General features: G+C 36.1%; 3 protein-coding genes across 6 annotated transcripts in view; 2 read left to right on the top strand and 1 right to left on the bottom strand.

Moving 5' to 3' along the window:
- The first annotated feature begins 15727 nt into the window (after positions 1-15727).
- LOC143922652 (uncharacterized) lies at positions 15728-18449 on the top strand. Its single transcript, XM_077445987.1, has 3 exons — positions 15728-15914; positions 15988-16170; positions 17363-18449. The coding sequence occupies exons 1-3, from the start codon at positions 15807-15809 to the stop codon at positions 17756-17758; spliced, it is 687 nt and encodes a 228-aa protein (XP_077302113.1). The 5' UTR covers positions 15728-15806; the 3' UTR covers positions 17759-18449.
- Positions 18450-23121: 4672 nt separating this feature from the next.
- On the top strand, positions 23122-24785 carry LOC143922758 (uncharacterized). Its single transcript, XM_077446098.1, has 3 exons — positions 23122-23297; positions 23371-23619; positions 23731-24785. Exons 1-3 carry the CDS (start codon positions 23190-23192, stop codon positions 24646-24648), a joined length of 1275 nt encoding a protein of 424 aa, XP_077302224.1. The 5' UTR covers positions 23122-23189; the 3' UTR covers positions 24649-24785.
- Positions 24786-67962: 43177 nt separating this feature from the next.
- Positions 67963-70420, bottom strand: part of LOC143922238 (uncharacterized) — a 4703-nt gene continuing 2245 nt past the window's right edge. For 2 of the 4 annotated variants that reach the window (XM_077445461.1, XM_077445459.1), the window contains 3 exons: positions 70353-70420; positions 69626-69856; positions 67963-68632 (listed from right to left, as the gene is read on the bottom strand). The exon at positions 70353-70420 is cut by the window's right edge and continues 162 nt beyond it. In XM_077445461.1, the coding sequence (XP_077301587.1) occupies positions 68562-68632; positions 69626-69851 (297 nt within the window). In that variant the 5' untranslated portion in view covers positions 69852-69856; positions 70353-70420 and the 3' untranslated portion in view covers positions 67963-68561. Of the gene's footprint in view, positions 68633-69625; positions 69857-69923; positions 70059-70140 lie in introns of all 4 variants that reach the window. The other 2 variants (XM_077445457.1, XM_077445458.1) reach the window with 2 other exon arrangements.

Raw genomic sequence — 70420 nt, 5'->3', positions numbered from 1 at the left:
ACACCCAATCACACATCTAGGACATTGTTCCTTCGATGACAAACCAATACTCAACATCCTAGAAGAAATACATACATCTGGTAGTTGCAAAGACAATAGAACATAAAATACCTAGCTCTATGCGGACTGAAGCTATACCTGCTATCCCGTTATTTCCCGGAATTATAGTTCGGGTGTGTTACAAGCTGTACATAACTTTCAACAGTAATCCACAAGTATACAATAAGACAACCTAAATTCATTTAAAAAAGTACGATGTATGTTGTACACAATTGATCGCGAAGAAAGAATCTATGGTGTTTGATCTATTGTTTAATGATATTAATCCCAGTTCCAGAAAAATATTCCAGCCACTACTACATAATTAGTTTATCGTTTAGATTCTTCACGAAAGATTTTTGATGCAACAAATCGCTGAACTGATTATTCGACAGATATGTAGCTGCGTTCAAGAGCCGTTAACACGGAACCAAATTTTTAAAGTTATTTAAAAAATAAAATAGACAAATTAATGTACATATTGTTTATAGTACTATTTTACAATATACTAAAAATGATCTAAATTTATACAAAAGGAATACCCAAACAAAGTTGGCCGATTTGGAGAAGAAAAATTGCTAGCTACGATACAAAAACGCTTTCAACGCGTTTCAACGCTTCTGATCGAATATAATCATTTTTTAATACTCCTTTTTTGGAATCGAGTCAGAGAGGTTGAGTTTTTAGCAGTGATGAATTGTAAGAACGCCACAGGCAAGAGGATATGAAGTTGAATCGGTATACATATGTATGTACATGCATAGCACTGTAGTCTGTTTAAAGTTAATATTATAATACTTGTGGGTGGGTGTGTACCGAAAACGCTGAAGACATCATCACGCCAGTTTGTCGTACTTGGCCAAGTTGTGGTTCGGATGATCAATTTATAAACCTCTTTGGCCCCCGAGGCATAACGTTTTGGACCTGCGCCTTGGAACACAAATATTTCTGTTCTCATCGTCCAAAAAGAGACAGACTCTCCTGCCCGGGGCGATTTCAAACAAAAAATAAATCTTTCGTCGTGATCTTGTCCTTCAACCAATGATAAAACACACCATACGTTATGAAATCTAATTCAAGAATAAACATCGCAAGTGTAGGCATACCCGTACTTCTATAACAGTATACAGTAAACCATCGGCGAATGTGCAAATTTTCTAGCCGATATGGGGTGAACAACCCTGCCCATGAATGACCGAATTAAGTATGTACATACATTCATAGCATGTCTCTTTCTTCCGATTTAATTGATTTAATATGACGCCTTTTATTTGATTTAAATTTTTAAAAGCCTGTTGTTTTGATTTATTTTGTATTCAACCCTTTGAATGCTATATAAGGAAATATTGTTTTGTATGAAAACGGCGAGAATTGCTAACAACGATCGTGTTGAAGTCGTAATGGTCGTATTTGGATACTTACTTGTGAGCCAGTGCATCATTTATATGAAACATTTTACGCAAACTTATTCTTTACGCACGGATAGTTTTCTAATTCCAATATTTTGTATTTATTTATTTTTTACATATATACCAGGAAGGCCTTACAGGTAAACCCCAATGCGCCTTCCTGGCCAATTACAAAATTACAATTACAATGCAGCGTTTTTATATAAATCACTGAATTACGAGACACTGAAAAATTCGCAAATCAATGAGACATCTATCAATTTGTACACAAACTTATTTATTGCACATTAATTAATAATAAATTATAGGTGACATATCGTATAGGAGGGATTTTTAGCCAATTTTTTCCGGGAACCGTTTCAACAATGAAATCAGAGAAAATTGGCAAACTCTGATAGGAAACGATCAACCTGAAGTCACAAATCCAGGTCTAACCAACATCATACTCTGAAAAATTTATTTTCATTCGAGGCCCGGCCCTGGGATCGAACCCGGCGCCTTCTCGGCGCTAAGCAGAAGCTTAACGACCGAGCTATGCTGCTGGCATCTATAATAATAAAGAATATAGGATAATTACAAAAACAATAGAAAACCGTTTTCTTTTATAGAGGTCACGAGCCATCGTGCAATCAAATGCACACCAAATGCTTACGATATCAAAATCATAAACTGTCACTTCCTAGTGCATCTCACACTAGTCTTAAAATACAACAACGACGCAACTAGGATCACCGGGCTGGTTGCATTGTATTGTGAACAAAAGGCTTATCTGTTAATCCTTTGAATGCTGATCAACGGCAATCAGCGTTTTGCCATCCATGGGCCTGAAAAACGTCGATAGGCGTTGTATTTTGAGCATGTACGAAGTACACAAGAATACTAGCCGCTAAGTCTTTCCAGATAGCACTGAAAAAAATGCATTAAACATGGGTCGTGTAATCCGTATCATTCATTTGCCAACATTTATAAAGAGTGGTTTTCACTGGAATTTCAGAATTTATAACCATAGCAGAATTTACCGATGGAAATCCCTAACTGCCGAGTATTTTAGATTGTGTCATGGCATTTAGATTGTGAGCATTACATTTTAACAACAATGAAGAAGATGGAACTAGTTTTGGAAAAATGCATTCTATATTAATACTTCTTTTGTTTATTTTATATTATTGCAAGATATATTAGAGAGTCTAAACACACCTTTACAAAACTCGAAATCCTCGGCGGTAATTATCTAGGGTAGTGATCTAGGGTTTGTTTGGATTAGCTTCAATTTTTATATCTGCTTTCTATTGGATTTCTAAATAATTCTAGCTGGAAATGTTGGCGAAATTTTCAGCGTGGCGGGCTTTCAACAGAAAAGACGTCAAAGGGTTAGCCGGTAAATGAAATTTGCCGGTAAATTGCAATCTCTAAATGCGAGTAAATTGCAATCTATAAGTGCGAGTTTGTCTTGTTGACTTGCCAGTGGCGTAGCTACCACACCCACAGACCCCACAATGCGGGGGGGCGCCGAGACTTCGGGGGCGCCGCTAAGCGGCGGATCTTTTTCACTGATTTTTTTTAACTTTTTCTGTTAATTTTTTTGTAACAATTTTTTAAACACTACTTTATTTTTCAACCTATTCGCATCTCGTTTTATGTTATGTACATATATCTGAGAATTCTCTCCTACCCTTGTACATATATGTATGTCAATTTTACAACTTAACTTTCAAAAAAAAATTCAATTCACGCAAAATCTGAGGTACACACTAAACCCTGTTTTACGTACGATTTGTGGAAAAATTCTGAGACAATTGATGAATATGTATATGTATCTCGTCAGAATTGAAAAGTCGTGTAAACTACTGGCGTCAAGTCATTCATCGTATTATTAATGTAATATTAACATTGGCTAAATGTAATTTGGAATTTCGATGCCATCAAGAAAATTTCGTGTCTTCTAAAAATCCTTCAAATTTTCTTTCTTTTATTAAACTTCTGGCAACTTATGATCCACTTTTGGAATCATTGATAGCCAAACATAAAGCAGGTTCTGAGACTTATTTGAGCGCGACAATTCAAAATGAAATCATCCAATTAATTTCGACACGAATAGAAAATTAAATATTTAAAGAGATAAGCACTTCGCCTTTCTATTCAATCATAATTGACGGTACTCGAGATTTGAGTAAAATTGAGCAAGTGAGTGTTGTTTTTCGATACATTGTAGTTCAAAAAGATGAAATTCAACGTCCAATTGATGTTGAAATAAAGGAATCATTCGTGGGGTTCTTTAATGTTAAAAACAGAAGTGCAGAGGGTTTAAAAAATGTTATTTTGGATTTGTTGACAAGTAAAGGACTAGATATTGCGAAATGTAGAGGACAGGGTTACGATGGTGCCAGAGTAATGAGTAGTGCATACAACGGTCCAAAAAAGATGATAACTGAACTCCAACCAAACGCTCATTACATTCACTGGGCAGCTCATAATTTAAATCTCATCATTAAAGATACCGTATATGATGTGCCAAAAGCTTCTTATTTTTTTGATGTGGTTGAACAAATTCATAAATTTTTCGCTGTCAGCATTAACAGGTGGGAAGTTTTTAAGGAAAATTCACCATCAGTTACTTTAAAAAGATTGAACCCTACTCGTTGGTCTTCAAGCCTAGATTCCATCAATGCACTTCGAAATTCATATACAGATGTTTTAAAATGTCTTTCAGAAATAATTTTAAAAAGTAAAAGAAAGGATGAACAATCAGAAGCAAAGGGACTAAAAAAGAAAATGGAAAGTTTCGAATTTATTCTCCTACTCGTGTTTTTTGATAACATTCTTCAGCCTCTCAACTTTTTATCAAAGCTCCTACAATCAAAAAACATCGATGTTAGCAGTGCTCAGTCGATGATCAAAAATGCATACGACAATCTCAATCGTTTTAGGAATAAATTTGAAGGATTTGTAACAATTTCATCAACGATTGCAACAAAATGGGGTTTGGAGTCAAAACTGACATCGAATCGTCAATATTTTGTCAAAAAGCACTTCAATGAACTTAGTAATGATACACGATTCCAAGATTCATTGAAAGAGTTTGAAATAACAATTTTTAATGCGGCACTAGACGTTGCCTTGATGCAATTGAAGGTTCGTTTTACATATTTTAACGATATTATTTCAAAGTTCGCCTTCCTACAAAGTAAAAATCTCATTCAATTATCAGATGACGACTTATATCGTGAAGCCAAATCTTTAGCCGACCAATATGTCAATGACTTTGACAAGTCACTACCTAACCAGGTGCTTGATTTCCGTTCGTGCTTAAGAGAAAAAATATAGAAGATCGACAGTGTTCATAATTTGGCGAAGCTCTTCATTTGTGATTTTTACACTATAAATTCGTCATTTCCTGATATCGCCACCGCAATCATCTTGTTCCTCACAATTCCGGTAACTGTAGCCAGTGGCGGACTGGCCATACAAGCGTACATGCCCGATGGCATGTGGGCCCCACTATCCGTTAGAAAATATGGGCCCTCAGTAAAATTAAATAACTTTTTAACTATTTCACGTGTGTAAAAATTTATAGGATATTGCACTTTGGGACCTAGAGTTTGGGTATTTCAACAAAACAAATTTCTTACGATATACACAAACAACTAATACCTGCTTTAACAGCCCAAGGATCGGTTAACTTTTTTTATTAGGCTCGAAATGTAAGTTTCAACATTTGCGTGGGCCCTTTTACCGGGCCCATTTCCAACCTCAAGGTTATGTAATATTTCCAACCTATGTAACAACTACCTAATGAAATAAAAATGGGAATAAACAAATTTCCGTGAATAATATAAACTGAATTGCTTAAAACAATTTTGATAGGACGATTCATCATCAACCAGCGATTTAAATTTACTTCATACATACTTTCAAAATAATATTTGATTATACTTCGACGATATAGTAAGATTTAAATACACAATTTTAAACAGTTTCCGAATATAAAATCTATTCCTAATCTAGACACATCCATGTATATAGAAACATAGGATAGGGGCCCCTCCCCAAAATCTCGATTTTCGATTAACATTAATTGAAAATATTATGCATTTTTTGTTTTCAGGGACGTAATTTGGGGGGGGCACTCGCCCCCCTAAATTAAGGAATAGGCGAATTTAGAAAATATTATGAATTTAATGATTAATGAGATACTATGGATCTATGAATGCTGCGTTTATTTCTTATATTATGTTACTTTTGTGTAACTAATAAAATAATCGCTGCTATGTGCTTTGAAAAAAAAAAGATTTTATTATTTTGAAGCAAATATATTTTGGTTTTTAAGTGGTATGCCTTGGGTAACATTCTTGGAAATTGTTCGTCCCATTGAGCGAATCGTTAGAAAGTTCGCCTTTACTTTATTTTGTCTCAAAAACAGATGTGTATCGTTTATTTTTCCGAAAGTTTGTAAATTTTTTGATATAGTGATACATTTTGATGGTCGACTTTTGTTAACCATTTTGCGACCATGTGAAAATTTTTGGAAAAAAATTTTCGCCTGCGGCGCTTTTTTGGCTTTTTACATAAGATATTTTTATATATATTTTTTCAAAAATAAGCTTATTTTTTTCATATTGTATATTTTCCATTTTTATTCCGATATAAAAAAGATTTTTTGAAAAAAAATTCAATTTGACCAATCTTTGCCTGCCCCCCCCCCCCCAAGAAAAAGCTGAAATGACGTCCCTGATTGTTTTCTACCGAAAGTAAAAGCCGCTTTTATGCCGCATTCTTTTATGATGCATTCTATTTACCTAGGACAAGGATTAAAACGAAATATACAATGTAATTTATGGATCTATTTTGCTTTTGCCATTTTTCTTGTACCTAAATTTGTTTATTCCCATTTTTGAAAATTTTATTTATTTTTTGCCCTTGATTTTTAGCGTGATGGAAAGAAGAAAATTTTGTTATATGGGGGGGGGACAAATATTTTTAACCCTGGGTGGGGCCCCCTTTGACTCCTGGCATGCACTGATTTCAGTCCCAGTCCGCCACTGACTGTAGCCACTGCTAAGCTCTTGTTCTCTAAGTTGAAACTTATTAAAAATTACATACTGAAGGTCAACTATGACACAATCGACTCAAAGGATTAGCGCTGATTAGTATCGAACATGAGAGAACAAATAAAATTAATTTTAACAAAATAATCGAAGTGTTTGCCAATGCGAAGTCCAGAAGAACAGATTTTTATACGTAAAAAGGTATGTATTTTGAAAAATTATTTTGCTGAAAAGAAAATAATATGTGTATATGGGGAGGGGGGGGGGGGGGGGGGCGCCGCTAAATATTTTGCGGGTGGGCGCCTTTTGCACGCTATATTTGGCAGACAATTAAGTGGTGAACAAAAAAAAAAGAGTCAAATTCACATTAAAATATCATGACAGAAATCGACTTACAACTGAAACCGCCTTACAAAGCGTATTAATTTTTCCACCCCCCCCCCCCCCCCCTCTTTCCACCAACTACCAAATTTCTACAACCCCCATCTTCTCCCACCCACTATCACCCTAAAAACGAAGTTCAACCTGGCAATTATAATCAACTGTGTGTGTAAAATTAAAGTTAAACAATTTGTATCTAATGGAAATTGCATTTTTGACAATGGCAAATTTCTTTTATGACGGTTCAGTCTAATATTCAATGAATAAATCTGTCGTGCAATAGTAATTTTTGCCGGTCGAAATATTTTATGATCGTGCACCGATCCTGTCGTCATGACAACCTACATATTATGTTTATATACATAGGTAAGACATTTCATACCCTTCTTCAAACTCAACGCTTTTCAGTCAAAGTCGTTTAAAAAAATGGAATTGAATCCATGGCCTGAATACGAACGCTTTAACTAATTCCGCTAGCCAATTTGCACCTTAGCTTCAGCACGTGACAAAAGAGAATAAATACACTGAGGTCGAGTGTAAGTTTGAGCGACGCTGGGGCGGCAAACAGCGCCTGGGGCGGTCGCCTCAAAATGGAATGGAAAATAAGACCAGGGGCGTTCAACCGAGAGGCCCCAGGCGATCTGTCAGTAATGACTTTGGTCGCCCAATCCCCCGCGGCTGGAACCACCACATCGCACAATACTCACTATAAGCGTACAATGTCTTCACAATGCAACGCCACGTCGCAATCAAGCCTATTTCTCAATAAAACTCGAATATATTTATTCACCCGACCCTATACAACCTCACACTCCTTGCATAGCAGAGCTGCAACTCATGTTTCATTTCAGTTGCCTTTACACGGTGGTGTCACCCCAATATATTGAATTTTTTTCAATTTATAAATACAGGGTTTTATGAAGCCAAGTGCAAAGCCTTGAAGGGTAGATAGATCATATACCAGAGCCACACATACCTCAGTACAGTCTTTTTTATTTCATTTTTAAAGATTTTAAGTAAAAACACCAAAATCTCACGGTTAAATGAGGTATGTTAGTCAGTTATTATTTTTTTGTTTGTCTAATGTTTATTCAATCAAATAAAAACAAATACAACCGTCTGTGTCAACAGAAAGAAATATTAAAGACACAAAAAATTATAAAAAATTAAAAAGTATTCAAAAAATTGTCAAGTTTCGGTTTCGGAAACCGGAACACTTGTGATTTTACGATTTTTGGGCAATCAATATATTGTCCCTTTAGGTGTGTGGTTTTTAACGATCGGGTCTTTTACATATGATTGTTTTCTACGATTTGAGTTCAGTTTAGTATGAGCTTTCGAGGTTAACGGATCGAAATCGTTGAAAATGCAAAAATACCATGCAAAATACACTCAACTATCATTGGAGGAGAATATAAAAATCGCGGCTTTGGCAGACTATGGACATTCATTGCAATCAATTTCTCAACAAATGGGACGTTCTGAATCTATTTTGTCAAGAATAATGTAAAAGAAAAAGGATTTTGGAACATTTGCTCGTAAGAAGGGGACAGGACCGAAAAGATGCACATCCGAGAGACAAGATCGCCTGATAACTCAATTATCTTTACGGAAACGATTCAAAACTTTTGGTGTCGATGTTTTGAAAAAATATTGTATTACTGTATGTTTCGGTTTCTAATCTAATACTAGTGTTGGACCCGTTGATTTCAACGGGTGGTTTCGAAAAGGAATTGAAACTCGAATAAAAATAAAGTTAAAGATATTGAATCGACTGGTTTCGGAAAGAAATTGATGCACGAATTACGAATGACAAATTAAGAAGTTATTACGAATTACGAATTACGTTTTGTGCATCGCCGACGCCTCCGGCACCCCGGGGCCTTCGCCCCCGGCGCTCCGGGGCCTTCGCCCCCAGCGCCGCCGACGCCTCCGGCGCCCCCAGCGCCCCCAAAGCAACTGATCAATCTGATCATGGGGGCGAAGCCTTAGACGGCATTTAATCATGGGGGCGCGGAGGGGCGAAGCCCTAAAAGGCATTAACTAAGGGGGGCGAAGCCCTAAACGGCAATTAATCTTGGGGGCGCGGAGGGGCGAAGCCCTAAAAGGCATTAACTAAGGGGGGCGAAGCCCTAGACGGCATTTAATCATGGGGGCGTGGAGGGGCGAAGCCCTAAAAGGCAACTGATCATGGGGGCGAAGCCCTTGACGGCATTTAGTCATGGGGGCGCGGAGGGGCGAAGCCCTAAAAGGCATTAACTAAGGGGGGCGAAGCCCTAAACGGCAATTAATCTTGGGGGCGCGGAGGGGCGAAGCCCTAAAAGGCATTAAATAAGGGGGGCGAAGCCCTAGACGGCATTTAATCATGGGGGCGTGGAGGGGCGAAGCCCTAAAAGGCAACTGATCATGGGGGCGAAGCCCTTGACGGCATTTAGTCATGGGGGCGCGGAGGGGCGAAGCCCTAAAAGGCATCAGCTAAGGGGGGCGAAGCCCTAGACGGCATTTAATCATGGAGGCGCGGAGAGGCGAAGCCCTAAAAGGCATTAACTAAGGGGGGTGAAGCCCTAAACGGCAATTAATCATGGGGGCGCGGAGGGGCGAAGCCCTTAAAGGCATAAACTAAGGGGGGCGAAGCCCTAGACGGCAATTGCTCATGGGGGAGCGGAGGGGCGAAGCCCTAGAAGGCAAAGGCGCAGGGGGGCGCAGAGGGCGAAGCCCTAGAAGGCAAAAATTTTTTTTATTTTTTTATTTAATTTAAAAATTTTTTTTAATTTTTTTTTTTTTTTAAATTAAATGTTTACTATTAGATTTGTCATGTTTAAGCGGTTTATATTATAAATACTGAGCGAAGCCGGGTAATACAGCTAGTAAATAAATATGCATGTAGTACATATGTAGTTATAACATAAATATTTTATTTAATTCGATGTCTTAATTTTAAATTATAGTTGATCCACTGTAGGAAGATACAAAACATATGTACATGCTGTTCCTTACACCGCCTCTCGACCAATAGCAATTCGTGCAGACAATAGAACATTGTACGTGCGAAATGATATTGGTCGAGGTGGGATAATATATTGAACATACAACTTTAGGCACATATCTGATTCTTAAGATGCTTATATACCAGGGGTGTCCAAAGCGTCGACAGGGATTGACCCGTCCACCGCATAACCATTCCTAGTCACCCGCCTGTCTGATGCTTCGATACTGCAATTTATTTGTTCGGTTTCATAAGATACAGTACAAAATTATATCCGTTTTGTTTTCCTTTCATATGAATTACCTCATTATAATTTTCCATACAACATAAGAGATTGCTTGAAATACAAACTCGAAAGCACCATCGCACCCATACCTACATATATACCATTGCATTATCCATCAGCAGGTTTTGTGCTCAAAGATATTAAATTCAGACTAGTTAATTCTTTTCGTGGAAGCAGTTTGCAAAGACGAAAATTCAGAGCATTACTAAAATAATGTAAATCTGATCTTGGGGAATTACAATTGCAGACACTGATGAAAAGTGACTGAGCTGTGATTGAGATTGAGAGCCATGAGCTGAGATTCGTGGGTCTTTATCCATAGTTCATATTTACGAACTGTAAAGCTTATATTATAAGCATATTGCCTGCATTAATAAAACTTTACTACTTTTAGTGTTAGTAGACTGCCGTCAATAATTTCATAAACAGATCCGATCGCCCGTAGTGGTTAAAAGATCGGCCACCCATGTTACATACGATGAAAGTAGAGAAGCAGGTTGGTTTTGTGTTGTATTTTATTTTACATATATATACGAGTATATCAGGAAGCCTAACAGGTAGACCCCAATGCACCTTCCTAGACAATTATTTACAAACATTGCAGCATTTTTATAACATAAATCGCTGTATTTCGAGAGGCTGAAAAATTAATTAATCCATAGACATCTATGTATTTAGACTTGTTCATAAATTTTTACATACTGTACATAAATCAAATTCAGATATTTGTGACATAGCGGGTAGAATGATTTTTGCCAATTTGATGGAGGAACCGTTTCAACAATGAATTCAACTAAATTGGCAAACGCTGATAAGAAACGATAGACTTGGAGTCACAAATATCCAAGTCTAACCAGCAGTATTAAAGATTAGCACGGGATTGAACTCGGTAACCTCTCAGTGCCAAACAAAACGCAACCACCGAGCCATAATGCTGGCTGTATGTGCCAAAATGAAAGGCTAAATCAAAACAAGCAGATGACACGCTGTCCCAAAAGCTTGTCCTGCTTCAGTTCGGGAACGCTGATTGATATTTCGCTGCAGAAACGAAATCCGTTGACCTGCGGCAGCAACACACATCTAAGTGCTCCACCGTATTCAATACAGGATAGTATCCCTAAACATGTATGTAAGTATTATGTGATAAGACAAAAGTAACACATCACTAGATCTGGACTGAACAGAGGTTAGATCAATACCTCCCATCAAAGGTCTTGCAAGTGTTCTGCCGACATGGTGAATGAAATACTACTGAAAAATAACATTTGAAGCATTGAGAATTAGTATAAAAACGTTTATTTATTGCATTTTTGCTTTAGTGACATATCAAGTTACCCCTAAAACGTCACAATGCTTTACCAATATTAGTTATATTGCATATGTACATGGCGTGTACATATGCAATATAACAAATTTATAACACAGAATAAGGACTAACCATATTATTAATATTTTTAAACAATCAACGAATCGATCGTCTTCTAGCAAATGTATCTGGAATATCTGATATCATCGATAAAATCGTATGATGATTGAACTTGAGACCTTGTTGGCAATTTAACCATCATCATGTATGTGCCTAGGATAATGATAATACTGACGAGTCTTTTCGCTATAAAATGACTCTCGATTCGCAAAAAAAAAGTGTAAAAAGCTTTTCTTAAATGCACTGTTGTTCATATGAGCGTATTAACAATATAGTTAAATGAAAACTAATTATTTAATGCAAGTTATGAGTCTCATTAGTATCGCTTCGACTTGTGTTTGCAATTTTCTGTGTGTAATAGGGTTTCTGACCCGGGTCGACCTGGGACAGACATTCCCGGGAATTCACGGAATTTTTGTTGTCCCGTGTCCTTTGAAAACATACAACATTTTTACGACTGCACGAAGGGAAATAATAAATCAAATACACAAAGAATTGTAAAATATTCTCAAAAATTAAAATAGGAAAAAGAAGAAGCCTAAAACTGATTTTTTTTAACATAAATTTTAAATAATTCTGATTTTATACCGAACAAAACATTCTTTAAATGTTGTAATAAAATCGAATGTATATCCTACAGTGAAACTATTATGAAGCGAGTATATCCTTCTTGTATTGACGATTCCACAATGGAAGAAACTCTTTTAGATTCGGATGAAGATGAAACAATTGTGTTTGACGATGAATGGAGAATTAAATAAGGAGTTATCAATATAGTATTCTTAAGAAGCTACTTTAAATAAGTTTACTATCATAGTTACATTTTTTCGTGTTAATAGACATATTACGTATTGTTTTGTAAATAAATAAATATTTTTTTATTAATAAAAAATATATTAAATTGAAAAAAAAAATTTTTACATGTGTCCCGGGATCCCGAGCTCCGTCCCGAGTCCCGGGAATTGAAAAAGTCCGGAAAATCAGAAACCCTAATGTGTAATGATGAGCGATAAAAATTTCGTCACACGACAAAATCGAAAGTGAAGTAAGAAGAGATTAGTAAAAACAAAGCAATCTTATCCATTCCGGCCACCGTGTTTAGCTCAACCTTCCGAGCATGAATGAGTTCATCGTCATGAGTGAGAATACCTAAAAAATAAAATAAATAGTTTCTCAATGTGTTTCGATAAGTGAATGTTTCAGTTTCAAATTAATACTTAATCAAATTAAATTACAGTAATGATAATTTGTCTTACAACAGCCTTAAGGTTACCTTGGATATCATTTAAACATACATATGTCTTGTTCACCTTTCATCCATTCTTAAAGTCCACTTCAAATTCTTCATTTCTTCAACTCTAGTCACACATTTCAAATGCTGTGCCTTATTGTTACAAAGCGCATAAAATACTTGATTGAAACATATATAATATATGATTGTTTTAAACATTTTGAAGAACCTGTTTTCTACTTATATTTACACAAAAGATATCATTAATTTATATTTTAAAATAAAAAAGTCATAGAAGTGTTCAATATTTTTACACGCTTTAAAAAATTATTGGAAATCGATTAATGCAACATTTTAACAGTCAAGGTTTAAGTTTTGCATCCATACATCATTAGTGGCGAAAATCATTGACCAAAATTCTCTTCTTTTGGTTTGAAAACATTCTTAATACAATCTAACTTCAATCATATCCTCTTCAGAATATATACGAAACATAAATAGAGATTTGAAAGCTGAAAAGTACTACAAATGAAAGATAAAATACCCGACTGTAGATTCCAATATTCATTTTGAACTGGAAATTAACAGATTTTGAGAAATCGACCGAACAACACCAAGATATAGAAAAATCGCGCGATTTAAAAAACACATATATCTCCGAATTTCTCCAATCAACACTTTTTATTACCAGATTCGTGTTCACTGGGCATTGATCTATAAGAAAAGTCATATCTCGTCTCTGAAACATGTTAAAAGTCGTCATTTGTCGAACAGTGTAATTGAATTAATGAAACTCTGAAAGATTCGAATTAGGCATTATAATTAAATATCTTATGTGCTACGTACATGGATGTATTTAAACGACTAAGATTTTATATACCTGGTGATATAAATTGCACATTCACTCGACCTCTATGTCACATTGTTTGATGCGAGATTCTAAATCTAATACATAATTTCGAAAGAGACTTTGTATGTAAGTATCATTGGTTGGGAACTTCGTAAACAGTACAAAATTTCTATGACGACAATTCAATTGGTTGAATATTATATTCTTTTTCGATTCAAATAAATTTAATAAAAACCAAATGAATATTTAGATTCGCCATGTTTAGGCTGTTTATATTACAAATACTGGGCGATGCCGGGTAAAACAACTAGTGTCCAATAAATATGGCGTGTCCATCTCCTTCGTAAATGGACCTGAAAGCTGGACCCCAATAATCGTGAATACAATTTAATAAGTTTTGTTTGTTCAAAAACAGAAAACAAACAAAAATTTTAGGAAATACGTAAATAATTTTAAGACTTTTGCTTTAAGTTATTAAGGTGTGTAAAACCTGAATCGTCACACTGGCCACGGTTGAAAAATCGTTCTGACATTTAACATCAAATAAGTGTAATAATCCAAACCAGCTGTCAAATTGATGCTAGTCACTGCAGCCAACGTTCTCATAATACGACATAAATCGTAATTCGTAAATTGAAATACGTTTTTTTCTAATAGTAGGAGTTTAGGACAGAGTTTAAGATATTGTTATTATCAGATGCGCATAAATCTGTCGAAAAACATCTAAGCACTTAGAAAAACATTTTAATATTTTTAAAGTTAAATTACCTATGTATACAGCTTTTATTTTACTGGTAAGTATTTAAGTCTATTTTTGTCAATATAATAATAAGAAAGGTCAGTATTTACATTGAATCCGTCCTTCAGTATTCAAGTGGTCAGTATAAATAATAAAGGTTGTGGCTATTTGCAGGTACTATATCTGCAAATTATACATATGTGAACCAGGCAGTATATGTATGAGTATTTCATCAGGTAAAAGTGGAGTTAATTCAGGGCACGGCAATACTATTGGCATCGCGAAGAGTAGCCAATCAAAGAATGGAGCGGGTTGACCGAGCCTTCCTTCCGACCTAGCGGTCTCCGCCCTGTCGAGGATTTTCACTTTTACCAATTATTGGCTATTTTCATACTATACTATATCTGCGACAGGCGCAAAGCCTTCTGCGCATGCGCGTGAACTATCACTGTCAGCGTGTTTACTGTTAAAATTTTGTTTTAAACCTCTTAAAATTTAGTTCGAACTCGTAAAGTGACGGAGAGTAAAAAATATAATCCAAATTAGTTCATATTATTAATTGTTAGAAAATTATTATCATATACACCCATAGAAATAGAATGTATAGAATGGCCATTGTTAACAAAAGTACCGTCTAAAAGCGAGCCATCGAAGAGAGAGACGGAAAGTCAGAAGAGAGACAAGAGAGAGAGAGAGAGAGACAAAGCTTAGCAAACAATGAACAAACTCTGCCGCGCAGAATTTTTGTAACAACATTTTTGGAGGCTGAGAGCGATTCTATGCATTCTACTTCTATGTATACAACGAAAAAATGTAAGAAATTATAATCGGATTATAAGTTCACGCGCATACGCAGAAGGCTTTGCGTCTTTCGCAGATATAGTACATGAAAATAGCCAATAATTCGCAGATATGGTGCCTGCAAATAGCCAATAATTCACAGATATAGTACCTGCAAATAGCCACAACCAATAATAAATGGTCAGTCTCCAAACATAAACGGTGAGTATTAATGTTAAATGGTAAGTTTTATTTTGAAGAATGGCCAATATTACTTTTTGGCTGGTATCACTACAAGGTTAATACGATCTGGATAGACAATTTCATCCAACAGGCATTGCAGTTATTCCACTTGTTATTTATGTTGAAGATAGATAATATAATAATGACCATTTTACTAAAAAATAATCACAACAAAATTTCTACAACAAAAAACAATGAAGTATACAATTAAAATAACTTTGATGATTTCTTTATTAAATTTTTTTATTCTATATATCTACTTATCAGTAAATTTAGCTTTGCCCAATTGTCACTCATTTTGCTACTGGTGTTGAGGTATTGTCAACATAAAAAAAAGTTTGTCTTGACGTCTCGGGTCAGTTGTCACTTGGACATTTGTATTTACAACAGCATGGAGTGCAGACTTTGTCTGTGCTCTGCTCCACTCGATTCTTCCGTCTCCATCTATGACGACCCTCATCCACTGGTTCAGCGCATTCAGAAGTGCTGTCAGATGCCGGTCCGTTATGGGCATTTTTAATCCATTGCTATTAAAATTCGTTACCATTCGTTGTTATCATCCTCATTTGCAGGTTGAGAAAGGTGACAATTTGCCAGATACGATATGCTTGGTGTGTGTCAAAAATCTAGAATTAATTAACACTTTCCGGAACGTTTGTATTCAAAGTAACGAAACGGCGAAGCTGAGGTTAGTTGAACGTGTGCAAATTAAGACGGAAGAAGTTTTACTTGAAGATTTTAAATGGAAAGATGAGGTAAATATTCGTTTTATAGAAAATATAAATTTAGCGCCCAAGTTAACTATAGAGGGGCTACATACGCTCCGAAATACCTGAGAGGTCTACCGTGATGTTGACGCAGACCGTAACGTGTGTAGGAAGATTCACCTTGAGGTCGAAGAGCGTACAGGTCACCTGACATCGTACCAAATTCTGTTCATTCGCCTGGGTAGAAGTATGTTTTACTGTCTCTTTATCCGGGATGTTCAAGGAGTTGTTCTGAAGTCTTTCAAAAAAAATAAGTGTGTTGTAGAACTCCTCCGTCCGAAAATCTTCCATTAGTTCTGAAATTACACATGATAAATGTACAATTTGCATCCACTAATGCCATTAACACTAAACTGTGGCGACCTTTGTAGTTATAAAATTGCGAACCACTTCCACTCGGGCGAATAATATTTGCCCGCGGCAATAAAATCCCTTTGCCCGCGGCAATAAAATAGCGAACAAGCCCTGTACGCGGCGGCACCTTTTTCGCGAATTTGGCAATCGAGTTTTCGACCTTAAATACAGATTTTAATATTTACTCAAGTAACCAGATATGTTAATTAACACATAAAGTATTATTTTAAACAATAAAATACATAATATATCTCGTAGTTTTGGCTTAATTGTCAAATAATCATTGTTCATACAATTGAGAGGTATCGTCTCAATTGTATGAAGACGTGACGTCACATAAACGAGGTTTCAGTATGGTTCCACAAAAAACTAATTTTGACTGGTGTATATTCATTTTAAGCAAATTGAATAGATGGCATTCAACTCTCAGTAATATATTCAACCAATTTTGAACCTTAAAACGGTTGAAATAGGCGCATATAAGGCTCAAAATCCCGTGCAAAGTTCAGAAATTCTATGGAAGACAGCCGCGCTACAGACTTGTCGCCCAAAGCATCCATAGAAGACGGCCGCGGGCAAACGGTTAACGTGTTATCCATCCAAGCTGCCGAGACAGTGCGGGAAATTCCAATTTTCTTCAAAATCCTTTGCTATGCTTCTCCATTCTTCTGTCGTTTACTGAAACTGAAGAGAACAAATATAAACAAAAATATTTATTTAAGGATTATTGTTTCAAAATGACTTTTCGTAGTAGCTACTAGATATATCTACATATAATATAAAATGTATGCATAAAATCTAAGGAAATTACGATACATTGTTACAGGAACGTGATAGTGATTTTATGCCCCCTATTGATTCCGCTTCTGAAGATACTGTAGACGTAAGTGATAGAGCATCGCTTTCAGTAATAAGTGATAACACTGCAGGAGGGGACCTTACTGTAAACTCTCCAGCATCGACATCTATGCCCCACACAAGAACAAGACCACCTAAACGACCTTATTCTAATACAGCACTGGTCACTGATGTACTGAAGACAGTTAAAGAACATTTTAAGTGTAAAGAAGATCGCCACGATTTTTACGCCAAACATGTTGGCAATGTATTACGGGAAGTTACCAAAATGCAACGAATCATGGCAGAAAAACTAATTGGTGAAGTTTTGTTTGAGGCTCAAATGGGCACTTTAAATAAGTCCCATACATTAACCAATCAATAGTCATAATTCCACACCTACTCCTTCCATTTCAGCAGATCCAATGCAAACTCCCCAATATGTCTACTCCCTCTTCATAACACAACTCATCTCCCTCTTCATACCTGGGAAATACGGATGATTTGTATTGAGTTTTGATAATTTGTTCAAAAACCATTATAGACGGTATTAATACTACACGACTCATATTCACATTACTTTTTGTTTATTTTACATGCGTGCCAGTTGGCGTAATTTAAAACAATTTAAAAAATAAAAATTATTTGAATGTACATATGTATATGTACATTCCTTGTGTAGAAACGTTTCGCAAACTATGTTCCGAGGAACACCAGTGCTCCGTGACAATTTGGAAAGGTTTTATACACTGCAACACATTTAAAGTTATTCATATTGAAAGGCGAGTGATGATCAATCTCCACTGATGTTTAAGTTAAATTTTAAAGTAGATGAAGAAGTTTCCAAAGTATTTTTAGATCACTATGTTACATATGTACCTTGAAAACAACTCGTTTGTAATATTTTCCAAAGGACGATTTCTGGGTTCGGAATCCATTTTCCGTGACAGCTAAACCACACTGACGTAGTATGGTCAGATCATCGTCCGCTTTTTGTTATAATTGCTTCGAATGGTCTGAATCGTTCGAGACCATATCACAATTATCGTCATCGCGACATTGCAACTTGGATGCCACGCAACCCTTCCGACATAATTGCATATTCACTAGAAATAATTAACTCTTTGGATCGTATTGTATGTGATAATAATCTTCAAAATTGCAATTTGAGAAAATGCACTGATACTGAGCATAGGACTTCCATTAATTACCTCTATCACTCGATTGTAGATGTGTTGAGAAATGCCGCTTCGACATAATTTTCTTCACCAACGCATCAGTATAATGATAAGAGGTTTAAGGTGGTTCCTGGTTGGAACGATCAGGTAGCGGCACGCTACCTAGATTCGAGGAACTCATTTATAGAATGGGTCGCAGCGGGCCGCCCTTCTACAGGAGAAATTGCCGACCGACGTCGTCATGCTAGGCATGTTTTTAAAATTGCACTGAAGGTATGTCAACGCAACGCTAATCAGAGTGTTATGGACAAGATAGCTCTATATCATAGAAATAAAGACTTCAAGCAATTTTGGAATGCTACAAATGCTATTTTAGCAGTAAACAGTACTATCCCGGTACATATTAATGGAATCTACAACCATCGGAGTATTGCCAATATGTTTAGCAAGCATTTCAAAGAGTCTGTTTCGGATTTGATGGGCAGGGCTGATATGGTTATGTCTATCTCAGAAGATTCGTTTTTCGTCATAACTGGCGAAGAAGTTGAAACTGCGTTAAGGTCAATGTCTGGAGGGAAAGCAACTGGTTGGGACAGCATTAGTACGGATCATGTTCTGCATAGTGGTAAGAATTTCTTCATCATATTAGCAAGGCTTTTCAATGTGATGATTTTGCATGAACATGTACCTGAAGAGTTTTCAAGGACGACTATTGTTCCTGTCCTCAAGTCATCAAAGCTTGATGCTTCAGTCATTGACAGCTATCGTCCTATTGCTCTAGCCACCATTTTATCTAAAATTCTAGAGAAGATATTGAGTTGCAGATTAAGTGGCTACCTTTTGTCAGCTGATGAGCAGTTTGGATTCAAGAAGCACTCGTCGACGGACATGGCCATCTACACTTTAAAACAGGTAGTGGATTTTTATACATCGCGAAAAACTTCCGTATACGCCTGTTTTCTAGACTTATCCAAGGCCTTCGATCGAGTGGATCATGATCTACTTTGGTCCAAACTGTTAAAAAGGGGAGCTCCAAGTCAAATCGTAAGGTTTTTAGCATCCTGGCACCGGAATCAGTTCAGCCATGTACGCTGGGGGAATTCATACTCTGATCCCGCTTCTTTGAAGTGCGGGGTTAGACAGGGTGGGTCAATGTCTCCTGGCTTATTCAACCTTTACATGGATGAACTTTCACATCGCCTTCGACAGACTGGAGTTGGTTGCCACATAGGAGGAATATGCAGTAACCACATCAGCTATGCGGATGACATGGTGATCTTGGCGCCTTCTCCGTCAGCTCTGAATCGCCTCCTGGAAGTTTGCTCGAGTTATGCTGCAGAACATAATATGCGGTATAATACGAGTAAATCCATGGTATTGATTTTCCGATACGGTCGAGGTCCTCATTTCGTCCCCAACATTATTTTAGATGGGCGTAATCTTGAAACTGTTAGGGAAGTCAAGTATCTGGGACACTTGCTGACGGAGGATCTATCTGATGACCGTGACATCGAAAGACAAAGAAGAGCCATTTGTGTAAGGGCAAATATGCTGGCTAGACGATTTTTCCACTCCAGTGTAGAGGTTAAGAGACAATTATTTATGTCCTTTTGTACTAGCCTCTATACTGGTGAATTATGGACCAGATACAAGCGGGAGACGATGAGGAAGATAAAGGTACAATACAACAACTGTTACCGTGCTCTTTTCGGGTTACCTAGGAGCTGTAGCGCGTCGCAAATGTTTGTAGAAGGGCATGTGCCTCATTTTGAAGCCATTCTCAGGATGAGAGCGGCCTCTCTACGTCTTCGTATATTTTTGTCGCCTAATTGTCTTCTTGCTGCTGCATCTTCTCATTTGCATTCTTCATTGTATGTTAGATGGATGGAACTGCTACACCGACCGCCTTGAATAGACATACAATTATTATTATTTATTATTATTAGACCTATTTATTATTATTTATTTATTATAATTATTATAATTATTATTTATTATTATTATTACTTATTATTATTATTATTTATTATCAGTAATATTTATATATTTACTTATGTATTTATTTATTTATTTTTTGTTTACTATTTTTCAATACTTTTTTTTTATTATCTATATATTATTTATATGGGCGTTGGGGATTGCACTATTCTCCTCATCGTCTGGAATAAAAGCTATTATTATTATTATTATTATTAAACCAGTAGGCTTAAGCGCAAGTGACTATGAAAATGTAATTGATATAATTAGTGACTTCGATTTGAAACATAAAAAATACAAAGATCAGCCTTTAAATGATTTCTGGGTGAGTTTGTCAGAAGAGTACCCCAATTTTTCAAAACAAGCTATTATTGTTTCACTTCCGTTTTCTACAACGAATTTATGCGAAGCGGGATTTTTTTATTATGGAACGAAGTCAAAGTGAAGGAACAGGCTCGACGCCACACCAGATATTTATTTATTCACATTTTTATGTTTATATTATATTATAGTTTTATATCTTAAAGTAATTACTAAATAAATAATGTGTTTTAATAAAACAAAAAATTATTTTTACTAGTAGAAATTACTCAACCTAAAAAGTTAGTGTTCCGTTAAAATTTCCATTGCAGAAAAAGTTTGGGAAACCCTGGTTTATAGAATCCATTCAAAATATTGTGTTTCCTGAATTTTTACCATATTTTCTGATTTTCTTTATTTCTTTCATTATTAATTTTATATTATAAGATTTCATTAAATGTTTTTATTCTTTTTTCTTTCATTGTTATTTTTATATTATAAGATTTCATTATGATGTGGCGGCTCGCTATACGACATGGTCGAGTTTGGTCACCTTCCTGCGAGTGGGGACCAACTCGATTATGTTCGGAGCTGGCCACCTCACTCTGCCTTCAGCTGTCATAAATAAAACACGTGCATTAACATGCCAGTCGTCTCATTCGTTCATCCCCCATTATATGTATAATATGTTTTTATTATGTTATTTTCTTAAATGGGTTTTTACCTGTATAAATAAATAAATTAGATTCGCCATGTTTACGCCGTTTATATTACAAATAGTGAGCGAAGCCGGGTAAAACAACTAGTGTTCAATAAATATGGCGTGACCATCTCGTTCGTAAATGGACCTGAAATCTGGACCCCAATAATTGTGAATACAATTTAATAAGTTTTGTTTGTTTGTTCAAAAACAGAAAACAGACAAAAATTTTAGGAAATACGTAAATCATTTTAAGACTTTTGCGTTAAGTTCTTAAGGTGTGTAAAATCTGAATCGTCGCACTGGCCACGGTTCAAAAATCGCTCTGACATTTAACGTCAAATAAGTGTAATATGTACTCCAAAGCAGCTGTCAAATTGATGCTAGTCACTGCAGCCAACGTTCTCATAATACGACATAAATCGTAATTCGTAAATTGGGTAATTGGACTATTCGTCACTTTGCCGTGGTCATAAAGACAATTTTTGCCATGAAAATTGCGAATACACAATCTTTGGCATTCAAGTTCTCGTTAGTATGATGGACTTTTCGGCTGCCAGATGTTCCGTTATAGAGATTTTAGTGACTTTGTGACCAGTAATCACCGAACCGTAAATTGATATACGTCTTTTTTTCAAATATTACATATTAAAAACATCTAAGCACTTAGAATTTTAGTCTATTTTTGTTAATATAATAATAAAAAAGGTCAGTATAAATAATAAATGGTCAGTCTCTAAACATAAACGGTGAGTATTAATGTGAAATGGCAAGTTTTATTTTGACGAATGACCAATATTACTCTTTGGCTGGTATCACTACTGTTGCGTAGGGGTGAGTGGCGGATCCAAGTAAAAGGCCAAAGTCGTGTCACAGCATTTATTGATGATTAAGGAGATATGTACACGCACTGCCAGTTCTCCGTCCAAAATGTCTTGATATCGCCTAAATACCGCCTTATAAGGGGCAGGTCTCTCAGAGCATCTTCGACGTCCGATTTGTTTACCTATTGTTATGGTCACGTACTGGATGTGCCACGGAAGTTTCCCACGCTATCGCTGTGGATTCTGAGAACTCTACCGGACTGCGACCGAGTTACTGCTACCCCCGCTAATGCATTCAGGGGAGATAATCCTCGAAACCAATTACAACGGTCACACAGTCTCTGGGATGCTACTTGGCCTAATCCGATCGCACTTACTCGGCCTAATCCGAGTGTACGTAACACTACAAATTTAATACGATCTGGATAGACAATTTTATCCATCAGGCATTGCAGTAAGTTTTGGCGAATGTACGTCAAATTTTTATACTGTCTACTTGTTATTTATGTTGAAGATAAATAATATAATAATGACCATTTTGACAAAAAATAATCACAAATTAGTCAAAAATTGCCCTCCCTCCTGGAAAAAACTGAAATGACATCCCTGTACTAAATATTTCTACAACAATACACAATGAAGTATACAATTAAAATATCTTTGATGATTTCTTTATTAAAATGAACATTTTTTTCTATATACTACTTATCAGTAAATTTAGCTTTTGTCCAATTGTCACTCATTTTGCTACTGGTGTTGAAGTATTGTCAACATAAAAAAAAGTTGGTCTTGACGTCTCGGGTCAGTTGTCACTTGGACATTTGTATTTACGACACCATGGAGTGCAGACTTTGTCTGTGCTCTGCTCCACTCGATTCTTCCGTCTCCATCTATGACGACCCTCATCCACTGGTTCAGCGCATTCAGAAGTGCTGTCAGATGCCGGTCCGTTATGGGCATTTTTAATCCATTGCTATTAAAATTCGTTACCATTCGTTGTTATCATTCTCATTTGCAGGTTGAGAAAGGTGACAATTTTCCAGATACGATATGCTTGGTGTGTGTCAAAAATCTGGAATTATTTAACACTTTCCGAAACGTTTGTATTCAAAGTATCGAAACGGCGAAGCTGAGGTTAGTTGAACGTGTGCAAATTAAGACGGAAGAAGTTTTACTTGAAGATTTGACATGGAAAGATGAAATGGATGTAATTTCTCCATCAAACATTTGCGATTCAATCGTTGACAATATGACTAATGATTCTGAGGTAAATATCTGTTTTATAGAAAATGTAAATTTAGCGCCCAAGTTAACTCTAACTGTGCTTTTAAAGTGTCTCAAACGTTTAATATTGTATGACGTTTGTCTTATTTTACAGAAAAACAGAGAAAAGTTTATTTTGGGCAACTATATAACAGAAATGGTGGACGATATTGAAATTCCACATTCCGCACAATCTGGAATGGACCATCAGATTAACATTCAAAATATGTGTAATGACATAGAATCCCACTCTAGGATAAATCCACATGAATGTAATATTTGTTTTAAATCATTTACTCGGAAAAGAAATCTCGTTGCACATATTAAATCTCACACTGGGGACAAACCATATAAATGTGATATTTGTTTTAAATCATATTCGTTAAAAAGTCATCTTGTTGTTCACGTGAAATCTCACACTGGGGAAAAGCCACACAAATGTAATATTTGTTTCAAATCGTTTTCCCTAAAAAACAATCTTGTTGCACATGTGAAATCTCACACTGAGGAAAATTCGCACAGATGTGCTGTTTGTTTCAGATCGTTTGCTCTAAAACGCTATCTTGGCGCGCACATGAAATATCACACTGGGGTTAAGCCGCATAAATGTGACATTTGTTTCAGATCGTTTGCTCAAAAGTCTTTACTCTTGAGACATGAACGATCTCATACTGGAGAAAAACCATATAAATGTGATATCTGTTTAAAATCATATTCTCTAAAAAGTAGTCTCTTTGACCATTTGAAATCTCACACTGGGGAAAAGCTGCACAAATGTAATATTTGCTTTAAATCGTTTACTCGAAAAAATGGTCTTGTTTCACACATGATAGCTCACACTGGGGTAAAATCCCATAAATGTAATATTTGTTTCAAATCATTTGCTCGGAACTATGACCTTTTAAGACATGAAAGATCCCATACCAACGAAAAACCACATAAATGTGATATTTGTTTAAAATCATATTCTCTAAAAAGTCATCTTGTTGTACATATGAAATCTCACACTGGGGGAAAAGCCACACAAATGTAATATTTGTTTCAAATCGTTTGCTAACAAATCTCTTCTTTTGAGACATGAAAGATCTCATACGTAAAAAGTTGTATAAATTATGTGATTTTTTTTGCTTCAAATCTTTTTTTGCTCGAAAAAGTCATCTTCTACATATGAAAAAAACTTTTATTTAGTTTAATTTTTAAAATCTTATTTTGTTTTTGATCATTTGCTCACAAATTTATTAGTTTGGTTCGTAGTAATGTGAAGTATGCCTCAATCATTTGGTCTCCTTATTACCAAACTCATATTGAGCATTTAGAAACAATCCAGAAGCGTTTTTTGCGTCATTTATCCTATAAGACTGGTCTTAAAAACTGTTACCATCTTATAATGACAGACTTTCTTTTTTCCATATTGCAAGTTTGTCTCAGCGCAGAAGGGTTTCTGATTTTTTAATATTATACAAGATTGCTAATGGTACTCTTGACACATGTTTTAAATGAGACTAACTTTAACGTTAATGCCCGATTTACCAGATGCACAAATCTTTTTTATCCACCAATTTGTCAAAGCAACATTTCTTTCAATAGTGCAATCGTTCGTATGTGCCGTATTTACGATAGCTTAGATCAGTGCTTCCCAATTACTTTCATGTCCCGACCCCCTAAATCAGAAATAATTAATTCCTGGCCCCTAAAAATTTTTTTTCTAGTTAAAAGGTTTATTTGGCAGTAATTATTACAATTATAATACACATATTTATATTCAACACAAAATTATAGGAACTTGCTTAAAAACATTTTTTTTAAATAAAAACTATGCACACATGAAACAATTTAATGCGATAGTTGAGGTCGCATGTTTTTACATAACAAATCGATATCGGGTTCAATGTCAGAATCTTCCAAAGTTTCCGTGGAAAGGCATGACCTTTGCTTATTTTTTAATATAATGACGAAAATGTTGTTTCGCATAGGTACGTAGTCGCGAAAGGAATAAGAGTTACCAGGGCTTCTTTTCCAATAGCAGGATATTCTTGCTGTCGCCTTAACCAAAATTTTGAAATACTTTATTCATTTAATTCCACTTCAAGCAAATTATTTCAGCTGATATCGATCAACTCTTCTTGGGCTGTCCACGTAATATGATCATATTTTAAGGACTTGGCAAATTGTGTTATTATCCAATTGTACCTTTCATCCTCATTCAAGTTTGGGAAATATTTCCTTAAATATATATATACATTCCCTAAATATGTAATGTGGAAAAATATTCATAAATGAATATTTGTACTGTCTACTGAATATTTTCACGGCCCCCGCGAGAAATCCTACTGCCCCCCCCAGGGGGTCGCGACCCCCAATTTGGGAAGCACTGGCTTAGATGATTGTACCAACCTCTTTAGTGACTCTTTTAGTATTTTTAGGACAAAGGTGAAGAAAATAATCTGTGGTTGATTTGCTTCTTCACCTTCTTTGTCTATCTTTTTCTCTTTTACTTTATCTGTTTCTTTTTTTAAAATCTTGATGTTTTTGTAATTTTACTTTTTTATATTACCATGTGGTGCTCACTGTAAATGGAATATTATATTTTTATTTGTGTTTATTATTATTTTTTGTCTCACCATACAACTTTCTTTTTATATTTTATTCTGTATGTGTGCCTATTTTAATAAATAAATAAATATCTTGTTGGCAAGATAAAAACTTCCACTAGTGAAAAATTCACATGAGGCAAAAACCCCACTAGTGTTACTAGTTGTAAATAATTTTTTTCTGTTAATTAGTTCTAAATAATTTTGTATTGTATAGACAATCCTAAATAATTTTAGTATCAGTTGTATTTGACGCTTGGTGCTCGACATATGTCCGAAAAAAACTTTATATTACTTGGAGATGGTCCATTGTCCTGAAATTTGCCCTAAACCCTGCCTGTTCTGTCGGTTGGTTTTCATTGAGGATATTCTTCAGCCTTTGTGTAATAATCTTTGTGAAGATCTTATAAAAAGAGACAAAAATTATTGTATATATTATGGGAGGAGGATATAACAGAACCTACATATATGTATAATTTACAATAAAAATACCAAAGTGTTTGGGAATATTATCAACAATAAAGAAACACAATTAATTATTAACATTTTGTTTATTTTTCATATACAATTCCACTTAAAGATCAATAAATAAATAAATAAAAATTACATGAAGAACATTTTTTATTACAACTAAGCACATACATATGTACATATGTTAAATAGTAATTTGTAAAATATAAAATGATCAAAAGGTCAGTAATTATAATAATAATAACTATTTATTATATAAACTTTAAAAATAATTTCCAAATCAAAAGGTTATAACAATGTGGATAAACACAAATCAGATGTTGGTCAGTTGTTATGAAACTTTTGAAATTTTACAAAAATAATTGAACAATAAAATAAATTGTACATTAAATTTGGTAATTTCATTCGTTTGAGATGAGTGAAAAATAATATTTTTAATAAAAGCAGCAATTAATATTGCATAGAAATAAAATTCCGTAGGAATTTTTTCTCAAAAATAAGCATGGAAAAAAACCGGTGACTTTTTCATCGTAAACGTAAATGAGGTTTGTAAAAATAATCTGATTACACTGGTTTTAAAAAAAACCGTCTTGTATGTATTACATTATCCAACGCATCCCGCATAGATTTTAACAGATTGTGATTATGATTGCGATCGCATGAGTTTTTTTTTTTCAAAAAAATTAAATATATTTTTAATTATTAATAATTCTGCAGCTCTACTGATTCTGAAAATGAATGAATCGATAATAATCAATTCCCAAGTAATAACTCTTTATATGATTTTGACAACGAACCTGAAATTATTATTGATAATGTAACGTAGAGATTAGGTGGGTGGTGCTCGTGGACCAATGGCTTACGAGCGCTGATCACCTGATCTCTCGCTCGCGCCAAAATGTCCTCGCCTAATGAATAAGCCGTATGTAACGGCCAATGGGATCGCCCCACTCATCGACCAATAGTTTACATGTATGTGTATTGTGCCCAACGGGTATAAATATGGGGCGCTCTCGGTCTGGAAAGCATTCCGACCTGGAGCGCCAACGAGAGCAGACCAATAAACCGCTACTACAACTTCCTGCGTCTTTCTCTCCGATTCTGGAAGCCCCCACCTCACGTCCACGCAACATTGGTGTCAGTCAAGTGGAATCGGAGATGAGCAGAGCAACGAAGAAATAGAAATAGTCGGCGACCGAAGAGATCTGACGACAGCTGAGCTACTTCGTGCCATGGACAGAATGCCATGTGCCATGCATTGCATTTGGCGGCATTCAAAGGCGAGAGAGGACCACCCAGCGAGCTTACATTGGCGGGCAACGATTGGTGACATACCGTGTCAAATGGTTGTCGACACCGGTGCAGAGATTTTTGTTCTAACTTAGAACTATATCAACAGCTCCCCAGAAACCGGCATTAAGTGCTGAACGACAAAAGGAGGAGGGCGATACAGGCGTCAAAGTCTCCTTCTTACCTACACATCGTAAAATGGATCGAGGTCAAGATCAAGTGCATGAGCAAATCATAATCATAATCAAGGGAAATTTCGCCGTGGCCGATATCCATGACGAAGTCCTGCTAGGAGTGGACTTCGTGCGGAAAATCGGAGTTTTCGAAATTTCAACGAAAAAGTCATGAAACCAGTTGTTTCAGAATATTGTTGTTACTACATACTGTGTGTAGATAAAGTAAACAGTATCCAGAGATAGAACACTTGGGAACCGGAGGAGAAAATTCCTGAGGATTGACGGCAGGAGGTTGCTGTCTGAGGATATCATAAAACAACCAATCATTCCTTAGTTTTTATTTAAGACTCAATCTGCTTTCGGTCTCAAACATCCAAAGCATCCCGCATACATCTTAACAGATTATGATTATGATTGCGATCGGATGAATTTTTAATACAAAAAAATTAAATATTTTAATTATTAATAAATTATCAATTCCGTTGATCGGATGTCAAATGGTTGTCGACACCGGTGCAGAGATTTTTGTTCTAACTTAGAATTATATCAACAGCTCCCCAGAAACCGGTATTAAGTGCTGAACGAAAAAAAGGAGGAGAGCGAGACAGGCGTCAAAGTCTCCTTCTTACCTACACATCGTAAAATGGATTGAGGTCAAGATCAAGTGCATGAGCAAATCATAATCATAATCAAGTGAAATTTCGCCGTGGCCGATATCCATGACGAAGTCCTGCTAGGAGTGGACTTCGTGCGGAAAATCGGAGTTTTCGAAATTTCAACGAAAAAGTCATGAAACCAGTTGTTTCAGAATATTGTTGTTACTACATACTGTGTGTAGATAAAGTAAACAGTATCCAGAGATAGAACACTTGGGAACCGGAGGAGAAAATTCCTGAGGATTGACGTCAGGAGGTTGCTGTCTGAGGATATCATAAAACAACCAATCATTCCTTAGTTTTTATTTAAGACTCAATCTGCTTTCGGTCTCAAACATCCAAAGCATCCCGCATACATCTTAACAGATTATGATTATGATTGCGATCGGATGAATTTTTAATACAAAAAAATTAAATATTTTAATTATTAATAAATTATCAATTCCGTTGATCGGTTGTCAAATGGTTGTCGACACCGGTGCAGAGATTTTTGTTCTAACTTAGAATTATATCAACAGCTCCCCAGAAACCGGTATTAAGTGCTGAACGAAAAAAAGGAGGAAAGCGAGACAGGCGTCAAAGTCTCCTTCTTACCTACACATCGTAAAATGGATTGAGGTCAAGATCAAGTGCATGAGCAAATCATAATCATAATCAAGTGAAATTTCGCCGTGGCCGATATCCATGACGAAGTCCTGCTAGGAGTGGACTTCGTGCGGAAAATCGGAGTTTTCGAAATTTCAACGAAAAAGTCATGAAACCAGTTGTTTCAGAATATTGTTGTTACTACATACTGTGTGTAGATAAAGTAAACAGTATCCAGAGATAGAACACTTGGGAACCGGAGGAGAAAATTCCTGAGGATTTACGTCAGGAGGTTACTGTCTGAGGATATCATAAAACAACCAATCATTCCTTAGTTTTTATTTAAGACTCAATCTGCTTTCGGTCTCAAACATCCAAAGCATCCCGCATACATCTTAACAGATTATGATTATGATTGCGATCGGATGAATTTTTAATACAAAAAAATTAAATATTTTAATTATTAATAAATTATCAATTCCGTTGATCGGTTGTCAAATGGTTGTCGACACCGGTGCAGAGATTTTTGTTCTAACTTAGAATTATATCAACAGCTCCCCAGAAACCGGTATTAAGTGCTAAACGAAAAAAAGGAGGAAAGCGAGACAGGCGTCAAAGTCTCCTTCTTACCTACACATCGTAAAATGGATTGAGGTCAAGATCAAGTGCATGAGCAAATCATAATCATAATCAAGTGAAATTTCGCCGTGGCCGATATCCATGACGAAGTCCTGCTAGGAGTGGACTTCGTGCGGAAAATCGGAGTTTTCGAAATTTCAACGAAAAAGTCATGAAACCAGTTGTTTCAGAATATTGTTGTTACTACATACTGTGTGTAGATAAAGTAAACAGTATCCAGAGATAGAACACTTGGGAACCGCAGGAGAAAATTCCTGAGGATTGGCGTCAGGAGGTTGCTGTCTGAGGATATCATAAAACAACCAATCATTCCTTAGTTTTTATTTAAGACTCAATCTGCTTTCGGTCTCAAACATCCAAAGCATCCCGCATACATCTTAACAGATTATGATTATGATTGCGATCGGATGAATTTTTAATTCAAAAAAATTAAATATTTAAATTATTAATAAATTATCAATTCCGTTGATCGGAATTACGATTCTATTATAATTTAATAGATGCAATATTTATATCAGAAGAGATCGTCTGAAGATGCCAGTTAGAAATCAGAATACTATAGAGCCATGAAGAAAAAAATTAACTTTGAGACACATGGTTGAGTGAAAATAATCACTTCGTGATTTTTTTTCATCAAAAATCAAATCAAAAATCAAATCAAAAATCATTCCGGTTATGAATCACAAAATTCGTAACCGAAAAGACAAAAATGTTGTGAAAACGATTATTTCAACGCCCTGAACATATTTGAATGAAAATTTATATTTGTATTCTTTTTTGGTCGGAATTCGTAAGCCGGAAGTAGAACTTTTGTCTTGTGTAAGTTGTCCTACATTTGTGTTCAATTTGTATTGAAAATGCTCATTGCCGGTATGTGTGAACGTGTAAGTACATACATACATATGTATGTTCGATTATCGAATTTTGTTTTTTATCCTTCTTATATTCCTCAAATACATAGATTACTATATGTAAAAAACGAATCAATGAAGCGATGTTTTTTACTTTATAAAATTTTCGGATGTGTTTTATTTAATCTTAGAAATTTATGGATGCGAACCGAAAATTTAAATAATGTAGCCAAAATCCCAAAATTAGTACGCCAACATGGGTGTATATTTTGCGTGAAACATCGGGAGAGTTTGCAAATCGCAATTGAACGTTTATGAGATATGAAAACATGCAATTGAACTTTTTTTTCTTATACATTTCAAATCCCGGTGCTTGCACCGGGATCCCGGGATCGGAAATTCCCAGCACCGCAATCCCGGTGCTGAAGTAACCTTCCGGGATTGGAAGCAATCGAAAACGTCTGCACATATGTAACTAGAACAGCGTTCATCAAAATTACAAAAGGACAAAAAGGTGTGTGTATTGAAATAACATCACGTGTCCTCAATAAATTCTACAATATCATAAGAAGGATGTCTTATGACAATAAAATGAGAAAGATGGCATGTCTTTCCATACATTCGCCACAAATTTAACAGCAGAACTCTGCCTAAGAGCCTCAGACTAAGAAAGAAATGAAAACATAGCACCTTTGGGATGGCGGTACTTCAAATGTGTATACCATCGTCAGGCAATGTGGAAAAATATATACGATTATCAAAAATAATCACCAAATTATCAATTAGAATATAAAAAACGAACGAAAAGAGAGGAGACGTCAACCGAGAATATGCCAAAGAACACATAGGAGAATTCCTCGTTGGCGAAGGACAGCTAGAAACACCGGTTTTCTAACATGGAGAACCTTAAAAAGAGACTTAACTAATAAAAATTATCCTCGAAATGTGACAAAAATTTACACAATAGGGTAATAAAAGATAATAATCTCTCAGAAGAGTCAATGCACGAAATCATTCACCTATTCGGCAATGAAAGAAATTCGACTCCTGAATGCAATTCGTGGCACAAAAACATCAATTTCAAATATCGACGACTCTATCAACGAATATAACTTGCTAAAAATAAATCGTTGATACAAGTTTTAGTATTTTGGAAAATGTGAAATATTACCAAACACAAAAATGATTTGCGAATCTCCAGTTATTGGGCGCTGACAGACCTGAGAGATAACTGCTAGGATTTCTGGACTCGGCTCGACCCGGCCGGGTAATGACTTAAAACCCGGCTCCGGATGCACTAGCGAAACGCTCAGAAATTATATTTAAAAAGTTATTGAAGCTCTTTTCATTCGCCATAAATTTAACAGCAGAACTCTGCCCACGCTGTAGAAGCAGATCTTTGGGATGGCGGTACTTCAAATGTGTATACCCTCGTCAGGCAATGTGGAAAAATATAAACGTTTATTAAAATTAATCACCAATTATCATTTAGAATATAGTAAACGAACGAAAAGAGAGGAGACGTCAACCGAGAAATTGCCAAAGAACACATAGGATAATTCCTTGTTGGCGAAGGACAGCTAGAAACACCGGTTTTCTAACATGGAGAATCTTAAAAAGAGACTTAACTAATAAAAATTATCTTCGAAATGTGACTACAATTTTCACGAAAGGGTAATAAAAGATAATAATCTCTCAGAAAAGATAATAATCTCCCTCCCCAGCATTAGCTTCAGAGAAATCTACGAATAGTGGAATGCAGACGTAAACAATACGGCGTACTGAAATTTCGCTAAATTTAGAATTTCACCCATATATTATTTTTATATACTGATATACTGTAATATATTTGTATTTCTTTATTATATGTTTTTTACCTCCTTCTATAATTTTTTTCCAGAATCGTATAATGAAACAAGAATTCAAAATTTGGAAATTTTTGATTTTAATTTGGGACCCGAATCCACCGGGTTTTCAAAATTGTGGACCCGGATACGTCGGGTTTTGAAAACCCGGATTTTCAGAAACCCTAATATCTACCGCCATGACAATGACAGATTGTCTCAGGATCTAGATCCGATAATAATCGACAGTATTTTGGTTGGCTAAGCACCAGGATTCTGGCGACAATATATATTGTCTCAGGATCTAAAAAATGGTATAAACATATTTTGGGAAGTGTGACGTATAATCAAACACAAGAAACTGCCGCCGTGACTGAAAAAAGACACTGTCGCAAAATACCACGAGTAGGCTAGACCAGGGACGAACGTAACAGTCATCATTAGTCACCGGAGCCTGAGGGGGCCGTGTATTGTTCAAAGGTTGTAAATGCATTGTTTAAGGTTTGCCGAACAATGAATAGCACTGTGACTATCCTACCTGTAGTCATCATATTTCGATTATGTATGAACATATGTAAATATCTAGGTAGATATATAGAAGAATCCGAGGCCCTGGAACGATAATGTAGAGCCCTATGATAAATTAAAAATAGATATTAGTATTTTTAATATGTCGAAGATATATCAAAACTATTAGAAAAATACCTCTAAACATAAAAATATGAATAAATAAAGCACTTAATGACTTTGATGATATATGTAAGTCCTTGAATTGCATATCTTCTTGATATCAGACACAATATTGGTAGGTTGTATTCTACATAATATCTGGTATGCTGTCGAGCCTGTCCCTGCACTTTGACTTCGTTGCAGCATAATAAGAAAATCGCGCTTCGCATAAATACATAGGTTGTAGAAAACGGAAGTAAAACAATAATGGCTTGTTTTAAAAAATTGGGGTACTCTTCTGACAAACTCAACTCACCCAGAAATCATTTAAAGGCTGATCTTTGTATTTTTGTTTCAAATCAGTCACTAATTAAATTAATTAGATTTTTAAGGCGCTTAAGCCTACTGGTTTAGCTGTCCCGAATAATGGATTCTGAACCCAGGAATCATACTTACGGAAAATATTGCAAGAGTTGTTTTCATGTTATACATATACATAGCCCATAGGTGTTGTAAAAATAGTTTGGAAACTTCTTTAACTTTCTCTATTGACTCAGATGTATGTTTTAAAAATCGCGCCTGTCAGTTGATTTAAATTATTGTAAGAAGACGGCCGATGAGAAGAAACAATAGTGGATTTTCTTGCCATACAAGGATGAAAACAGCGAGAATTCAAAACATACGTAGGTACATACACACAGGGAAAAATACCCTATTTACATATGTATGTAAATAAATTTTTGTGCATAACCAACACCTTCGTCTCAATCACCCTATCCCCATAATGTAAAATACAATATCTATTACACAGAAGAATAACATTGAACCACCACAAAAAAAGAGAATTACCGCAATCCTTAACCTACATACATACAATAAAATCGTCGTTGTATTGAATTGTATTATAATATATTAAACACATGAAAATCCTTATGGAATGAAAAAGAAATTTCCAACAGTTACATTTACAAGCCATCCGATGGATGATTTATTATTATTTTTCTGAGAAATTGACGAAAACTTGTAACATTTCAAACTCAATTTTATTTCATTGTGTACTAATAGATGGGAAAAAATATCATCGTTCATCATAATTCACTTCATAAATACATCATAAAACATGGCCACTAGTATTATATAATTGAATAGATGTAATATTTATATTAGAAGATACCAGTTAGGACAGAACGTCATTGACCGAAAAGAAAGGAAACAAAGACCGCGTGATTGCCGACGAACATAATAGTGTAGGTTCGTTCGCGCCAAAATGTCCTCGCCGAATGAGTAAGCCGTATCTAACGGCCAATAGGATCGCCTAACTCATCGACAGCAGCCCTCGTCAGCAGAAGGCCAGCCTCATCCAGCAGGGAGTCGTGCCGAGGCTGCTCCAGCTGCTGCAGCTGCCCGACTCCACGCCCCAACACCTTCCTCTCGACGCGGCCATCACAATAGGTTCTCTAGCCAAAATGTTGCATCGTTGGTCGACCTCGGAGTCGTGGGTGTTTTGATCGAAACCCTTCGACCGAATACCGATGCGTGCTCATGTGCCCTTTGTTCAGACTACTTGTCTGATGGTCGGCTTTCGTGGCCTTACGACCCACGATTTGGCCGATGTTTTTTGGTGCTGACCACCCTGGTCAGCGTACACGACTTGTTCGCCAACGGTCGCCGCGTAAACATTGGTGTTTACGTGGCCCACGTTCTCGTCACCGAGTCCCGATCAGCTCGGCCTTGATCGGCTGACGATACTGGAAGTACAGCTTCAGTATACGTCTGGTGAGAAGTGAGGAAACCTTGGATCGTCCACTTTGTGCAATCTACTATTAGAATTTCCCCCTGCTAAAGAACCAGTGCTTGATCAAGGTGTTGTAGAAATGTTGCGGGGACGTGAAGAGGGGGCTTCCACAATCGGAGAGAAAGACGCAGGACTGTTTTAGAAGTCGTTTATGACATTTTGGCGCGAATGAGAGATCAGGTGATTAGCGCTCGTAAACCATCGGTCCACGAGCGCCACCCACCTAATCTCTATGTTACACTAGTAGCACAAACGTGTCCTTCAAATGTGTTGTCCTATTCAGAGAACAGAGACGGCTCAAAAGAAGGATCTGATCAGACTGGTTTAAAAAACCAAAAAATGAGCTCAAAACCGTCATGTATGTACTAAATTATCCAAAGCGTCCTGCATACATCTTAACAGATTGTGATGTATGCAGGATGAAGATTTTTTTTCACATTAAAATTGTGCATTCTTTTGTAAAAGTGAAATAGGTTTGAACTAAAAAACACTTTGTGTGTGGGTGTTAAAATGTGGCCATCGAAAACGTCTGCACATAACTAGAACAGCGTTCATCAATATTACAAAAGGACAAAAAGGTTAGTGTATTGAAATTACATCACGTGTCCTCAATAAATTCTACAATATCATAAAAAGGATGTCCACTGATGAAATTATTAATATCGATCCAGCAATACGATAACACAGAGAAAGACATCAAAGAAATTGTCATTTTTCGGCTAGGGTGCACTGGCGAAATGCTCATAAATTATATTAAAAAAGTTATTGAAGCTCTTTGGATTCGCCATAAATTTAACAGCAGAACGCTGCCCACGCTGTAGAGGCAGACTAAGAAAGAAATGAAAAAATAACACCTTTGGGATGGCGGTACTTCAAATGTGTATACCATCGTCAGGCAATGTGGAAAAATATAAACGATTATTAAAACTAATCACCAATTACACTGAGCAACAAAAAATCACGTTTTTGAGTTACCAGAGCGGAGACTAGCCAATCTTTACTAAGTTTGGATATATTTTTGTATATATGGTTGTATCGCGTAATATGTTAGGTGCAAGCGAGATGGCATATAATCCACCTCACAGATCGGTCGGACTACATGCCATGACATATTAAGATGACAGACACAACTCAAATAATAGTGTCTTTAATCTCTGAATCTGGAACTTGATATAAGGTTCGAAGAATTCAATTTTTTTAAAACTGTTTCTTTTATATCTTCCCCTTTTATTATGATGACAAATTAAAATTTCATAGTACTACAAAATGGATTAAAATCATTTTCAGTTTTGAGATTAATTAACTGGGCTAACGTAAAATATGCATTATTAGAAATTAATCACGATCAAGTACTTAATTTGCATTTTAATAATATTTCGGTTCAAAAATTTTGGTCGGAAATATACGTTGACAATGAAACCAATATAAAGATTTGGCAACAATTGTTTTATTAATATTATCTATATTTCCCACTACCGTATATTGCGAAAGATCATTCAGTGTAATTGCACAAAATTTAGAAACCAGCTGACAGACGCAAACTTAGAAGCAGCAATGCGGCTTGCACTGGAAGAAAGGACTATTGAGCAATTTCCACTGCAAAATGTTAAAATTTCTTTTATTTTATGAACAAATTGATCCATTTTTTTTGTAACTTTAATTTATTTGATTAAATTTGGTGCGGCCACTAGACATTTCCATGGGATTACTATTATCACCTGTGCGGCCACGGTAAAATTTTGCCTGAGAATCCCGACATACGATGGGTCAGGTACCTCGGAGGTAGGCAGGACGACTACCAGCTACTAATTGAGAAACTCACAAAACGCTACGGCAATTCGACGTCCGTATATCAATTTTACGAGAAGGCCCGAGGGGAAGCACGAAATCTGTCGACGAGGTTGTGTGCAGCAATGCGTGGCGCAAAAATTATGTAATTTCATGTCCTCAATAAATTTTTCAATATCATAAGAAGGATGGAATGTCTTTCCATACATTCGCCCCTTTTTTGTCAAAGGGACTGTCAAAAGGGAAAAATCAAATAAATGTGAAACTTGTTTAAAGTCGTTTGCTCAACAATAGGACCTCACGATAAACAAAACAAATCACATTGGATAAAAACCATACGAATGTGACATTTGCTTAACCCTTTGTGTCCCAGTGGTGCCGTGGAATGACCACAATTTCAATATTTTTCCCTAGTGTCCCAGTGGTTCGATTTCGACACCACTTCGATTTTAGCGTTACCAGAGAAAAAAAAAAAAAGAGGTTGGGCCACAAAGGGTTAAAGTCGTTTAATAAAAATTCAAACCTTCGGAAACACAAAAAAGTAATACATATAAAATAATGCATCTAGCTTTATTGACTCAGATGAAGAATTTATTCGCAGAAGGGCCAAAGAAGCATTCTAAGACGATTGTATCGTAAAAATAACAAAAATTACGATTTGTACATCCATAAGCTCAGCTGACCCAGGTCCCCTTTTTTGTCAAAGGGACTATGCATCAGGATCAGTACCTGATTGCTCTGCAAAATGTGTTTTTGCCTTCAATAGTAGACATTACGACTGCAGGTACAGCATACCATTTTATGCAAAATAATGCACCTTGGTACATAAAAACGAAAGTAAAAAACTTCCTGGCCTTCCATAATATCCGGTTACTTCCTTGGCCAGGCAAATCACCAGACCTAAAGCCTATCGAAAATGTCTGAAGCTTTTTAAATTTAAAATAAAGAGTACTTTAACGTTGAGATTATGTGGGTGGCGGTAGATAGATAATAAAAGTATTGCAAAATCTGTCAATGGAAAAAAAGCCGCGTACTGGGCAGATTGTCACAAAACAAACTTACGGTAAACAATTTGTCAGAAGTACATTCGCGTAGCACATGCTTTAATATTGCAGTCACACCGACATTTAGAAATTATATTAAAAAAGTTATTGAAGCTCTTTGCATTCGCCATAAATTTAACAGCAGAACTCTGCCCACGCTGTAGAAGCAGACCTTTGGGATGGCGGTACTTCAAATGTGTATACCATCGTCAGGCAACGGTAAGTACTTTATTTTAATTATTTCTTGTATATTATATATTAAATATTATTATTTTATATTATATGTATATTAAATATATGTAAATCCTTATTGATTCGAAAAAATTTTCCTCAACCCCAAAATTGTTGTTTTTCAACTATTTGCTTACTAGTAATAGTATATATCTGAAATTTATTGTATTCCACAAGGATATCCTAATGAATCGAACGCGAAAAAATTCAAAAATACTCATGGATATGTATATGATTTATTGGTCAAAAATACGCGCCTCATGGCCAACGCTTGCGCATATAATGTCGGTCGTTCCCACAAAACCCACATTATATTAAAAAATTTGATTATACATATGTATAATCAAAAAAAGGATCTGATCAGACTGGTTTTAAAAAACAAAAAAGAGCGCAAAACCGTCATGTATGTACAAAATTATCCAAAGCATCCCGCAAACATCGGGCGAAACATGTAGAAAAAAGTGTTATTTTTACCATTATATTTTTACCGTTATGCACTAGCAAAATTAACTGTTAGCCGTCAAAACTAGCCGACCAAGGACGACAATTGGAGAACACTATTTAAAAATTTAAATAGGTTGACTGGAGCAAATGGGATGGTAGAGGTTCCACGGGCAACTTAAAGCCGCGATCATGTGTCACCAAGACGAAAGGTGGGGAGTGATGAGGCGACCCCAAAGAGACATTGGAGCTGTCACTCAGTCATTCGGTCCTGACTCACAGAAGCGGGCGCCAATGTCATATTCGATAAAGAACAACGCCACGGTAATCGGGACCGACGGCGAAGTAAAACCAGAAGCTCAAAAAATAGGAGGACTTCCAGTCATTCAGTCATGACTGGTGGAGGAGGAACAACCTGGTTCCCTCGAAACCCACATTATAATAAAAAATTTGAATATACATATAATCAAAATTATTATTTTGAATAAAAATACCAATAATTTTATCTTACTACCGCCATCTATGTATAAAACTAAAGACTACATAGACGTCACCAAGATTTCAAATTTGCAAACTTCAAACGCGTCTTAAACGATATTTTATCTCTATCGTAATGGCGGAGGATCCATTTACTTAAATTGATGACCAAAATGAGTAATGTGTCAAAGTATGAAAACGATCTGATAAGAGGCAAATTTTTTCCAGAATTGGAATCGTAAGTGAAACGTAAATGAGGTTTGTAAATTGATCTGATCACACTGGTTTAAAAAAAAAAACCGTCTTGTATGTATTACATTATCCAAAGCATCCCGCATAGATCTTAACAGATTGTGATTATGATTGCGATCGCATGAGTTTTTTTTTTTTTCAAAAAAATTAAATATATTTTTAATTATTAATAATTCCGCAGCTCTACTGATTCTGAAAATGAATGAATCGACAATAATCAATTCCCAAGTAATAACTCTTTATATGACTTTGAAAACGAACCTGAAATTATTATTGATAATGTAACGTAGAGATTAGGTGGGTGGTGCTCGTGGACCAATGGCTTACGAGCGCTGATCACCTGATCTCTCGCTCGCGCCAAAATGTCCTCGCCTAATGAATAAGCCGTATGTAACGGCCAATGGGATCGCCCCACTCATCGATCAATAGTTTACATGTATGTGTATTGTGCCCAACGGGTATAAATATGGGGCGCTCTCGGTCCGGAAAGCATTCCGACCTGGAGCGCCAACGAGAGCAGACCAATAAACCGCTACTACAACTTCCTGCGTCTTTCTCTCCGATTCTGGAAGCCCCCACCTCACGTCCACGCAACATTGGTGTCAGTCAAGTGGAATCGGAGATGAGCAGTGCAACGAAGAAATAGAAATAGTCGGCGACCGAAGAGATCTGACGACAGCTGAGCTACTTCGTGCCATGGACAGAATGCCATGTGCCATGCATTGCATTTGGCGGCATTCAAAGGCGAGAGAGGACCACCCAGCGAGCTTACATTGGCGGGCAACGATTGGTGACATACCGTGTCAAATGGTTGTCGACACCGGTGCAGAGATTTTTGTTCAAACTTAGAACTGTATCAACAACTCCCCAGAAACCGGCATTAAGTGCTGAACGACAAAAGGAGGAGGGCGAGACAGGCGTCAAAGTCTCCTTCTTACCTACACATCGTAAAATGGATCGAGGTCAAGATCAAGTGCATGAGCAAATCATAATCATAATCAAGTGAAATTTCGCCGTGGCCGATATCCATGACGAAGTCCTGCTAGGAGTGGACTTCGTGCGGAAAATCGGAGTTTTCGAAATTTCAACGAAAAAGTCATGAAACCAGTTGTTTCAGAATATTGTTGTTACTACATACTGTGTGTAGATAAAGTAAACAGTATCCAGAGATAGAACACTTGGGAACCGGAGGAGAAAATTCCTGAGGATTGACGTCAGGAGGTTGCTGTCTGAGGATATCATAAAACAACCAATCATTCCTTAGTTTTTATTTAAGACTCAATCTGCTTTCGGTCTCAAACATCCAAAGCATCCCGCATACATCTTAACAGATTATGATTATGATTGCGATCGGATGAATTTTTAATACAAAAAAATTAAATATTTTAATTATTAATAAATTATCAATTCCGTTGATCGGTTGTCAAATGGTTGTCGACACCGGTGCAGAGATTTTTGTTCTAACTTAGAATTATATCAACAGCTCCCCAGAAACCGGTATTAAGTGCTGAAGGAAAAAAAGGAGGAGAGCGAGACAGGCGTCAAAGTCTCCTTCTTACCTACACATCGTAAAATGGATTGAGGTCAAGATCAAGTGCATGAGCAAATCATAATCATAATCAAGTGAAATTTCGCCGTGGCCGATATCCATGACGAAGTCCTGCTAGGAGTGGACTTCGTGCGGAAAATCGGAGTTTTCGAAATTTCAACGAAAAAGTCATGAAACCAGTTGTTTCAGAATATTGTTGTTACTACATACTGTGTGTAGATAAAGTAAACAGTATCCAGAGATAGAACACTTGGGAACCGGAGGAGAAAATTCCTGAGGATTGGCGTCAGGAGGTTGCTGTCTGAGGATATCATAAAACAACCAATCATTCCTTAGTTTTTATTTAAGACTCAATCTGCTTTCGGTCTCAAGCATCCAAAGCATCCCGCATACATCTTAACAGATTATGATTATGATTGCGATCGGATGAATTTTTAATACAAAAAAATTAAATATTTTAATTATTAATAAATTATCAATTCCGTTGATCGGTTGTCAAATGGTTGTCGACACCGGTGCAGAGATTTTTGTTCTAACTTAGAACTATATCAACAGCTCCCCAGAAACCGGTATTAAGTGCTGAACGAAAAAAAGGAGGAGAGCGAGACAGGCGTCAAAGTCTCCTTCTTACCTACACATCGTAAAATGGATCGAGGTCAAGATCAAGACACGGACCTGTACGAGTTGCCAGAGAGCAAAAACCACGAGTCATACACAGACACCGATAGGAATTTTCACCACGCCAACATCAAGGTTCGCTCATGCTCATGTGGACATAGTGGGACCATTACCACCATCCAATGGACACACATACATCTTGACATGTGTGGACCGCTACACACGATGGTCGGAAGCCATCCCAATCCCGGACATAAAAGCGGAAACAGAGGCAAAACATTCGTTGTAGGGCTGGCCCGTTTTGGAAGCCCAGAAACGATTACGACTGATCAAAGGAGACAGTTCGAATGTGAGCTTTTCAATGCCTTGAGCCAGCTGCTGGGTACGAAGCACAACAGGACAACGACGTATCACCCACAGGTAAATGGACTAGTGGAACGATGGCTTCTAGCACTGAAAGCAGCAATCAGATGCCACGCAACGGGGGCCTGGACGAGAATAATAATCTCGACATACGATGGGTTAGGTTCCTCGGAGGAATTTCTGGCGAGATTCCGATTCACAGCTCGACTTGAGGGAGCACGAAATCTGTCGACGAGGTTGTGTGCAGCAATGAGTGGCGCGGCCATGAACTTCGTCTGCCGGCTTCCACAGGATACGCAGGACGACTACCAGCTAATAATTGAGTAACTCACAACACGCTACGGCAATCGGAAGTTTGTGTATCAATTCTACATGAAGGCCCGAGGGGAAACACGAAATCTGTCGACGAGGTTGTGTGCAGCAATGAGTGGCGCGGCCATGAACTTCGTCTGCCGGCTTCCACAGGATACGCAGGACGACTACCAGCTAATAATTGAGTAACTCACAACACGCTACGGCAATCGGAAGTTTGTGTATCAATTCTACATGAAGGCCCGAGGGGAAACACGAAATCTGTCGACGAGGTTGTGTGCAGCAATGAGTGGCGCGGCCATGAACTTCGTCTGCCGGCTTCCACAGGATACGCAGGACGACTACCAGCTAATAATTGAGTAACTCACAACACGCTACGGCAATCGGAAGTTTGTGTATCAATTCTACATGAAGGCCCGAGGGGAAACACGAAATCTGTCGACGAGGTTGTGTGCAGCAATGAGTGGCGCGGCCATGAACTTCGTCTGCCGGCTTCCACAGGATACGCAGGACGACTACCAGCTAATAATTGAGTAACTCACAACACGCTACGGCAATCGGAAGTTTGTGTATCAATTCTACATGAAGGCCCGAGGGGAAACACGAAATCTGTCGACGAGGTTGTGTGCAGCAATGAGTGGCGCGGCCATGAACTTCGTCTGCCGGCTTCCACAGGATACGCAGGACGACTACCAGCTAATAATTGAGTAACTCACAACACGCTACGGCAATCGGAAGTTTGTGTATCAATTCTACATGAAGGCCCGAGGGGAAACACGAAATCTGTCGACGAGGTTGTGTGCAGCAATGAGTGGCGCGGCCATGAACTTCGTCTGCCGGCTTCCACAGGATACGCAGGACGACTACCAGCTAATAATTGAGTAACTCACAACACGCTACGGCAATCGGAAGTTTGTGTATCAATTCTACATGAAGGCCCGAGGGGAAACACGAAATCTGTCGACGAGGTTGTGTGCAGCAATGAGTGGCGCGGCCATGAACTTCGTCTGCCGGCTTCCACAGGATACGCAGGACGACTACCAGCTAATAATTGAGTAACTCACAACACGCTACGGCAATCGGAAGTTTGTGTATCAATTCTACATGAAGGCCCGAGGGGAAACACGAAATCTGTCGATGAGGATGTGTGCAGCAATGAGTGGCGCGGCCATGAACTTCGTCAGCCGGCTTCCACAGGATACGCAGGACGACTACCAGCTAATAATTGAGTAACTCACAACACGCTACGGCAATCGGACGTCTATATATCAATTTTACGAGGAGGCCCGACGGGAAGCACAAAATCTGTCAATGAGGTTGTGTGCAGCAATGCGTGGCGCGGCCATGAACTTCGTCTGCCGGCTTCCACAGGATACGCAGGACGACTACCAGCTACTAATTGAGAAACTCACAACACGCTACGGCATTCGGACGTCCGTATATCAATTTTACGAGAAGGCCCGAGGGGAAGCACGAAATCTGTCGACGAGGTTGTGAGCAGCAATGCGTGGCGCAAAAATTATGTAATTTCATGTCCTCAATAATTTTTTCAATATCATAAGAAGGATGGAATGTCTTTCCATACATTCGCCCCTTTTTTGTCAAAGGGACTGTCAAAATGGAAAAATCGAATAAATGTGAAACTTGTTAAAAGTCGTTTGATCAACAATAGGACCTCACGATAAACAAAACAAATCACATTGGATAAAAACCATACGACATTTGCTTAACCCTTTGTGTCCCAGTGGTGCCGTGGAATGACCACAATTTCAATATTTTTCCCTAGTGTCCCAGTGGTTCGATTTCGACACCACTTCGATTTTAGCGTTACCAGAGAAAAAAAGCAAAAAGAGGTTGGGCCACAAAGGGTTAAAGTCGTTTAATAAAAATTCAAACCTTCGGAAACACAAAAAAGTAATACATATAAAATAATGCATCTAGCTTTGACATATTTTTAAAATCGCGTCTGTCAGTTGATTTAAAATATTGTTAGAAGATGGCCGATGAGAAGATCCAAGGCACAGTAGTGGATTATCCCAATATGAAAAGCACAAGTTCTTGCCATCAGAGTATGAAAACAGCGAGAATTCATTTGTCGGATGAATCAGGCGTTGTAATTTCTCCACAAATTAGAGAATTTGTTCGCAGAAGGGCCAAAGAAGCATTCTAAGACGATTGTATCGTAAAAATAACAAAAATTACGATTTGGGCATCCATAACATATGGACCATAAGCTCAGTTGACCCAGGTCCCCTTTTTTGTCAAAGGGACTATGCATCAGGATCAGTACCTGATTGCTCTGCAAAATGTTTTTTTACCTTCAATAGTAGACATTATGACTGCAGGTATAGCAAACCATTTTATGCAAAATAATGCACCATGGTACACAAACAAGAAAGTAAAAAACTTCCTGGCCTTCCATAATATCCGGTTACTTCCTTGGCCAGTCAAATCACCAGACCTAAAGCCTATCGAAAATGTCTGAAGCTTTTAAAATTTAAAATAAAGAGTACTTTAACGTTGAGATTATGTGGGTGGCGGTAGATAGATAATAAAAGTATTGCAAAATCTGTCAATGGAAAATAAGCCGCGTACTGGGCAGATTGTCACAAAACAAACTTACGGTAAACAATTTGTCAGAAGTACATTCGCGTAGCACATGCTTTAATATTGCAGTCACACCGACATTTAGAAATTATATTAAAAAAGTTTATTGAAGCTCTTTGCATTCGCCATAAATTTAACAGCAGAACTCTGCCCACGCTGTAGAAGCAGACCTTTGGGATGGCGGTACTTCAAATGTGTATACCATCGTCAGGCAACGGTAAGTACTTTATTTTAATTATTTCTTGTATATTATATATTAAATATTATTATTTTATATTATATGTATATTAAATATATGTAAATCCTTATTGATTCAAAAAAATTTTCCTCAACCCCAAAATTGTTGTTTTTTCAACTATTTGCTTACTAGTAATAGTAACTAAAAGAATTGTATGTCGTAAACAAAATTTATTGCACCGAACACGTCACAACTTTGTTGTATGGGTTTGCATTCGAAAATCGTTTCTCGGTACAAATTACAAAAAACAATACATAAGGCGGACTAGTAAACATCGGGCGAAACATGTAGAAAAAAGTGTTATTTTTACCGTTATGCACTAGCAAAATTAACTGTTAGCCGACAAAACTAACCGACCAAGGACGACAATTGGAGAACACTATTAAAAAAATTAAATAGGTTGACTGGAGCAAATGGGATGGTAGCGGTTCCACGGGCAACTTAAAGCCGCGATCATGTGTCACCAAGACGAAAAGTGGGGAGTGATGAGGCGACCCCAAAGAGACATTGGAGCTGTCACTCAGTCATTCGGTCCTGACTCACAGAAGCGGGCGCCAATGTCATATTCGATAAAGAACAACGCCACGGTAATCGGGACCGACGGCGAAGTAAAACCAGAAGCTCAAAAAATAGGAGGACTTCCAGTCATTCAGTCATGACTGGTGGAGGAGGAACTACCTGGTTCCCTCGAAACCCACATTATAATAAAAAATTTGAATATAATCAAAATTATTATTTTGAATAAAAATACCAATAATTTGATCTTACTACCGCCATCTATGTATAAAACTACAGACTACATAGACGTCACCAAGATTTCAAATTTGCAAACTTCAAACGCGTCTTAAACGATATTTTATCTCTATCGTAATGGCGGAGGATCCATTTACTTAAATTGATGACCAAAATGAGTAATGTGTCAAAGTATGAAAACGATCTGATAAGCGGCAAATTTTTTCCAGAATTGGAATCGTAAATGAGGTTTGTAAAAATGATCTGATCACACTGGTTTTAAAAAAAACCGTCTTGTATGTATAACATTATCCAAAGCATCCCGCATAGATCTTAACAGATTGTGATTATGATTGCGATCGCATGAGTTTTTTTTTTTTTCAAAAAAATTAAATATATTTTTAATTATTAATAATTCCGCAGCTCTACTGATTCTGAAAATGAATGAATCGACAATAATCAATTCCCAAGTAATAACTCTTTATATGACTTTGACAACGAACCTGAAATTATTATTGATAATGTAACGTAGAGATTAGGTGGGTGGTGCTCGTGGACCAATGGCTTACGAGCGCTGATCACCTGATCTCTCGCTCGCGCCAAAATGTCCTCGCCTAATGAATAAGCCGTATGTAACGGCCAATGGGATCGCCCCACTCATCGACCAATAGTTTACATGTATGTGTATTGTGCCCAACGGGTATAAATATGGGGCGCTCTCGGTCTGGAAAGCATTCCGACCTGGAGTGCCAACGAGAGCAGACCAATAAACCGCTACTACAACGTACTGCGTCTTTCTCTCCGATTCTGGAAGCCCCCACTTCACGTCCACGCAACATTGGTGTCAGTCAAGTGGAATCGGAGATGAGCAGAGCAACGAAGAAATAGAAATAGTCGGCGACCGAAGAGATCTGACGACAGCTGAGCTACTTCGTGCCATGGACAGAATGCCATGTGCCATGCATTGCATTTGGCGGCATTCAAAGGCGAGAGAGGACCACCCAGCGAGCTTACATTGGCGGGCAACGATTGGTGACATACCGTGTCAAATGGTTGTCGACACCGGTGCAGAGATTTTTGTTCTAACTTAGAACTATATCAACAACTCCCCAGAAACCGGCATTAAGTGCTGAACGACAAAAGGAGGAGGGCGAGACAGGCGTCAAAGTCTCCTTCTTACCTACACATCGTAAAATGGATCGAGGTCAAGATCAAGTGCATGAGCAAATCATAATCATAATCAAGTGAAATTTCGCCGTGGCCGATATCCATGACGAAGTCCTGCTAGGAGTGGACTTCGTGCGGAAAATCGGAGTTTTCGAAATTTCAACGAAAAAGTCATGAAACCAGTTGTTTCAGAATATTGTTGTTACTACATACTGTGTGTAGATAAAGTAAACAGTATCCAGAGATAGAACACTTGGGAACCGGAGGAGAAAATTCCTGAGGATTGGCGTCAGGAGGTTGCTGTCTGAGGATATCATAAAACAACCAATCATTCCTTAGTTTTTATTTAAGACTCAATCTGCTTTCGGTCTCAAACATCCAAAGCATCCCGCATACATCTTAACAGATTATGATTATGATTGCGATCGGATGAATTTTTAATTCAAAAAAATTTAATATTTTAATTATTAATAAATTATCAATTCCGTTGATCGGAATTACGATTCTATTATAATTTAATAGATGCAATATTTATATCAGAAGAGATCGTCTGAAGATGCCAGTTAGAAATCAGAATACTATAGAGCCATGAAGAAAAAAATTAACTTTGAGACACATGGTTGAGTGAAAATAATCACTTCGTGATTTTTTTTCATCAAAAATCAAATCAAAAATCAAATCAAAAATCATTCCGGTTATGAATCACAAAATTCGTAACCAAAAAGACAAAAATGTTGTGAAAACGATTATTTCAACGCCCTGAACATATTTAGATGAAAATTTATATTTGTATTCTTTTTTGGTCGGAATTCGTAAGCCGGAAGTAGAACTTTTGTCTTGTGTAAGTTGTCCTACATTTGTGTTCAATTTGTATTGAAAATGCTCATTGCCGGTATGTGTGAACGTGTAAGTACATACATACATATGTATGTTCGATTATCGAATTTTGTTTTTTATCCATCTTATATTCCTCAAATACATAGATTAAGTCGTAGGTTGGTCACATCCGATTTTTTTTACAAAAAGTAAATGTAATTGAAGTTTTTTTTATTTTTTACTATATGTAAAAAACGAATCAATGAAGCGATGTTTTTTACTTTATTTTATTACATTTTCGGATGTGTTTTATTTAATCTTAGAAATTTATGGATGCGAACCGAAAATTTAAATAATGTAGCCAAACTCCCAAAATTAGTGAGCCAACATGGGTGTATATTTTGCGTGAAACATCGGGAGAGTTTGCAAAATGCAATTGAACGTTTATGAGATATGAAAACATGCAATTGAACTTTTTTTTCTTATACATTTCAAATCCCGGTGCTAGCACCGGGATCCCGGGATCGGAAATTCCCAGCACCGCAATCCCGGTGCTGAAGTAACCTTCCGGGATTGGAAGCAATCGAAAACGTCTGCACATATGTAACTAGAACAGCGTTCATCAAAATTACAAAAGGACAAAAAGGTGTGTGTATTGAAATTACATCACGTGTCCTCAATAAATTCTACAATATCATAAGAAGGATGTCTTATGACAATAAAATGAGAAAGATGGCATGTCTTTCCATACATTCGCCACAAATTTAACAGCAGAACTCTGCCTAAGAGCCTCAGACTAAGAAAGAAATGAAAACATAGCACCTTTGGGATGGCGGTACTTCAAATGTGTATACCATAGTCAAGCAATGTGAAAATATAAACGATTACTAAAAATAATCACCAACTATCAATAAGAATATTAAAAACGAACGAAAAGAGAGGAGACGTCAACCGAGAACCTGCTAAAGAACATATTGGATCATTTATTGTTGGCGAAGGACAGCTAGAAACACCGGTTTTCTAACATGTAGAACCTTAAAAAGAGAGGTCCTGACTCGTGGGGGAGGAACTACCCGGTTCCCACGAAACCCACATTATATTCAAAAAATGAATAAACATACATACATATATAATCAAAATAAGGATCTATCTGATCAGACTGGTTTTAAAAAACTAAAAAATGGAGCGAAAAAAAAACCGTCATGTATGTACTACATTATCCAAAGCATCCCGCATACATTTTAACAGATTGTGATTATGATTGCGATCGGATGAGTTTTTTTTTTCAAAAAAATTATATATTTTTTTAATTATAATAAATTATTAATTCCGTTGATCGGAAATATGATAATTTTCCGAGTGCACAATTATGTGCACACAGGCTTCTATTATAATTGAATAGATGCAATATTTATATCAGAAGAGATCGTCTGAAGATGCCAGTTAAGACAGAACGTCATTGACCGAAAAGAGAGGAAAAATAGACCGCGTGATTCTCCTATCCATCAAATGTGTTGTCCTATTCAGAGAACATAGACGGCTGTAACACTCATCGGCAGTGGTGTCACCCCCCCCCCCCCCCCCTCCTTTTTTGTCAAAGGGACTATTCGTCAGGATCAGTACCTTATTGCTCTGCAAAATGTTTTTTTGCCCTCAATATCAGACATTATGACTGCAGGTACTGCATAATATTTTATGCAAAATAATACACTGAGGTATACGTTAAAAAAAAGTACAAAACTACCAGGCCTTCCATATGTCGGGTTACTTCAAAAAAATTATGGTCTGGCGTTTAAAAATTTAAAAATTATGTAATTTCATGTCCTCAATAAATTTTACAATATCATAAGAAGGATGGAATGTCTTTCCATACATTCGCCCCTTTTTTGTCAAAGGGACTGTCAAAAGGGAAAAATCAAATAAATAAATCACATTGGATAAAAACCATACGAATGTGACATTTGCTTAAGGGGGACCACTAGTGTGACATTTTGAAAAAATCGTTTTTTTTTTGCACATTTCGATAGTCCATACCTTTAAAAATAACATACTAAATTTTCAAGTGCATATCTCGAATAGTTTTTGAGTTACAGCCATCCGAAGAGCAGCTGACGTCGGTTCGAAAGTTGCGTTAGCGTACGGATCATAACGCAGTTATTGTTCTGGTTCTGTCAGCCAGAAAAGTCATTAAAAACGGGTCGTATACCTGGCTGTTTTGGAGATGCTAGACTTTGGCACATTTAAACTCTCTTCCAGTTTTATTGTGACCGTTATAGTGAGAACATCGTACAAAATTTTAGCAAAAATGAGTTCTCAGTATTCAAAACAAAAGGGTTCCCATGTTGATCCCACGCGTAGATCAACTTCTAAAAAACGAAAATTTTCGGCTAATCAACATACATGTGAACAGTCCACCGCAAATACCAGTACGTCAGCTGACAAACTTTTACACAATAAGGACGAAGAAATTGTGATTGATCCAACGCACGGTTATAGTAATCTCCAGTTTATTTCTGTTTTTTCTGCAATAAGTAATTTAGTGATGTGCAAAACTTGTGAAAAAAAAATTACGTTCAATCAAGCAAGTCCGCGAGGCTTAGGATTCAAAATTGCTGTAATATGTGAATGCGGTGTTTCGTACATCAATTCCGGGCCTATGATTGGTAATGCATTTGAAATAAATAGACGCATAGTGGCTGTGATGCGACTTTTAGGTATCGGAATAAACGGAGTGAATCTTTTTTGTGGTTTGATGGATCTAATACGTAAATTCCATACTCAAACTTTCAGTGGATGCTTTGCGAATTTATGGACATCAGCAGAATCAATTTGTAAATTTAGTATGCAAAGAGCTGTAGAAGAAGAGAAAAAGTTGACACTGGAAGAAGAAGACTCCGAGACAAATTTGACGGTTTCTGGAGATGGCACGTGGAAGAAACGTGGCCACACTTCACGGTTTGGCGTAGTAACTCTTGTTGGAAAGTTTAGTAAGAAGATCATCGACTCGTGTGTCAAGTCAACTTACTGTCAGAGTTGTGTTTTATGGGAAAAGAAAAAATGCTCTGAAACCAATATTTGAAGACTTGAGTCGGCGTGATTTACTCGAAAGATGTCTGGGTAATAAATTATTACTAATAATACTCAGAACAATAACGAAAGTTATAATGGCTTGCTATGGCACTTTGCTCCGAAACACCTCCACAGTGGTCTCAAAACGATAGAGTTATCAAATTATTTTGCTACATCAATATTTAATGACGGTTATTCACCAATTTTAAAAATGTTCAATGTAATGGGAATTATAATTGGACCTGCAGCGAACGATTATGCCGTTGACAAAGATGATACGAGGCTTCGAATGGCAGATCATCGTTAACAGGCTGCTTCAAAAGAGGGCCGATTAGCTCGAAGAAAAGCTTTAGCAGCCCAACAGCTGTCTTTCGAAGAAGAGGAAGGTGCACTGTATGGGCCTGGAATAGCAGATTAACAGTAGGTATGATATTTCTTGATTTATAACCACGAAATCAGTAACTTAAACTTCAAACGCGTTTTTCTCGAAACTACATTTTTCAAATTTGCTGCAGTTGTAACTCGAGAATGAATCATCCGATCGATTTGATTTTTTTTTCAGCTTCTTTTATATATGTTTCTGCGTGCCATGAACCTCCAGTTTTCCGATTGAATAAAAAATGTAATTTTGGCAGGCCAAAAATCAACAAATTTATGCGCGAAATTTGATTTTTTTTTTTAAAACTCCGCCATTTTGTTAAATTTCAATTTTTTTTTTTGATCGAGGTTCATGGTACGGCAAATATCTTCTAGTTTAATAAACTTTTTGAATTTTTTGATTTCAGGCACTGTGAAGGTCGCTATCACTGCAGCAGTGGGGGTACTTTTTTATTTGGAGCCTTGGGAGATTACGTATAACTCGCTGAATTTTCAATTTTTTTGTCTAAAAACTTTTATTATGTATTTAGTATATATCTATACATATATCCATAAAACGATAAAACATTCCATCCAGTAGTTTTTTTTATTTTAATTCCCGAAAATCACCTTTTTTTCGCGCGGTCACACTAGTGGTCCCCCTTAACCCTTTGTGTCCCAGTGGTGCCATGGAATGACCACAATTTCAATATTTTTCCCTAGTGTCCCAGTGGTTCGATTTCGACACCACTTCGATTTTAGCGTTACCAGAGAAAAAAAGAAAAAAGAGGTTGGGCCACAAAGGGTTAAAGTCGTTTAATAAAAATTCAAACCTTCGGAAACACAAAAAAGTAATACATATAAAATAATGCATCTAGCTTTATTGACTCAGATGAAGAATTTATTCGCAGAAGGGCCAAAGAAGCATTCTAAGACGATTGTATCGTAAAAATAACAAAAATTACGATTTGTACATCCATGAGCTCAGCTGACCCAGGTCCCCTTTTTTGTCAAAGGGACTATATATCAGGATCAGTACCTGATTGCTCTGCAAAATGATTTTTTGCCCTCAATATCAGACATTATGACTGCAGGTACAGCATACCATTTCATGCAAAATAATGCACCGAGGTATACGTTAAAAAAAGTACAAAACTACCTGGCCTTCCATATGTCGGGTTACTTCAAAAAAATTTTGGTCTGGCGTTTAAAAATTCAAAATTTCAAACGCCAGAACAGCATTTCAAAGTGAAAACTGAGCCTACAACGTTTAATAGACCATTATTCGATATCAAAGCTATAGTTGTTAGGGTAAAATAAATAAACAATTGAATTATTTCAAATGTGTTCGCTGCCTGTGTTTTTCCGACAAATGGGAACGGGAATGAGAACATCCTTCATCATAATGCATTTCATAAAAACCGATTCGGATACGAGATGTTGTTCAAAATCGAAAGCAGTGATTACAATTGATAAATTTAATAAGGTTAACTTGCGCTTCAGAAGAAAGAACTGGCAGCGGCGGTTTATCATATGTACATGAAAATAAGTGCACGTTTGGGGCCCCTGAAATGGGCCTTAATAATGGACACTATATCTGTTGGCCAAACACTACGATCCTCTCGACAATGACAATGATAAATTGTCTCAGGATCTAAAAAAACGTCACTGGCCAAAAAGAAAGGAAATATAGACCGGGTGATTGCCGACGAGCATAATAGTAATACAAACGTATCCTTCAAATGTGTTGTCCTATTCAAAGAACTGTTGTCCTATTCAGAGAATCATTACCAGAAAGATAAAATTTATAACGAAAATTTCAATTAAAAAGTATATTTATAAGCTTGAAATAAATGATTCATTTCGTCACCTCCCATGAGTTATCACAGAGTGTATAAATATTCCAGGTATTTTCCATGCTTATTGAATGCTAGTAGTACATATTTACATAAACCCACTTCTCGATTGTGAGTTGACTTTTTTCTTTTTAATATACATATATACATACAGGTAGAATTAAAGAACACACAAGACAAGCTGAATCCAATCGGAGGTTCTGAATTTAAGCAAAGTTATCACTTGGCTGGAATTCTAGATGGTGATGAAAAATATCCACCTCTATGTTGCTATGTTGTCTCGATTGCAATACTTTATATTGGATACATCATACGAGTATGTATGTACATATATATAATGTAAATATTTCCTATGTACAGTTTGAATATCTTTGAAAATTACTACACCATTTTTTACTATAATATTTTTGTGTTTTCAATCCAAAGTCGACTTTCTTTGGAATTTATAGACCCAAAACACTTTTACGATGTAAATCGAGGCACATACAAATAATGTGCAATTTCCAATACTATACATACATTTCTGTACATATTGTGATTTGCAACAAAACAATTCATAAAAAAATTTAAGTATTTTGGTGACTCACTGCAGTTCGATCAAAAAAATTAGAAGTCGGCTCGGGGAGTAATAATCAATCTATAAATGTATAAAAAAAAGTGGCATGTTAAATTACATTTTATAATAAGCTATTTTGCTTAAAAAAATATGTGTTTATATTTATCTCACCTCCATATTCTTGCACAATACATGTACAAAATAGACGTGCACATCTTTTGAATCGATGACGTTACATATATGCACTCGGATGTCATCTGTCATGGGAATTCATCTGGGTGGTGTCTACCAAGTTATATTTGTATTTGAATTGTAAGTTGTCATCTGCCAGGAAGAGAACGTTGAACGGACATGATGGCACAATGTCTCGGTGAGAGGTTTGGAATCCACCAAACTTTTGGCTGAAAAATAAAAGATCCGTCTTATTTTCTTTAATTCTGAAAGTCAACCGATGTTTCTACATACATCTTTTTAGCATATACAATATAAATAAAATCTATATATAATGCTCAAAGAGCTCTATGAAAAAAATCTACCGAATATGAATATGCAGTATACATAGTATGCCATTTTATTATAATGTATATTTTTACACTTTGTACCTCTCTTATGCTGTAAATTGAGTGACGGATTTATGCAAATAATGTATGTTTGATATCATAGCATGAAAAATGAGCAATTCGAAGACTCACTACGATCACGAATTCAACTGGTAGTTTGGGAGATGACATTTTCAATGTATAAATCTGTAAAAAACAATTAAAACTTGTTAAATTATTTAAGGCTATGGTACATATGTATATTAACATACATATTTTATATATGTATATTTTATAAAATTTTGTATATATCAAACCAAATATTTTTCTTTATTTCAGGCTATTTTTTACCTCGGCACCTAAGAGTCAATATGATCGTTCTTTTTTGCGTTTTCATTCCAGTCGTTATTTTCATTACGAAGGAAGCATTGGGTAAATATTTGACACGGAAAGCACATCTACTGGAAAAGACACTAGGGTGAAGATACTTTTTAAAAAATCAAACAGTTTAGAAACTTCCCCGCTTACTTTTGGCTGAAAGATAAAATGAAACTAATAAAAAAGCTCTTCATCTTGGACATATGGGTATATCTACAAATAACTTACAACTTCACACAAAGGCATCGACAGTAGTCAACCATGATGTATGAGACTCACAGTTCGATCATAAGAAGACTCCCCGGGTCCTGGACCTACGTACACATAAAATCTTATAAGCACAATTTGAAACTCAATCGGAGGTAACAAATTTGAAGGTGGGTTTTCATATTTTAAATGTAACCAAGCTAAGACGAAAATTTGCCAAAGACGAGGAGAATCTCGATATATAGAGATAAATTCTTCTAAGATTTCCTTCGACATGATAATTGTCGAAGAAATCGGAACAGCGGAAGCCGGATGTCAGCAACAACAATAGTAAAAAAAGAGGTATGTAATAAAAAACAAAACAAAACACGCACGCTGGGCTGGGAGAGGGGGTATCCACCGTCTGGCGACAATACAGAATTTGGTTCGACTGAAAAAGTTTCAATCTGACGATGAATTCACCCACACACGTACGAACCGACGCGAAGGCCGTTCCAATAATCAGGAGCTTCTGTAGCCCCCTCAAGGCTGACAAAGTTGCACTGTGCGGCCCGGTCCAAAAAGCGTGACGCGTGCAACGGGCGGCCATTTTGATCAGAGAGACCTCCCGCCACGATTCCGGTACAAAATAAAAAAGCTCTTTCGCAACGTGCAAACAAACACAAATGCCAAAGAATAATAACCAAGAAACATAAAAACTGTTACGGCAAAAGTTGGCGCGCGAACTTGTGCAATCCACACAAGTCGTAGGAATCATAGGACTCGGACGAACGCGTTATCGATAAACGCTTCTGTTTGTGTCGAAATGGGTGTACTGACCTTCACCTGGAATCCTGGTTGACGATCAGTGTGAAACCGTGAATTTGCGGTCATCAAAAATGGCCGGCGGCCGCTCGAAAGCGGACGAGCGAAAACACAACCTCGAGGCTTCAAGGTCTAAGTAGAACTAAGCTCCCCAACTGTGTCTGCCCGCTCAGCTCCGCTTCTACGCTTCTCAACTGTGCCCCTTTGACCATACCAACTGCATTTAGATGAAACGCAATTTTCATTTTTTTCGCGTCGTTTTGCACGAACATATTCAAATATACATATTATAGTGGCCTGGCCACCTAAAAAAATATACGGCGTCTATATATAATATATAAACAATCCATTGTCAAATAAACAAAGTGACATCTTTTTGGCATGTTTAGTTCAAATTGTGCAATATTAACTTTTCATGAACAAAATGAAAGTTATTACTAGAGGTAGGATAGTCACAGTGCTATCCATTGTTCGGCAAACCTTTAATAATGCATTTACGACATTTGAACAATACACGGCCCCCTCAGGCTCCGGTGACTAGTTATTACATAGCATTTATTTAGTTAGAAAGTTATTACAAATTGACTAAACATAGCATTAGCACGATTCTCTAAAATATGCAAACTGTAGCGCAAACGTCGCAATTATTTATTTTATTTGGTGCCAACTTATCAATCCCTGATAAATCATCACTAGAGGTCGGAATCTGAAGGGGCCGGAAACGTGCCGCCTATTGTTCAATTGTTGTAAATCCTTCGTAAAAAAGGTTCGGCAAACCTTTAACAATGCATTTACAATATTTGAACAATAAACAGCCCCTTCAGATTCCGGGCTCTAATCATCACCGGTGATATCACTGTTCTTCAGGCCATGTATGGTAGGGTGACCAGGTTTTGAAAACGTCTCGGATAACTTGTCCTACGGTTTAAATTTGAAGGCCCTTGTGGATCTCTTCGTTTGTGACAAAGCGATATGCATCGGTGATGATCCTCAGACACTGGTTTTGACATCTTTGCACATATTGGCTTCACAATTGCCTGGTATATTCATATTTTGCAGTGCAGGTCTAATTTGGAGTGTTCTCCTATTAGTCAGTACATCTCTCTTTGTTTGATTCGAATATGTTCTATTTTTACTTTATCTATGTATGTACATACGTACATAGTAACAATAGATGAAGTTTTGTGATCATGCGAAAATTCGAACTCGAGATTTTGACTGATTCGAACTCAAAATCGATTACTGATCACGTTTTCAAGATTTATAAAAAATGTGTGTGGGTCTGTGTGTTTGTGTATTTTGGGGATTTTTTGAACACCGTTCAAAAACTCCTATCGAACCGAAACTTAGTATCGGTTACTGAAATTCTTATCGACACGACGAAAATTTTTTTCAAATTTTTAAGTTGACCGGAAATGGTACCTCCCCTTATAGGTGTCCTCTTTTTTTCAAGTTTTTAAATTCAATTATCTCCCAAACCGCTAACTTAATCAGATTAATTTTTTTTTACTTGTAATAGAAATAATAATCTTTATAACCTTATAATTTTAAAATATTTTTATCTGAACCGGAAGTAGTACTTTTACTCTAAAGAATCAAGGTTTTTTATGTTTTTCTCAGAAACCTTTTGGTTTATTGAACTGAAATTTCATATCTAGAAGTTTAAGCGTAATAGCAAGTTATGAATAAAATTCGGTAAACATCCCTCAACCGGAAGTGGCAGTTTACTCTTGTTCGATTCTTCTTCCACTATTTTTTTCGACTCTTTATACATGTGTGATCTTCATGAAAAAATTCAAGTATAACTCTTCTATCAATGTGATGAAAACCAGAAGTGGGATTTTCTCCTCTTAGAAAGGTTAAAAATGTTGTCGCCTGGATCCTGTCCACACCCCTGGACGTATTAAGCTGAAAATTTATATTTGTATTCTTTATGTACTAACTTAGAGTTTCTAACGTTTTGGTCAGAATTCATAAACCGGAAGTAGTATTTTTTTTAAACAATATTTCATTATTTTATTTTGACTTTTTAAATTATTTTTATTTTCTCGAAATTTAATGTGTATAATACTGATAGTGATTTTAAGTTATAACAAAAAATTGAACAAAATCCGACAACCGGAAGTAGAACTTTTGTCTTGTGCAAATTTCCATACATTTGCGCTCAATTTGTATAGAAAATGGTATCTTAGCTATTAGTATTTCATAATGCTGCCGGTATGTGTGAATGTATCTGTACCGTTCAATATAGAATTTTGTTTTGTGACTTTCTTATATTCCTCAAATACATAGATAAAGTCATGGGTTGGTCACACCCGAATATGATGCCTCCATGTAAGCGTTGAGTTAAGATGCAGTCCTAAATATTTGGCTGAGAAAGCTTGTGGAAATTGCACCCCGTTGATAAAAGTCTGAAGGTTGATATAATTTCGTCGCAGTGTAAATGTGACTTGTATTGATTTGAGCTCGTTCAGTTTTATCTTCTAATCCTTGGTCCGAATCAAAGTTATGTGATATGAAACTTTAGGATCTCTACTTTTATTCAAGTAAAACAGTTTGCCCGAATTTGCACGTTAAAAAATAATCAATAATAAGTAAGCGTACATACTTTTGGAAATCCAATTTCTTATTTATTTTCATTCTTTCTTTATATTCCAGTTTCTAGGGATTCAGTCATGTCTATGTTCCGAAAGCATCTACAAAAGCTATAAAAGGCAGCACCGCAAGGCTTATCATTTAAAAATTCAAAGATTTAGAAGAAAAAAACTAGTATGTAACTGTTATAAGTAAAGCCCGGACCCAGAGCGTGCCGCGTATTGTTCAAATGTTGTAAATGCATTGTTTAAGGTTTGCCGAACCTATTTAACAAAGGATTTACAACAATGGAACAATGAGCGGCCCCTTGGCTATCCTACCTCTGGTTATAAGGTGCCCTCCTGCGAAACTTGATGAATTTCGAATAATTATCAACAATTTTAAAATTGTTTAAAATCGGCAATAGCTCGCATGTAATAAGTACAGAAAGCTATTTTCTGGCAACAAATGAAAAAAAAAATTTTGGCCAGGTTTTCAGGCCAAATACCAATTTGTACGTCGTCCAAAATTAGTTTTGAAAAGATTGACCTCCTCAAGAAAAGCAATAATTGCATCTTTACACGTTATGAGATTTCATTATACGTTATAACATTTTCCTTGTAATTGTTTGTTTGGCAAATTAAATTTCTCAAATTTACTATCTGATAAATAAAATATACCGCATTTTACACCAGCCATCTCTTTCCCAAATTGGCTGTCACTCATAAAGGGCACAATACTGTTCCAAAGTATAACGACACGATTAAGACAATTGGGCGAAATCCCACAGGAAGGCATGCGGCGCGCGGTTATTTATGGTACTTAACATGCGAAAAAAATGCAGCAAACGGCAAACCCATATTTGAAGAAATATAGGGGAAACTTGTCGTAATAATAACATCGTAAGAATCAACAATGAAATAGGAACGCCCTTTCCTGACACGAAGCCATGCCGTCCGATGCACCTGCAGAATGCATTTTTTTTGTTAGATCGCACGTATGCAACCGAGATCGCGCACATTTTTCTCCAATTGCAATCACAGCTTTCTTGAATATAAAAAGTATAAATCAAAAATACTTTGTTATTAATATAAAAAGTCGTTAGTGAAAGTAAGAAGAGGTTGTTAATAAATAAAAATGGACTCGCTGTAAACGATTATGTTATTTTATCGACTTGTATGTATGTATGTATGTACATACACATATGTAAATGCAATCAGTATCAATTAGTTACAATCAATATTGAGAGCACTATATTTTAGAGCCCTTTACGCAAAAAACCTCTTTGTCTATAAAAATCTAATTAAAACTAAGTACATAATTAACTCGGCAGTTTTATTACAAACAACATCAAAACTTTGAAACGTGGTACGTATTTTTGCGTTGTACTGAAAGAAATCCAGATGCAAATTGTTTTATTTTTTCGGAATGCTCGAAAGCGGCTCGGTAATAAATAACATTCTTTATTGCCAAGTCAATATTCTCGACTCGCTTCGGCCTTAGTTTCGTTACAATGGCGCACATTGCAACGACCTGCAGTTTCTCACACACACCTTTCACACAAAGACACACCTTTCTTCCACATTTTTGCATATCTAAAACGTTTCGCACACGCTAGAAACAATATCTATTACTTTTTAAAACGACCATACACACATGATTGGTTTTACCTAATGCCTCTTTTGTTAGCAGCTTGTATTTCTACTTTCGATGTGTATTCGAAAACTTTTCCTTTGGGATGTTCCATGGCTGACATGGTTCCGCAAGCGGAAATTGCCACTTTTATGCCGTATTCCAAATTCACTAGATACACTCCTCCATCGATGGTTAATTCAAGTCTGAAATTGTCATCGTATAATTAGTCTAAATACGGTGAGCACAAAGAAAATTGATTAAGATGACTCACATGTGTCCTTTCAAAAGTAAAAATATTGTTCCGTGTTGTGAGACTTGGACTCCCGGCACCTAATAGAATTCAATATACAATTAATTTAGTACAATTTATGTGTAAAAAAGTATTGATACTTATTTGCATATTCTTTGTATACGGTGCATATTCTTCCGTCGTGCGACGTTGAATGATAAATCCTTGAAACGTTGAAACCAGTGCATGCCAGGAGTCAAAGGGGGCCCCCCCAGGGTTAAAAAAATTTGTCCCCCCCCCCCATATAACAAAATTTTCTTCTTTCCACCACGTCAGGGACGTCATTTCAGCGTTTTCTTGGGGGGGGGGGCAGGCAAAGATTGGTCAAATTGAATTTTTTTTCAAAAAATCTTTTTTATATCGGAATACAAATGGAAAATATTCTTTGCATACACCTTATTGAGTTATAAAATATGAAAAAAATAAGCTTATTTTTGAAATAGTAATTATAAAAAAATATTATGTAAAGAGAAAAAACCGCCGAAAAAAGGAAAATTTTTTTCCACAAATCTTCACATGGTCAACATAAATCGACCATCAAACTGAGTCATCAAAAAACTATCAATTAACTTAATTTTTACCAACTGTCTTTTCACTTTATCTATGTACATGTACGTAATAACAATAGATAAAGTTTTGTTTGTTTCTCTTCAAAGCACATAGCAGCGATTATTTTATTAGTTACCCAAAAGTAACATACATAAGAAATAAACGTAGCATTCATAGATCCATAATATCTCATTAATCATTAAATTCATAATATTTTCTAATTTCACACTATTCCTTAGTTTAGGGGGGCGAATGCCCCCCTATGGCCCCCCCAAATTACGTCCCTGAAAAAAATGCATAATATTTTCAATTAATGTTAATTGAGGGGGCCCCTATCCTATATTTCTATTTACATGGATGTGTCTAAATTAGGAATAGATTTTATATTCGGAAACTGTTTAAAATTGTGTATTTAAATCTTACTATATCATCGAAGTATAATCAAATGTTATTTTGAAAGTATGAAGTAAATTAAAATCGCTGGTTGATGATGAATCGTCCTATCAAAATTGTTTTAAGCAATTCTGTTTATATTATTCACGAAAATTTGTTTATTTCCATTTTTATTTCAGTAGTTAGTTGTTACATAGGTATTGGTATATACATAATATTAACGTTGGAAATGGGCCCGGCAAAAGGGCCAACGCAAATGTTGAAACTTACATTTCGAGCCTAATAAAAAAAGTTAACCGATCCTTGGGCTGTTAAAGCAGGTATTAGTTGTTTGTATATATCGTAAGAGATTTGTTTTGTTGAAATACCCAAACTTTAGGTCCCAAAGTTGCAATATCCTATAAATAGTTAAAAAGTTATTTAATTTTACTGTGGGCCCATATTTTCTAACAGATAGTGGGGCCCACATGCCATCGGGCATGTTCGCATGTATGGCCAGTCCGCCACTGATATATATATATATGTATATATATACAATTATACGATATATATATATATATATATATATATATATATATATATATATATATATATATATATATATATATATATATATATATATATATCGTATAATTGTTGAATACATTTTATGCCTGCCCGGAACTAATGCAGCCGTAGAAAGAGTCTTTTCACAGATGAACAAGTTGTGGACGACCGAAAATACGCAATTGCAAGTCGTAGTTCTTAAAGCGATGTTGTTAATTAAAATCAATTTTAAGAAATCCTGCCAAGAATTTCATTCTTATTTAAAAGCAAACCCAGTAATACTTAAGAAAATTTGTTCATCAGAAAAACATTCTTCATCAACATTCCTGTTCTTTTTATTAATAAATAAAAACTATGAAAAAATACGCGTTTTCTTGAATACACATATGTACTATTACGTAAAAATTGGTAGATGTCCCGTTTTGAGGAATACAATATTATCGGCACATTTAGCAAATATGTGATTTTGTTCCTTTATTACTATCATTATTATTATAGGATTTTGAAGTTTTCCAAAAAATATAATGAAAACTACATATACTTATTTTCGGTCAAGAATAAAACTGATTTTTTTAAGAGAATTACAAGAAATAATTAAAATAAAGTACTTACCGTTAACGAAATCAGATATGATAATGTTGAAACGATTGTCTGAGTAGTCTAAGGCAAAATTCTACATAATAATAAAAATCGAAAGCTTACTTCGCTTTCGAAGAGGCAAATGTGTACACTGTATACGGGTGAAATTCTAAATTTAGCCAAATTTCAGTACATACGCTATATTGCTTTCGGTACCTTTCCATCGCTCCCAGTTTGCTCAGAGGTCATAAAATCAAGTTCTCGAGCAAATAAAGGTCATACATATGTACATATATGAATCATGTACATAAATAACACATATTTGGATATTTTCAACGTATCGACTGAAACTCATTTTGAATTTTTACGTTAACCATCGAAATTTTAAATACATACCCAGAATCCGGGTTTTAAGTCATATGTAGGCCGATGCTACCCGGCTGGGTCAAGTCCAGAGTGTTACGGGGACAAGTAGGAGATGGTGTAGAATATTATAGTCACAGATTTTGTCAAATGATTATATTCTTTAATTAGCAGTAAATATAAACAAGACTAATATACAAGTTTGTATTACAAGTTACTAGTCTCGATGTCCTACCACAAGTTACTAGTAAGGCAGTTTAATTATTAAGTGAGGTTCAATAGATCTAACATGAGCATTTATACACAAAAGAATGATAAGCTTTAACCAATCACAGAATTTTGGTAAATAACAAAGTGATTATGATACAGAGCAACATCCGTGTGTAAGACAGTTTTAATATTTGATTTATGTATCCTTTGAGAGTATCGAGACATTTTGAGTAGAAACACAATTTATCATAGAGATAAATAGAGATAATAATATTTTAGGGTTTACACGTATCGTGGGACAAAATGCAGCTATAGCAATAAAGATTATTAAAAGTAATACTTTGTATTTCAACAGGTCATTAACTGTGTCGTCTTATATAGCAATCGTGTTAGAAACTCGCATAAATTATAATAGATAAAAGTTAAGTAGATAGGATTGAACAGAATAGTTGATTGTACAGGATGGAAGCAATAGAGATATTGAAAGTCTCATAATTAATGAGGGATAGCTTTAAGAGATTACATCATAAGTAGTTAAATTAGAAACAGATGTTCAAACTTAAGGTTAAAGGGTATTATACATAAGTATATACATAGGTTGTAAGATCCTACCACATAACAAGAGACCCAAATTCAGGTCATGGATGGGACTCGGACTCGAAAAATTGTTTCGGCTTGCCCATGATAGGGAGGAATTCGCACGGGCCATAAACGATGTCTGCTCGTAGGGGACGAGTAGGAGATGGTATAAATTATGAACAATTTCAATGTTTATATTGTATTTCCAAAAGAAGCAGTTTGTATGTACAGGCGGACCTCAACTTTCGCACATAATTGGTTCCTGAAAATGTGTGCGAAAGTTAAATGTTCGAAAGTAGAGGGATGTAAAAAAAAAAGCGAAAAATGTATGTATTAAATAAAAATTATTTATATACATTAAAAAGTAAAGTAAATACACAAAATAAAAAGCAAAAAAGCAAAAGCAGAAAAACACGATAAAATAAAAAATAAAAACAAAAGAAAAATAACACGTAAATAAAATACTCAAATCCTATTCTTAGTTTTACATTCTGCAAAAGAAAAATAGTAAAAAAAAAATCACAGCGAGGCCCAAATGGAAGAGAGTAGATTAAGATTCCACACATACATCACATTCAAATTAAGAGAATAATGGTGAGCGCAGGCTGCCAGATACATATGTTAAAATAACATCCGATAATCTACACTCACTTAGGTGGGAAAATATCGCATTCAGGCACGGCAAATTATAATCTCGTAATGAACTTGTCAAGAGTTAGTTGAATATGACAATTTTTTTTTCTTCATAGAGTGTTCTGTAACAGACAGTACTCTTATGAATAGCCCTACGTTCTTGAGATATTTGTTCTCCATTGGGATCACAGTCTTCCATAATGTTCAAAAACTTTTCGAGATGCGTAAAAGCTTCGTTCATATTTTTTATAGTTAAGGTATTAATGATTTCTTCTGGTTCTTCTTCCTCACTTTCAATATGTATATCATTCTCGTTCTCTTGTCGGTCCATTAGAAATTCATTGGTCATGGGTTCAGAATGAGATTCAATCATCTCATTAATATCTTCAATGTTAACATCTAGGCTAAGTTCGTTCATTAAGTGAACTATTTCAAGTGTGATAGTTTCTGGAGTTTCATCAAAATTTATATCACCCATCATTTGTGGGCATAGTTTTCTCCATGAACCTTTCATTGTTGACTCTTTTATTTCAGCCCACGCGTCTCCAATATTGTTTGTTGCGTTCCATATGTTATAATTCCTCCAGAAATCTTTTAATGTGGGCCCACCTTCCATGTCAGTTGTCTTGATGGCCTGATTCATTATCGACCTCATATAATATCGTTTAAACGTAGCTATCACTGTTTGGTCCATGGGTTGTATGAGAGTCCTGTAGCATTATCTAAGATTAATAATATTTTAAATGGTAAATTATTAACTTCACAATATTGCTTTACTGCTGGTACGAAATGTGAAGTGAACCAATCTTTAAATATTAAAGCAGTAACCCAGGCTTTTTTATTTGATTTCCAAATAACTGGAAGCAATTTTTATCTTTCCCTTTCAATGATCTAGGATTTTCTGCTTGATAAATTAACATTGGAATCAATTTTAAATCACCAGCTAAATTTCCACCAAGAAGCAATCGGTTTTTAGAAGGTTTATGACCAGGGGCAACTGATTCTTCCTTTGATAAGAATGTACGATTAGGCATCTTCTTCCAAAATAAATCAGTCTCATCTACATTGAATATTTGACTAGAGGAATATTCACCATCTTCAATAATTTTGGACAATGAGGAAATAAAGTCTTTTGCAGCATCTTCATCCGCATCAGCTGATTCTCCAGTGAATTTAATATTGTGTAAAGAAAATCTTGTTTTAAAAATTGAAAACCAGCCGTGACTTGCATGAAACACCGTGTTAGAATCTTCTTTTAGTCTAGCCTTCCAATCCTTATGCAAACTAAGAGCTCTAGCTTGAATTATTGAAGTACTCAGAGGGATGTTTTTTGATTTTGGTCACTTATGCAATAAGACAAAGATTTCTCCATTTCATCCATCATTATGCCGTGCAGGATGTAACACTTTTCACAGTACGGGCTCGTTCATACGCATTTCATAGTGCAACAGGGAATGGAGGAGAGGGAAACAATTGCACGCAAACAAAAATTTTTGCATTATCACCAAAAAAAAACGATTTTTTAAAAATGTGCGAAATAGCGAATTGTGCGAAAGTTGAGGTCCGCCTGTATAAACGTTATCTATGTATGCAGATATGATTAATGTGACGATTTATTTTTGTCCTCAAAACGGGACATCTACCAATTTGTACGTAATAGTATGTGTATTCAAGAAAACGCGTATTTTTTCATAGTTTTTATTTATTAATAAAAAGAACAGGACTTTTGAACGCTTGTGCTAACGTTATTAAAGAAATTAAAAATACCTAATAAATATGCATTTTTAGCACACTAATCATTATTCTGGAGATATTTTACAAAAGCATTCATACCTTAATTTCGGAAAAAGATAAACAATTCATTCAAAGTTTTATGAAGGCATACAACTTTACCCCTACCACCTGACTCGAATGTGAAAAGGCAAACATTTGTACTTATGTAGCTTCCATAACAATGCAAAGTTTTTTAAAAAATGTGTGTTTTTAACGGTCTCGATTTGATGAAATTTATCTAGTATAAGTTTCAGTGATGCTGGTTTTTTTTTAACTAGATGATTCTCTATTTAATAAAAAAAAACTGTGCGAAGATATAATATTAGGGCTTATTGTCTTTGCAAGAGACCAAGGGTAACAAATACTTTAAATAACCCTAACCATTGACGGAGCACCATCCGTACACATACATATGTAACTCCTATGATATTTTAAATTGTTCTAAATATGAAGAAACATAATTTTATTATAAACATCTTGTCCTGTCGTACGCTCGCTAGTTATTTGCAGCATAGATATTGATTCACTATTTTGTTTTAATTTATGAAACGAACGAATCCTATTTTTACTATTTCGCGGATTTTCTGTTTTTATCATTTTTTTTGCGTTGCACCGGTTAAAAACTACTGGACTATAATATAACTGGATACTGTTAGTAATATTGACTGTGTTGAAAGCCCCTTCTCGCGTATATACTTACACGGGTTAGTATGATAGTCATCGTTAGTACGATGGACTTTTCGGCTGAAAGATGTTCCGTTATAGAGATTTTAATAACTTTGTGACCAATAATAATCACCGAACCATTTGAATGAGTGTACATATATGTAAATACATGTTCGGGGAAAAACCGACAGCATATGTAATGTATTCGACAGCCAAAGATTCAATTTCCAGCCTGGGCGATTATAACTTTTATAGTATGTGATTTTATTAATTCAGCGAGTATTATTTCATTATTAATGTATTATATTTATAGAGATAACGCCCGATGAAATTACTCGTCATCGCACAAGCATGGCTTAAAATTAATTTGAATCTTATTTTTCTTTAAAATTTCACCCAACTCTTTATATGACACCTTAAAATTCCGTCTTGCCATCGTTTTTAAAGTAAAAATTCTTTCTGTTTTTGTATTTAAGTGGGAGAATTGAAAAGTTTAAAATGTTATTCTTAGCTTTTTGGCTCTGTATCTATCATTTCTCGTCTCGGTGATTACTGGTCACAAAGTCACTAAAATCTCTATGACGGAACATCTGGCAGCCGAAAAGTCTATCATACTAACTATAACTATCATACTAACGAGAACTTGAGTGCCGTATATTGTGTATTCGCGATTTTAATGGCAAAAATTGTCTTTGTGACTAATAATTCAATTATCCATTTCTCACATATCCATGTATGTACTTGTGGGGGAATCCTAGGATTGCGGAAACGATGCATACGATGTTTGCAGCTACGTATTTTGTATCCATGTACCCATTAGTTAGATTTTAAAAAATTCTTTGTAAACCAGGATTTACAGACTGCATTTCGGAACGCGGGACTGGCAACTTTGATGGTTAAAGTTTGTACTTTGTTAAACGTCGTCACCAATTTCGTTAACTTAACGTGACTTATCAGCACTGAACGAGTCATTAGCTATCATTGCCACAAGTTCTTTCACGGATCGAATCCTACTCGTATATTGTAGATATAAATAGAACAATTTCAATTAAAATTAAAAAAATAATTAAAAACCGGCTTTTGTTTTCCTGATTATAATAAAAACAGATATTCAATAATTCATTCTGGTTTCAACGTTTAAGGATCTATCATAGGATGTCGTACGACGAAGGAATATGCACCATAGTATGCAAATAATATAAGTATCAATATTTTACACATGAATTGTACTAAATTAATTGTATATTGAATTCAAATAGGTAAAAGGGAATACAGATCTCAGAACAAGGAACAATATTTATACTTTTGAAGGGACACATGTGAGTCATCTCAATCACTTTTCTTAGTACTCACCGTTTCTATTCTAATTATTATACAATGACAATTTCAGCCTTGAATTAACCGTCGATGGAGCAGTATATCTTGCGAATTTGGAATACTCCAGCGCCGCCGACGCCTCCGGCGCCCCCAGCGCCCCCAATGCCTTCGGCACCCCGGGACCTGAAAAAACTGGGAAACTGAAAAACTGAAAAAATGAAAAAAATGAAAAAAATGAAAAAACTGAAAAAATGAAAGATATTTTTTGATTTTTAAATGCTTTTTATTATTACGAAATTATGTTCACAATACATCTTATATCTATTTTAATAGCTACTGATCATTTTCTATTTTACAATTTTAATTTAATTTGGTTAGTAATCACAGTATTATATTATTCTAGTGTTAATCTAAAGCATAATAGGAAAAAGAGCTTAAAAACCAACTCAAAATAGAAAAATATGAAAAAAAAAAAATTTGTTCCCCATACCGGTTGACGGTTGATCGTCCGTCACATATATACAAACATAAAAATATACAAATATATATATTTAGCGACAGTCCGTTTTTATATATCTTCTTATCTTCTAATATATAATTTGGAAAGAGACTTTGTATGTATGTATGTATGTATGTAAGTATCCTTCGTCGTCGTCCGTATATCGGTGACGTCATCGAACACGTGATTCGATTTTTTTCGATCCATAGGCGCCGATTTGTTTTTTTTCGATTCAATGGATTCACCCCCCGTGGGGCCCCGAAGGGCCCGCAGCCTTATGGGGCCCCGAAGGGGGCACAGCCCCATGGGGCCCAAAAGGGGGCGCAGCTTTATGGGGCGCAGCCTTATCGGGCGCAGCCTTATGGGGCGCAGTCTTATGGGGAAGGCTTTGCGCCTTTCGCAGATATAGTACATGCAAATAGCCAATAATTCGCAGATATGGTACCTGCAAATAGCCAATAATTCACAGATATAGTACCTGCAAATAGCCACAACCAATAATAAATGGTCAGTCTCCAAACATAAACGGTGAGTATTAATGTTAAATGGTAAGTTTTATTTTGAAGAATGGCCAATATTACTTTTTGGCTGGTATCACTACAAGGTTAATACGATCTGGATAGACAATTTCATCCAACAGGCATTGCAGTTATTCCACTTGTTATTTATGTTGAAGATAGATAATATAATAATGACCATTTTACTAAAAAATAATCACAAATTAGTCAAATTCTGCCCCTCCCCCCTGGAAAAAGCTGAAATGACATCCCTGTACTAGGTATTTCTACAACAAAAAACAATGAAGTATACAATTAAAATAACTTTGATGATTTCTTTATTAAATTTTTTTATTCTATATATCTACTTATCAGTAAATTTAGCTTTGCCCAATTGTCACTCATTTTGCTACTGGTGTTGAGGTATTGTCAACATAAAAAAAAGTTTGTCTTGACGTCTCGGGTCAGTTGTCACTTGGACATTTGTATTTACAACAGCATGGAGTGCAGACTTTGTCTGTGCTCTGCTCCACTCGATTCTTCCGTCTCCATCTATGACGACCCTCATCCACTGGTTCAGCGCATTCAGAAGTGCTGTCAGATGCCGGTCCGTTATGGGCATTTTTAATCCATTGCTATTAAAATTCGTTACCATTCGTTGTTATCATCCTCATTTGCAGGTTGAGAAAGGTGACAATTTGCCAGATACGATATGCTTGAGGTGTGTCAAAAATCTAGAATTAATTAACACTTTCCGAAACGTTTGTATTCAAAGTAACGAAACGGCGAAGCTGAGGTTAGTTGAACGTGTGCAAATTAAGACGGAAGAAGTTTTACTTGAAGATTTTAAATGGAAAGATGAGGTAAATATTCGTTTTATAGAAAATATTAATTTAGCGCCCAAGTTAACTATAGAGGGGGCTACATACGCTCCGGAATACCTGAGAGGTCTACCGTGATGTTGACGCAGACCGTAACGTGTGTAGGAAGATTCACCTTGAGGTCGAAGAGCGTACAGGTCACCTGACATCGTACCAAATTCTGTTCATTCGCCTGGGTAGAAGTATGGTTTACTGTCTCTTTATCCGGGATGTTCAAGGAGTTGTTCTGAAGTCTTTCAACAAAAATAAGTGTGTTGTAGAACTCCTCCGTCCGAAAATCTTCCATTAGTTCTGAAATTACACATGATAAATGTACAATTTGCATCCACTAATGCCATTTACACTAGACTGTGGCGACCTTTGTAGTTATAAAATTGCGAACCACTTCCACTCGGGAGAATAATATTAACCCTTTGCCCGCGGCAATATAATAGCGAACAAGCCCTGTACGCGGCGGCACCTTTTTCGCGAATTTGGCAATCGAGTTTTCGACCTTAAATACAGATTTTAATATTTACTCAAGTAACCAGATATGTTAATTAACACATAAAGTATTATTTTAAACAATAAAATACATAATATATCTCGTAGTTTTGGCTTAATTGTCAAATAATCATTGTTCATAAAATTGAGAGGTATCGTCTCAATTGTATGAAGACGTGACGTCACATAAACGAGGTTTCAGTATGGTTCCACAAAAAACTAATTTTGACTGGTGTATATTCATTTTAAGCAAATTGAATAGATGGCATTCAACTCTCAGTAATATATTCAACCAATTTTGAACCTTAAAACGGTTGAAATAGGCGCATATAAGCCTCAAAATCCCGTGCAAAGTTCAGAAATTCTATGGAA

The sequence above is a fragment of the Arctopsyche grandis genome, chromosome 2 (genome assembly GCF_051622035.1).
Source record: "Arctopsyche grandis isolate Sample6627 chromosome 2, ASM5162203v2, whole genome shotgun sequence".
Classification (NCBI taxonomy): domain Eukaryota; kingdom Metazoa; phylum Arthropoda; class Insecta; order Trichoptera; family Hydropsychidae; genus Arctopsyche; species Arctopsyche grandis.
Note: the sequence above shows the minus strand (reverse complement) of the source record. Positions and strands in the feature narration are given on the sequence as shown.

Excerpts from the sequence above, each read along its gene's own strand:
- LOC143922652 (XM_077445987.1), top strand. The coding sequence starts at position 15,807 with ATGGAGTGCAGACTTTGTCTGTGCTCTGCTCCACTCGATTCTTCCGTC. Across the intron at positions 15,915-15,987 it reads AGAAGTGCTGTCAGATGCCG|GTTGAGAAAGGTGACAATTT; the intron begins GTCCGTTATGGG and ends CCTCATTTGCAG. Across the intron at positions 16,171-17,362 it reads ATTTTAAATGGAAAGATGAG|GAACGTGATAGTGATTTTAT; the intron begins GTAAATATTCGT and ends ACATTGTTACAG.
- LOC143922758 (XM_077446098.1), top strand. The coding sequence starts at position 23,190 with ATGGAGTGCAGACTTTGTCTGTGCTCTGCTCCACTCGATTCTTCCGTC. Across the intron at positions 23,298-23,370 it reads AGAAGTGCTGTCAGATGCCG|GTTGAGAAAGGTGACAATTT; the intron begins GTCCGTTATGGG and ends TCTCATTTGCAG. Across the intron at positions 23,620-23,730 it reads ATATGACTAATGATTCTGAG|AAAAACAGAGAAAAGTTTAT; the intron begins GTAAATATCTGT and ends CTTATTTTACAG.